This window comes from Portunus trituberculatus, chromosome 40, assembly GCF_017591435.1.
Source record: "Portunus trituberculatus isolate SZX2019 chromosome 40, ASM1759143v1, whole genome shotgun sequence".
Lineage (NCBI taxonomy): Eukaryota > Metazoa > Arthropoda > Malacostraca > Decapoda > Portunidae > Portunus > Portunus trituberculatus.
In genome coordinates, this window is record NC_059294.1 from 21740361 (window position 1) to 21812449 (window position 72089).

General features: G+C 39.8%; 3 protein-coding genes and 1 non-coding gene across 7 annotated transcripts in view; 1 reads left to right on the forward strand and 3 right to left on the reverse strand.

Moving 5' to 3' along the window:
• The window catches only part of LOC123515947, an 18489-nt gene extending 15597 nt beyond the window's left edge, over nucleotides 1–2892 (reverse strand). Inside the window, exon 1 of the mRNA XM_045274882.1 lies at nucleotides 2737–2892. Within this exon, the coding sequence (XP_045130817.1) occupies nucleotides 2737–2835 (99 nt within the window). The 5' untranslated portion in view covers nucleotides 2836–2892. The remainder of the gene's footprint in view (nucleotides 1–2736) is intronic.
• Nucleotides 2893–8911: 6019 nt separating this feature from the next.
• On the reverse strand, nucleotides 8912–22165 carry LOC123516052 (lysosomal thioesterase PPT2-A-like). Of its 2 annotated transcripts, XM_045275071.1 has the most exons (6): nucleotides 21941–22159; nucleotides 20718–20859; nucleotides 19964–20068; nucleotides 16974–17106; nucleotides 15924–16064; nucleotides 8912–10073 (listed from the first exon to the last, which is right to left on the reverse strand). In XM_045275071.1, exons 1-6 carry the CDS (start codon nucleotides 22073–22075, stop codon nucleotides 9875–9877), a joined length of 855 nt encoding a protein of 284 aa, XP_045131006.1. In that variant the 5' UTR covers nucleotides 22076–22159; the 3' UTR covers nucleotides 8912–9874. The 2 variants fall into 2 exon arrangements, with proteins under 2 accessions (XP_045131006.1, XP_045131007.1); XM_045275072.1 differs by lacking the exon at nucleotides 19964–20068 and having other exon boundaries at nucleotides 21941–22165.
• A 3017-nt stretch (nucleotides 22166–25182) lies between these two features.
• Nucleotides 25183–37270, reverse strand: LOC123516051 (ankyrin repeat domain-containing protein 50-like). 3 transcript variants are annotated; one of them, XM_045275067.1, is made up of 11 exons: nucleotides 37032–37270; nucleotides 33812–34052; nucleotides 33425–33515; nucleotides 33085–33272; nucleotides 32774–32974; nucleotides 31647–31724; nucleotides 29263–29339; nucleotides 28802–28968; nucleotides 28381–28619; nucleotides 27858–28031; nucleotides 25183–27511 (listed from the first exon to the last, which is right to left on the reverse strand). In XM_045275067.1, exons 2-11 carry the CDS (start codon nucleotides 34049–34051, stop codon nucleotides 27371–27373), a joined length of 1596 nt encoding a protein of 531 aa, XP_045131002.1. In that variant the 5' UTR covers nucleotide 34052; nucleotides 37032–37270; the 3' UTR covers nucleotides 25183–27370. The 3 variants fall into 3 exon arrangements, with proteins under 3 accessions (XP_045131002.1, XP_045131003.1, XP_045131004.1); XM_045275068.1 differs by having other exon boundaries at nucleotides 37178–37252; XM_045275069.1 differs by lacking the exon at nucleotides 31647–31724 and having other exon boundaries at nucleotides 37032–37269.
• Nucleotides 37271–58000: 20730 nt separating this feature from the next.
• Trnai-gau lies at nucleotides 58001–58074 on the forward strand. The gene has a single exon. It is a non-coding gene; the product is annotated as a tRNA-Ile (tRNA).
• The last annotated feature ends 14015 nt before the right edge of the window (nucleotides 58075–72089 follow it).

The following is a 72089-nucleotide window of genomic DNA, read 5'->3' on the forward strand; positions in this document are numbered from 1 at the left end:
CTTTCAGAACTTAATTTTTATCATCTTATGTTGATGTGTGTAAAAAATAAACTCAATCCATTCACATTTGTATCAGTTGTGGGTACTTTTATGGGTTGCATTCATTTTGGGTCACCCTGTATGTTAATACACAAAAATACGTACGCATAGTGGGAACAGTCGGCGTCTATAACAACTCTGTAGGTCGCTCCTTGTACTTGCTTCCCCAGCAGCGTTATCTCCAATCAGTGACGCACAACACCAATAGCGTTGTCTCCAGCATGGTAACGCACCACACGAATGTAAGAGTCGTGAGCGAGCGTCCTTTCACCAGCTATGTTCCCGGTGGAATGAGATAGCATTGCAGAGTGCCTTTACTGAGGCAAAAACTTAAGCTTCATTAAGCTGCCTATGGAGCTTAATGAAGGTATTGATAAGGGGGAAGGGAGGCATCAGCATGACCCCTCTCTCGCAGGTCAAGCTGGTGTAAACACTTACTCTCTCTCTCTTTCCCTCTCTCTACACTCTCACCCTCCCTCCCTCTCTCTCTCTTTCTCTAGCCGCCGTTAACAGTCATTAACGGCGGCTACAATTGGATACTAATATGATGCCTTATATCAGGAAATACTCATTAGTGGTTCTTATCTTCAAAAAGGGTTCCAAATATGTTCCACTGAATTACAGACCAGTATCTTTAACTTGTGTACTTTCTAAATGTATGGAATGTGTAATCTCTGAACATGTATTTTCTTAGGTGAATGTAAATAATTTACTAGATGCTAATCAGCATGGCTTCAGAGCTGGGAGGTCCATAGAGGATCAGTTGCTCCTTACATATAATGACATTAGTTACTAAATGGACAGACCAAGGATGTAATATAGACTTAATCTTATTTGACTTCTCTAAAGCAATTGATGTAGTTGTATATGAATTTTTGTTCAAGAAATTGCTTAAGTTAGAGATAAGAGGAAAAATACTGCATTGGATACATGAATTCTTAACCAACAGTGAGGTGGGAGTTATTGTCAATCATAAAGTAAGCAGATCCCAACCAGATGTAACTGGAGTCCCACAGGGATCTGTTCTTGGCTCTCTCTTGTTTTTGTTTTATATTAAATTCTTGAATAATGATGTTAATTGTTCAGCCAAAGTCTTTGCTGATGACTTAAAACTATATGTTCAGGTCCAAATGTCAAGCAGAGAAGCAATTAAGCATAGTGTGGAGACTTGTCAAAGGGATATTGACACTCTGTACCAAGTGGCTAGATCCTGGGGGTTATCTCTCTTACAAATGAATCCTACCAAAATGAGTTGTCCTCCACTTTTGTTGGAAGTATATTGATTTGTCTAGACTTGAAGATGTGGCTCATTATTATTTAGGAGGTGACATGTTACCAGAAAAGGCCATTTCTCAGGATTTAGGTATCTCACTGAAGTTCCACAGTTCCACAAACATATTCATACTATTACATGTAAAGCCTCTGCTGTAGCAAATAACCTGTTGAAACCCACTGTTAACAGCGATTGCACATTTGTGACTACCTTGTTTACCTCTCTGATAAGCCCTTTCTTAGAATACAGCTTGAATATATCAAAGATGTTAAGGCACTTCAGTCTGTCCACCATCAATGGACAAAATGTGTTGATTGTCTTGAGAATTTACCCTATTATGATCGTCTTAAGGCTCTGAATTTATTTTCTGTTAAAGGGGATTATTAAGTCGTGACATTATTAAGATGTGGCAAATTGTAACTGGAAAATCTTTGTTAAGTTTTAATGATTTTTCTTCCACCCAACTTTTAGCACTACCAGAGGCCATCAACACAAGTTAGAACATGTTTGCACTAGCCTAGACATCAGGAAATGCTCATTTGAGATATGCAATATTGGCCTTAGGAATTCCCCCCCTGAGTCTGTTGTTACTGTCCCAGTCTCAAGTCATTCAAACCTGCTTCAGCATCTCATCTTGGAAATTTACTTTTTGAATGAATTACTAATGAGGTTGTTAATTTACCTCATTACTTATTGTTGTTCATGATGCACTCTCCAGCTCTTTTGTATTGTTAATCTGAGTTATGGAGTACTGATGTGCCAGCTAACTGGCACATCAGCAGAGTGGGGCTTCTTTGCCCCTTACCCAAGTTAGAGGGTCAGGAAGCCCACTAGGTAAGAGAACCAGGTAAGGGATAATAGGCACCAAGGTAGGGCGGTGGCGAGTTGGGAGGCAGGGGTGGGTAAGGTAGCTTACTCGTGTGTTAGAATAGCGGGGAACTGTGCTGATATTTGCCAGACACTTCAAGGAACATAATTAGTGTACAGCTAGAGGAAGTGCAAAATGGGACGAACACAGTTGTACATGATTGATCACAGGTAGTAACTGATGTCTGGAAAGTAAGTAGAGTTATTGCAAGAAAGCCCAGCCAGTCATTAAAGGATGGAAAACAAAGCCAACGGTTACAAAGAGTACAAGACAGGCTCCAACACACCGCCACCTACACAGGAGTAAGAGTGCGTGTCATGACCGCTGTAAACATTCAAAAACCCACACACCACTAAACACACATCTCACTACATCCCAATAGACGTGACAATGGCGTTAGAATAAGGAAAACGGCGAATATCAATCTGCACACCTGTCAACAACCTTGGTTGGGATGACTCACACCTGCCGCCATCTCTACATGTCCCTCCTCCCACACCATGGCATTAATACACTGCAGATATTCAGTATTCATATGAATCAATGTTTACTGCACCTCAGGGTACTCCTCATCTTTGGGTAGAGGGCCAAATATCTTCTCCTCAAGCAGTTTCACCCGGTTCTCCAGATCTGTCAATCCCCGCCCCTCTGCCATCTTCGTCTGATGATGATGATTGTGGTGGTGATTCCAATCATTGACTTTCTTTACTTTATACGGGTAAACAAGTTTCTATGTTTACGTGGCGTGCAAGATCTTCATTTGAAATTATTTAATTTACATAGGAAATCACATAGCACGTATTTAATACTATAAGCCAAGTATTTATGTCGTGTTAATTTTCACATTCCTCCATACCTCCACAAAAAAAAAAAAAAAAAAAAAATCCCAGTGAAGGCGCCTCTCATGGCAAAGACTAACTTTCGAATGATATCTTGGTATTTATATGATGCTCCAAAACAGTGACGAGCATGACAAAGTTTTCAACCTCACATGTTAAATATCTACACAGACAATACTTTGTCCAACATGAAATCTCAATGGCAAAGTCTGAAGACATCGTTCTAACTAAAGCTCCATTTACGACCAAAGACAAAGGACAAAATATACACTTACCTTAATTCACAGTTTTATTTTCAAGTAACAAAATTTAATATAAGAGCATATTTGAAAAGCTATAATGACTTCCCTAAAACTATATTTTTAATTATAAAAGGAGTACACAATTAATCCTCAGTAAAACTTCATTATACTGGCCTTGAATATACAAAGACAGAATTCTGTGAGTAGCTCTCTGATTTTCAGTTATGAATATGGTAATATATTACAATAATATCCAACTATGTTCATTATACAATCACAAGAAGAATGCACCAATCTCTTAATCAAATTATACACACAATATCCAGAAATACAACCCGTCCTCAGACTAATAGTATGAGCTACTTACCCACACTTCTCACATTTTTATATGTATTCCCCTACTATTTTCTTTTGATTTCTCATTAGTTTGATGATAATGCTATCTAAGTATTTTCTTTAGCACTGGTGTTACACTGGACATGTTAATACTTCAGTTTTGACGTTCACCATAAATTTACAAAAGCATGCAGATTACCAAAACTATCAAATGGTACACGATAGTTGTTAATAAAATACATATGTATCACAATGATTTAAGTGTAACAATTCTGATGAACATCACAATATCTCAGTTAGAGTCTCCTGTGCAACACACAATTCTACAATTATAGAAATGGCAAACTTTATATCTGGCAACACTAATATCAACAAAGACATAGATATGCATTTCACTCATAAATACATAATTCACATTCCCTTTTCTGTTCCTTCGTTAAGCAATGTTTGTACTACATTATTCTGGAAGTTGAGATGTGAGAACTAACAAACAATTGCATCACAGATCACCTGAAGAGAAGGATGATCATATTGCAATCTTGGATGTCTTGAGATTGCTTTTGTCATGTCATCAGAACACCTGTGACTATTAAATTGCTTACAACTTTGTTGTCCTCAAGCCCTATAGCCTACCTTTGTTCTTTTTATCTAATTCTAATCTTTATGAAGATAATTTTGGTGAAGTTCTTACTAAAAACAACAGTAACAAACTTACTTGATTTCTGTGCAGATAATTTTAGTGAAGTTTCTTGGTAAAATGAGTAACGGGCTCAACTTCTGAGCCATCATATGACAATCCTTTACTTCAATAATGACATTTAACATTCCAATAATACATAGCTTGAGAATTGAATTGGGTACCAGTCTTTCCTCACATTCCTTCTCTTGTTATATGTCAACTAATACTTCTATCATAATACAAGACAAAATTTTAGTTATACATAAAACTGCTTAAAAGTTACTAATCTGCATTAAATATTATAAAAGAAAATATTACTACACATACATGACTTGTTTTTCATATCAATACTGATTTCATATCATAAAACAGAAAATACTACTCTATGACTAACATTTTCATGTGGTTATGTCTTTATTGCAACCAATCCCACAAAAAATAAATTCACTTTGGTTCAAGCATAAAATCTTACAAAATAGTAGTAAAAGTAACTCCATTTCTTTATGAGCTTTTGAAGGTACAAACTAAATATGCTCTTTGTTGATTTCAGAAGACAGAAGCTGCATGTACACATACTAGAAAAAGTAACATTACAGTATTGTTTGACAAATTTTACATTGAATAAAATGGTAGCCTTGGCAGTGTGTTGGACCAAGGCTCTGCTAATGTTTCATGAAGCATTACTGTGGCAGCTCAGATCCTATTACTTAAAGGGTACAGCTCACTTGATTCTTGTAAGTACAGCTGCACTAAACAAACAAGGATACCAACATGAGCAACCCATTGTCAATGGATTAGTTCTTGATGTCAGTTTGAATCATGCTGATTGTGTAACAATACTTTTGAAAGCATGTGTGCATATGAAAATCTAATAAGTAATCAAAAAAGGTGATAATGCATTAAATAACAAAAAAATATTTCCAATTGACTTAAGTTCAACTGATGAAAAATTAAGGAAATTCACTCATACAGAAATGGAGATGCACCTGTGGCATGAGAATATTGCTCAGTTCCAATCCTAGTGAGTAGACAGTGATAGATCAGAGATTAGATATCCTTAACCTAATACTGATATATCATTACTGCAGTTCACAGCAGTCAATCCTAACAAAAAATATCCTCCATCCATATCCAACAGTTTCACCCAAACAGACCCCAGAGGACAGTGTCATGATAAGCAGTTCAGGGCGTGATCATAGAAAGAAAACATGCATACATATACAGTGGAACCTTGCTATTCATACATAATCTATTTCAGGAGGTTGTACAAATTGGAGTTTGCATAAATGGTGAATTATTTTATTCACCATAAGGTAATTATGTAAACTGGATTAATCCATTCAAGACCCACAAATGATTGCTTATTCAAACCTTTATAATAATATCTTAAGGTCTAAATTACATAAAACTATTAAGTATCACTAACATTGCAACAAAATGGATATAGAATGGTAGTAATAAGAGATATCATCCAATTAAAAAAGGTCAATAGATGAAGCAGAATGTTCAGTCAGCAGCAGCAATGGGAAAGAGAGTATGGATGAGAAAGAGAAAGTGAGTGTGGATGGTGGTGGTGAGCATTTCCTCTAATGTCATTTCAATTGGAACCAAACAGATTCAAATTATATGAATCATAAAGGTTAGTAGATGAGGTGGAATGGTTGGTGGTGACAGCGGGGAGAGCGAGTGAGGGTGGAAGGGATGGAGCCAGTGTGGGTGGTGATCATACAACTACTTTGCTTTTACAAATTTTAGTTTCAGAAATGCTTTCACCAGCAAGTAGTTTTTCATTAATCCAAACTAACAAAAGTCTTCCCATTTCTTCAATTATAGGTGAACTATTCACAGTAAGAGCAGTCAATCCTTTTGCATCATTAATTCCTTTTATTGTGTCATTATCTTTTAGTCTGAATGATACGGTTGATTTTGCCATACTAGAGTTCCAAGTCGAAGACATGAATTTCACATTCAAACTCCACAATGAATTCTTTTTCAATTCAATTGTTCTCACTGCTTTCCTTTTAGGCTTGGTTGAATCACTGATTTTTTTTAACCTATGGTTGCACTATTTTCAATAAAAGTAACAGGATATCAATAAAATAACACAATATTTCAAGGAGCTTGCATGGATGACACTTAGTGTATATAGAAACTAGCACAAGACTAACCTGAACTGACTGCATGGTTTGGCTAGTAACAAGGTGATGTTATCTGAATCACAGAGCAACTGTACAGATGACAAGTTGAATTTTACATGAAAAAGTTGGATGAATGGCCAAGTTATACAATTAGCTAGGTGAATGAATGGTGGGGTTCCACTGTATATAAAAAAGCAAAATAAACAAATAAGTACATCATTGTCTCCACATAAGATTAAGGAATCTGACAACAGCAATGATAACAACAACCCAGCTTATATCAAAGTCAATTTATAACTAGTGCCTTAAAAATTCCTATAAAATCTGCAAGCTATTCAGCCACTTATCACAAACCAGGGCATCACATTATACTTCACCAATTCTACCATGAAATATCATCACTTGAGGACACACAAATATGAGAAGTGCCACTAAGTGCTACTCTTCTCTTCTAACTAGCTCAGGTATTCATATTTTTTGTTCAACACTTGTGGCAAACTGACCGTATTTTTCCTAAAACCAGCATGAATTAATATACAAGGTTCTGTATTATGAACATGGAAATAATTCATTAATTTACAAAAAAGAAAACAAAATGGCAGGAGTACAAATACAACCTGAATACTTGAGCTAATCAAAAGATAACAGCATCAGTGAGCAGAAATGTTTCATTGTATCTTTTCATATGGTGAAATTATGTTACCAAAGCCAAAGCAGTAAGAAAGTAAATATGACCCAACATAATCCTCATTCTAGTATCACTTATTGTATAAGATAAAGTCTACGGCAAAATTAGAATTAGGTAAGGAGTAGAGAATACTAACTGTCCCTTAGCAAAAGTAACTCATGATTCAAATGCAATTAAAGTAGCCTACATCTTTCAGAAAAATGGTAAACGTTGTAAGAAGCATTAAATATACAAAATAAGAATAAAAGCACCTTTCTCCTAATCCACTCACTCTGTTTAACATTTTATCAATTAAGAATTCATTATTATTTTTCATAATTTACATCCTGAGCATAACAAAGATTATCATTATAAGTAACAATACATAAGTGGGATTCATGATTTCATTTTTGGATAGTTGAGTAATTTCCTAATTCCATACTTCAATGTTCACCTGAGTAGCATCTCTTCCACATGCAGCCTTCCTGGCAGGTGTAGAACTCCCACCACTTACTTGATGAAGAGATCCATATATCATAATGCATAACCATTTTTTTCCTATTACTTATTATCAACACACTTTCTCATAGATTAGTACCTCTACTGTTGCTCATTACATATTTTCATCCCTTACTTCTGTTGCATCTTTATCTGTCTTCTACCGCTGTTTTCATGCTGTCTGCTCTTCTGAACTTGCTAACTGCATGCCTTCCCCCCTCCTGCGGCCTCGCTGCACAAGACTCTCTACTTCTTCTCATCCCTATTCTGTCCATCTTCCTAATGCAAGAGTTAACCAGTATCTTCACTCCTTCATTCCCTACACTGGTAAACTCTGGAACTCTCTACCTGTGTCTGTATTTCCACCTGCCTATGACTTAAACTCTTTCAAAGAGGAGTGTCAAGACACCTCTTACGTTAACTGGACCCTCCTTTAGATTTTTGTTTTTCTCTACTTTCCTCTTAACAGGGCCTGGCACCAGCGGATTTTTTTTTCACTTTGTTTTCCCTTGGCCAGTGCCCTTGTAATGTAAAACACACACAAACACACACACACACACACACACACACACACACACACACACACACCATTAAGCAGTGAGGCAAATGGGCAAGCCTCTTAATGTGTGGCCCCTGTTCACCTAGCAGTAAATAGGTACGGGATGTAACTCGAGGGCTTGTGGCCTCGCTCTGTGTGTTGTGTGTTGATGTGGTCTCAGTCCTACCCGAAGATCGGTCTATGAGCTCTGAGCTCGCTCCGTAATGGGGAAGACTGGCTGGGTGACCAGCAGGCTACCGAGGTGAACACACACACACACACACACACACACACACACACACACACACACACACACACACACACACACACACCGCGTAATGTAGTGGTTAGCACGCTCAACTCACAATCGAGGGCCGGGTTCGAATCGCGAGGCAAATGGGCAAGCCTCTTAATGTGTGGCCCCTGTTCAACTAGCAGTAAATAGGTACGGGATGTAACTCGAGGGGTTGTGGCCTCGCTTTCCTGGTGTGTGAAGTGTGTTGTGGTCTCAGTCCTACCCGAAGATCGGTTTATGAGCTCTGAGCTCTCTCCGTAATGGGGAAGACTGGCTGGGTGACCAGCAGGTTACCGAGGTGAATTACACACACACACACACACACACACACACACACACACACACACACACACACACACACACACACACACACATATATATATATATATATATATATATATATATATATATATATATATATATATATATATATATATATATATATATATATATACAGAGAGAGAGAGAGAGAGAGAGAGAGAGAGAGAGAGAGAGAGAGAGAGAGAGAGAGAGAGAGAGAGAGAGAGAGAGAGAGAGAGAGAGAGAGAGAGAGAGAGAGAGAAATATCAGGAACCAGAAGAAATTATGGTTAGTTGGGTGGTGATCCAGAAGTTGAAAAATTATGAACTCTTCTAAAACACAAGTCTATAACAGTACTTGTGGTGTTTTTCTTTAATAAATTTCATATCCACACTAAGAGCTTATGAAAAGTGATTATTCAAATAATAATAATAATAGTAATAATAATAATAATAATAATAATAATAATGATAATAATAACAATAATAATAATAATAATAATAATAATAGCCAGCTATTTACAATGATAAGTAATCTGTAGCAGTTTTAGACACTATCATAATCAAAACATAAAAATCAAAGAAGATAACCATGTGCTGGTCACTGATATCCAGATAAAAAATAATAACAATAAAATAGAAAAAAAAGGCAATAACAAGAGAGAAAAAAAAAAAGACTCAAAAAGTAGGATACCATCTCACTTTTTGTCATTCAGAAACAACTAATCAATACAGCATTCACACTGACCAAAGAGTATCAAAGAGCATTCGTAAAAGCCACCTAAGCAGATATATAAACCCGTATTGTTAAACTGTATTGTATATGGCAGCAGAAAAAGCTGCATCTTTGAATAACATACCTTTACATGATACCAGGTATGAAATTAGAATAATGAAAAAATTCTTCCCAAGCTCACCGTGAGCACAATGGTCTAATTGAAGTTGACAAATTCTGCTAGTATAAAACTACTAACACATCATTGTTGCACTTCAGAAGTTATATGAATTTTGGACTAGATTAACACAAGTTCTCTGAAGTTTAAAGACTGTACCCTGTTCTTTGAAGATGTTCTCTATCTATGGCAAACACACAATTTGTACATAATTAATTGTATAAAAACTTAACTAATGCACTTCATCAAAGTTCCACCAAGATGATGGCATCAGTCTAACCATGGAAGGATACAATTCTTGATGACAGACATGTTGTGATGCCAATTTGTGTGATACACTCCAGGTACTTCATAAATCTTGATCCTCCCACCTTTATCTAATGTGTGGAGGCCAAACAGATCTTGTTGATAAAAAATCTGGTCTCTCATTTCAGTAATATTTTCTTCACTGTCAAAATATCCAAAATGGCTGAAAGAGGAAACAGGTTTTATCATAAATACAAAGCTAATATCTATCAAGCTTTCTAAAATTTAAATACATTAAGTTGCCAATAAAAATGAAAAACAAGAAAGAAATGAAAAAATAATAATTTGGAGTAGTTTTACACATAAATTTTGTTGTTAGACCAATAATTCCTAATTTTTCTGTTTTGTTGTCCAGTTTACTACAATATATTATGTTACAATGCTTTGAAAACTATCTGAAGGTTTTGTTTTTTCCTTGATCTTTGTAATAACCCAAATTGCAACACTAACCTCAAAGTGATAATCTATCCACAACTGGAAGCTATCTAACCAATGAAGAGCAGGGTCCTCATTAGAAGAGTCAATCTTGTCTATATGTAGAGAAATCAGATCCCATACAGCCCCTGTAGTTGGCCCTTAATAATTTTTTGAAACATTATATTTTCTTGATGAAAGGTTTGTGAGTTGTGCAGGGAACAAGGCAAGGCACGGCGCACTTTCTCACTCCTACCTCAGCCCACTGCATGATTTATTGGCTGAGACATGAGGCCAACTTGCTTTGCCATGCACATTCAACCATTGCAGTCAAGAGAGACAAGATGAACATTTCTAGAGGGAATGATGGAGGATGTATTATAGAGGGGCATTATTGAGTAGTATTCATTGCCAAATAATTGGTGTCAGCAGCCCTGTTGAAATATATAGGCTTAGCTCCCATTGAGAGCTTGACAAAATGCAGTCCTATACATTTTTGTGTGCCACATGGTCTTAACATTCCCATCACAGCATCCTTGTTTGTTTTGGCATATTGTTGCTATCTTAAAAGAGGTCCTTTATCCCTCTCTAGTTTTGTTAATCATGGTGTGTACGAATTATTGTTCAATGTGACTGGTTGATAAGCTTGTTGATAAAAGTTTTGATGCCATAAGATTTAATAACTATATTTACCTAACTGTATTTACCTAGTTGTATTGTACAGGGTTTGAGTGGGGCTTATAGTGTCTTGTCTCTCCATTTATCCAATTTTCCTTTAAAGCTATGCAGATTATGTGCTGCAACAACTTCATCACTCAATGCATTCCACTTTTCCACTATTCTATGTGGAAAATTGTATTTTCCAATATCCTTCACACACTGCTTCATCCTGATCTTTGCATGCCCTCTTGTCCTTCCAGCTTCTTCTGTCACCAGCACTAGCTCTTCCTTGTCTATCTTTTCAGTGTGTGTGTGTGTGTGTGTGTGTGTGTGTGTGTGTGTGTGTGTGTGTGTGTGTGTGTGTGTGTGTGTGTGTGTGTGTGTGTGTGTGTGTGTGTGTGTGTGTGCGTGCGTGCGTGTGTGTGTGTGTGTATTTACCTAATTAACCTAATTGTAACATACGGGATAGGAGCTATGCTCGTACTGTCCCGTCTCCATATCTACTAATGTCCAGCTTTTTCTTAAAATCATGAATATTCCTTGCGTTGACCACTTCCACGTCTAAACTATTCCATGCTTCCACCCTTCTATGAGGAAGCTATATTTTTCACATCTCTCCTATAAGTGGCCATTTTAGTTTTTCCCATGCCCTCTCGACATTCTTTCATTCCACATACACAGATCTTCCCTATCCATTTTTCCATGCCAATCATCACTCTGTATATTGCTATCAGGTCTCCCCTTTCTCTTCTGTTTTCCAGGGTCGGAAGTTGCATTCTTTTCAGTCTGTCTTCATAAGTCAAATCTCTTAAGTCAGGCACCATTTTTGTTGCAGCCCTCTGTACTTTCTCTAGTTTCCTTATGTGTTTCTTTAAGTTCGAGCCCACTGTATTGTTGCATATTCAAGCCTCGGTCTTATCATTGCAGTAATTATTTTCTTCATCATTTCTTCATCTAAATATCTGAACGCCACTCTTATGTTCCTCAATAAGTTCAATACTTCTCCAATTATTTTGTTTATATGTCTCTCTGGCGATAGGTCATTGGTAATTGTCACCCCAAGGTCTTTTTCTTCATGACTGGTTTTATGTCTTCATTTCCTATCTTGTACATACTCCTGATTCTTCTTTCACTCTTGCCAAACTCTATTTTCTTGCATTTTGTCGTGTTGAACTCCATTTGCCATGTACAGCTCCATTTCCATATTCTGTCCAAGTCTTCCTGGAGTAGTTCGCAATCTTTGTCACATCTCACTTTTCTTAACAATTTTGCATCGTCTGCAAATAGGCTCACATAACTGGACACCCCATCCACCATGTCATTTATGTAGACCGCGAACATTACTGGTGCCAACACTGATCCCTGTGGAACTCCACTCTCCACCAAGCCCCATTCTGATGGTCTGTCCTTAATTATTGTTCTCATTTCTCTTCCTACCAAAAGTCTTCCATCCATTTTAGTAAACTGCCATGCACTCCTCCTACCATTTCAAGTTTCCAGATCAGTCTCCGGTGTGGTACCTTATCAAAGGCCTTTTTTAAATCCAGATATATTCCATCAGCCCAACCATCTCTTTCCTGTATTACATCTATCACCCTCGAATAGTAACATATCAGGTTTGTCGTGCATGAACGCCCTTTTCTAAAACCAAATTGACACTCACAAAGTATGTCATTTTCTCCAAGAAGTCTGTCCATCTATTCTTCACCACCCTCTCACACATCTTAGCTACCACACTTGTAAGTGACACTGGTCTATAGTTCAATGGGTCTCTCTTGTTACCTGATTTATAAATTGGGACAATGTTAGCTCTTTTCCAGTCTTGGGGCACTACACCTTCCCTTAATGAGGCATCAATTACTTCACAAACTTTTTCTGCCAGTTGCTCCTGCATTCTCTTAAAATCCATCCTGATACCCCATCAGGTCCCACAGCTTTTCTCACTTCTAAACTCCCCATCATATTCTTGATCTCCTCCACAGTTACTTGAAACTCCTTCATAATCCCTTTCTGTTCCATTACCAGTGGTTTGTCAAAAGCAGTCTCCTTTGTGAATACCTTCCGAAAGCATCCATTCATAGCCTCTGCCATTTCCTGGGATCCTCACTGCATACTCCATTTACTTCTAAACTTTCAATACTTTCTCTATTTTTGATGTTGTTGTTCACATGTCTGTAAAAAGCCTTGGTTGGTCTTTACATTTATCAATTATATCCTTTTCTTGTTTCTTTCTTTCTTCTCTTCTAATCAACACATATTCATTTCTTGCTCTTTTGTAACTTTCCCACTGCTTAATCCGTCTTTTCCTTCTCCACCTCTTCCATGCATCCTCTTTTCTTGTTCTAGCCTTTTCACATCTATCGTTAAACCAGTCCTGCTTTCCAACTTCTCTATGTTGTCTTATTGGTACAAATTTTTCTCACCTTCTTTGTATATTTTTATAAATTCCTTCCACTTTTCATTTGCTCCTTAGCACTCTTGAATTTCATCCAATTTGTCTCTTGAAAGAATTTCTTTAGGTTTCCAAAATCTGTCTTGGCATAATTCCATCTTCCCACTTTATATTCTTCATTTCTTCTAGATTTCTCTTCATCTATCACCTTGAACTCCAAAACTGCATGATCACTCTTTGCTAAAGGGCACTCCACCCTCATCTCCTCAATGACCATTGGCTCTGTACTAAAGACCAAGTCCAGTCTTGACGATGCTCCCTCTCCTCCAAACCTAGTATCTTCTTTGACCCACTGAGTTAACACATTTTCCATTGCCAGTGTCAATAGTGTATTTCCCCATGTTGTCTCTGATCCTTCCATTGACCAGTCCTCCCAACACACCTCTTTACAATTAAAATCTCCCATCATTATAGTTCGTTCACAGCCACCCAACATTTCTTCCAGACATGTTCCTGTATCACTTATCATTTCTTCATATTCCTGTACTGACCATGCATTTGTCTTAGGTGGTACGTACACCACTATGTAGTGCCTCTTTTTCCTTCATTAGTTTCTGCTCTGATCTTTAGCACTTCTGCCTTTCCCATACCTTCTTTCACTTGATCCACCTTTATATCTTTTTAACCAGCAACATCACTCCTCCTCCCATCTTACCTACTCTATTTCTTTTCCAAACATTATATTTCCTTCTCCAACCATCATCAGGTCTTCTCCTCTCTCAGTTTTGTTTCAGTAAGACCCACAATATCTGGGTTCTTGTCCCTCAAGTAATCGTTGAGTTCTAAAATCCCGATATCACTCCATTTATGTTGGAATACATTACATTCCGCTCATCGTAAGTTTCTTTAGTCCTTTCTTGCTGTACTTTTCTGGGTTATGAACCACTTCCTCAGTCTCATATCCAAGATTCTCCAGAAAAACTCTTTCTTCTCCTCTTCTGTCCTCTCTTCATTTTTTTCAAAGCCTCCTTTCTCAACTCATTTAACATTTCTCTTTCCTTTTCACCGAGATCTCTTCTCAACCAAATCTTCCTTGTTGTTTCCTGCTGGGCTAGCCTCCATGACTTCTCCACCAATTCATCTACATCCTTTTGTGACTTAAGTTTGATTCTTATTGGCCTCATACCTTCTCTTGTGAACTTTCCAATTCTATGGAAGTCCTCTATTTCTTGTACTAGGTCTTTTCCTCCTCCTGCACCACATTAATGATATTATTTATCACCTTTTTATGTTTTCTCTCTCTCCATTTTACTCGGTGTCTTATCCTCCTCCACACCAAATATCACCACACATCTCTTTTTGTCTACAGTTTCCCTCACCAATGTCTCATTTGACTTAATAACCTTCACCACTTTCTCAGCAATCTTCTCTTCTATGATCTGTTGATCTATAATTTCAGCAAGGCCCAAAGTTTTCTCCCCAGACTCTTTGATTTCCTTTTCCAGACTTGCAACTTTGTAATTTACCTCCTTTCTTTCCACTTCCTGACTTTTTTTCCATTCAGCCTGCTTCTCCATCACTTTTCCTAGAGATTCTCCACATTTTCGCAATTCACTTTAATTAACTTAACTTCCTCTTTCAGTACTTCATTTTCCTTCTTCATATCGGCACACTCTTTCATTACATTGTCATAACTCGTTTCCAGGCCCCATACTTTTCAAACAGTTTTTCAATTTTACCTTCCAACTCCAGAATTTTCTTCACATAAAGCTCTTCTCCATTATTCCTTGAAATCCTGTGAAGTCTGATTCATCTTTCGAGTTCACGGCCGCCATGTTGCGCAGATGTAAACAAACCAGCTGATGGCTCAAACGCAGGCTACAGTTTATATTCACCTTCCCTGGACATTATTTTGCTAATCAACAGTTAACATGACTATATGGAGACGGGACAAACATTACAAGCTCCTTTCCCACCTTGGTTACTCTTAGGCAATGGTAACTGTAGAATTAGAGATGATTGCTCTGGAGCTCAGCGACCACATCCGCCATCGACGGTGTCCCGTGTGTGTGTGTGTGTGTGACTGCCTGTAAGTCTCTAGGAGGATATAATGCTCTGTATTTAGGAGGAGGATATAATGTTATGTCTCTAGGAGGATATAATATTCTGTCTTACATGGGAGGTTGCTCATACATATGTGTGTCGTTTGTGTCTGTCCTCTTTTCTCTCTTTTTCAATAAAATGTATTTCACAGATTTTTTCTTTACAAGAACATTCTTCAATGAAATTGCAACACAACCATCAATTTAAAGGTATATATTTTGAAATAAGAGAATAAAGTAGGAGGCACAGTGGGAAAAGTCAGTTTCTTTATGGGCCAGAATGAACATGCATTTTTTTTGTGTTTTCAAAGCCAGAACTTGCATGGGTGGTGTACATGACCTTCAAATGCAAAAAATTAGTAAAAAATTCCATGTGAAATTATTATCATTCATGCATCAAAAAAATTATAACAATAAAATTATTAGATACAATGATAAACCATACCTTGACTGCCAAGGGGTGATGACTCCATCATCTGGGCCTCCAATTAGAACCAGCTTTTTCAGCTTTAAGAAGTTCTGTCGGTATTCCTTGCTATATGAATCATTGATTTCATTGTTTAAGTATGGGAGGTAGTCAGAATACCTGTGTGACAAGAAGGAATCAGAAATCAAATTTCCAAGCATAAACTGTGAAACTAATCATAAAAAAAAAAAAAAAAAAAAAAAATCCTGCAATTATTGTCCTTTTACTGTTACATACTACTAGGAAGAATGTATTATATATTACATTTTTGAGAGACTTCTGGAACAATTCACAATTGAAAAATCAAATGATGATTTCTGAGTACAGCAGGATATTGGTGCAACAATTCCACAAAAGGTAGATCTAACACCTTCCAAAAAGGAAAATAAAAATAATTTAAAAAATCTCAAAGGAGAGAGAATAAATCTATTTGCTTGAAGAATAATATATATGGTATTAAAGCATGCTTGCTTAAAACTAGCTCTTCTTTTTAATTTTAATATATATAAAACAATTCTATTCAGTGTGCTTTAGAAGCTGAAAATCTACGAATTTAGTGACCTCTTGCTAGCTGCTACAACTCAAAAAGAAAGAAACTTCACGAAAAAGGAACACTTTCTTCATATCAAAGCCCATCTAAATATAAGTCTGGTTTCACTGGAGGACTAAGAACAGAGAGTGAATTACATCTGGGTATAATGAGTAACTTTAAGGATATGTACTGTTAAAAAAAACCCCAGACATGATTGAAAGCTTGATATGAATGTGATAATTTATAATATGAATCCTTCTTTTCTCCTTTATAAAACATAAAATCTAAAAGAACACAATGTGGTTTCTAGCTAGAAATGCTACAACTTATATACTATAAAAAGGAGAAGTATAAATTAAGAAAAGGTAAAGGAATGCATTTTTGAAAGATTAAATAGCAAGTGACAAACTATTGCATAAAGTCAGTGATAGGTGGTTCTAAAATCTAGGCCTGTATACTACATGAAATCCATGCACTTGAGATATAACGGTACAAACTTGTAATACAAGGCCTGGTGATGCGGGTCATTCCAGTAATTAGCAACAGACACCCTCTGGCCAATTCTTGAGTAGAATACCTCATATACGGTTTCTTTAATATACTGTGGAAATATCAATCGAAGAAAATCATCTGCAACAAAAGCAAATTATGTAATTTGAGAACAAAATACATTAAATCTGAATTGATAAAGTAATTACTGGAATAAAGTCAACATAATAGTTTTCACAAAAATAAGCAGAAACTGAGAAGGGGAGATTAAAAAAAATCAAACAGCAGAAATATCTCAAATGCAACAATGAAAAAGAAAAGAATAAGGAATAAGCAAATCAAAGTTTTCCAAGTTAGTTACATTCTACTTCTATCTCTTAAAGAGAAGAATGGCATATGAATCATGTGTATCATGAGAGAAAGGGGTGTGAAAAGTACAGGTAAACCCCGCTTAACGAAGGGGTTACGTTCCTAAAAAAAAACTTCGTTAAGCGAATTTTCGTTAAGCGAACCAATTATAACAAGTTTAACCCCTGACTTTAGCTTCCATTAAGAGTAAACAAAGCGAGAGTGCATCATAGTACAGTAAAAGGTTTAATGAAAGTAAAAATTATGAAGTTAAACATTTAAGCAGTTTAATTTAAGACTAAGTCATTATAATGTACACTAATGTATGTGTGTAAGTAACTTTATAATGTTGATGATCTTAAATTTATGAAGGGAGGGAAAGTGGAGCAGGTAATACACTAGCTGGCAACCTGTGGAATGTAAAGAAAGGGCGCATCATTACACAGCATACAAAACTTATGTACCACATTTCCACAAGGCTTTCCATTTTATCCATTGCAGAGTCACGAGTTCAGGTGGTTCTTTTAGCTTGCAAGGAAGATATGATCTCATCAGCCTTGTTAATAGAGTCTGCTGACTTGAAAATAGTAGACAGTAGATGAAGTCAAGCCATGGTGGGAAGCAATGCTATTAGTTTTCTCGCCTCTCTCGTGTCTGTGAATAATATCCAGCTTCACTTCGAGAGTAAGAGACTTCCTGGTCCTCTTAGCAATGCTAGGCGACATTGCAGGGCGTTTTGGTGGCATGTAGAGCAAGGGAAGACGAGCTGCTGCTGATGCTGTTATTGTTTCGTACTAAGGGGAGTGAGTGGTGCACATTTTGTCCACGAGAGGCGCTGGTGTATTCAAAAGCCTGTCAGCTTGCGTGACACAGGAGGGCTTTCAAACTTGGAAAAAATTACCTGGATAAAATTTCATTAAAGCGAGTTTGGTGTTCGTTAAACGAGCAGGTGGTAGTAAAAGGAAACCTTCGTTGTAGTGAAATTTCATTGTGTGAACCTTAAGCAGGGGTTGCCTGTACAGTAATACTCCACTTAACAAACAGGATAGGGGGTGTCAAAGCTGTTCGTAGAGCAAAAATTCGTTAAGCGGACATAATTTTTCCATATGAAATAATGGAAATAGGGGGGGATGCGTTCTGGGCTGGTCCCCAACATACCATATGGGTTAGAAAAAAAATTATATACACGTTTGGCAGCATATTGGGCCACCGGTGTACCACTACTTTTATGATGTCATATGAGTCATTGGAAGTTAGAGGAGCTACGTACAAATTCTCTCATATTCTCACATTTATGTTCACAAAACAACATTTCTATTAGCTTTTTACAAATCTTGCCCCCAAGAAAGGATTGTTTTGTAATGCATAAAGTGAAATTTTACATGGAATACCAAAAAATAAAGCAGAAATGAGATGAGCCACGGACGAAGTGGGAGACTCAGCGACTCAGCCGCTTCTTCTTGTGACCCTTTTAGCCTGCGTATTGTCTTTCCCCATGATATTTGTTTCCACTCCTCTATTGCCTGCTATAATGGATATCATATCTTAGTATTCATATACGCTCATGCCATGAGGATAACCTTGACTCTGTGGCACTGAGTGATAGTGAATTATTAATGAAATACTGCGGTATGTCATTAATAATTAACTATCACTCAGTGCCACGGATTCAAGGTTATCCTCGTGGCATGAGCATAGGTATATGAATACTAAGATATATCCATTATAGCAGCATGGATAAAATGGAAAGCCTTGTGGAAATGTGGTACATAAGTTTTGTATGCTGTGCAATGATGTGCCCTTTCTTTACATTCCACAGGTTGCCAGCTAGTGTATTTCCTGCTCCACTCTCCCTCCCTTCATAAATTTAAGATCATCAACATTATAAAGTTACTTACATACATACATTAGTGTACATTATAATGACTTAGTCTTCAAATCAGCAAGTTTCTGTGCTGCACCGTGTATATATATATATATATATATATATATATATATATATATATATATATATATATATATATATATATATATATATATATATATATATATATATATATATATATATATATATATATATATATATATATATATATATATATATATATATATATATATATATATATATATATATATATATATACATAGTACAACATGTGTTAAAATGGGATGTGACTGTTTTTTCCTTCCTTAGGACTGCAACAGCTGGTAATGCAGTGATGTTTGGTGATCATCTTGGACTGATTGATAACAGTGCTTGAATCATGTTTCATTTTAGCCAACTGATCACTTTCAGATAAATTTCTCAGTATTTTCATGATGCTCTAAGGCAAGCCATTATAATATTAAGAAACTGGACATAATATCATATGATAATACACGTACACAAATTAGCTAGAGTTTGAGCAATTCATAACTCCAAGTATCGGAATTACACATAGACTTGTACAACAGGGGCAGTAATGTAGGGGATGAGATCGATGAATTGACACTTAAATAGCAGACAACACTGATTGGTAGCTCTTATGTGATGATCTTGTTTTATCATATTTATGCAGATTATTACCTTACAGAGAGAGAGAGAGAGAGAGAGAGAGAGAGAGAGAGAGAGAGAGAGAAAGAGAGAAAGAGAGAGAATGCAAATCCTCACCTCCATACTGCCCAGCTTGAGGGGACGAGAGAGAAATAAAGGTGGTGATGTTGTGTTCCGTGGTCTCTACGATGCCTCGGCTGATGACACCCCCTTGAGAGTACCCTGTCCATACAACCTTATCTTAATAGACTGCCTTCATGCACAACATTGTACTGTGAAGAAAAAATGTGTGTACACTAGATTACTGCTTTGTTTCTGAAATATTTACTATGCTACAAAGCTTTGCACAGGTGCCACAAAGCTTCACATTCACCTCAAGTTGAGAACAAGGAGGTGACAACTTGGTGAATGGCCAGTGCCAGGGCAGGTTCTTCAGCCCTGCTTATGGATACACCTGCTTCCCTCTCTCTCTCTCTTGTGTGTCTGTCACATCTGCTGGATCACCCTGCTCAGCCTGCTCTCACAAGGCCAGTGAGAGTCATGCCGTGTCCTCAAACGCTGTCCTCACTGGTAACAGAACTGTGTGATGTGTGCCCTGCTACCAATCTTTGTGCTGCCTCTGCCTGTGTGCTGCTAAGCACTGTTCCAGTGCATTCCTTGTTCCTTCTTCCTGAACCCTAAGAGTCTGCCTAGCTGTGTGAAGAGAGCCCCATGTCTCCTCTAGTAACTGGGATTGGAGACCTCAATAATGATGATGATAATAATAATAATAATAATAATAATAATAATAACAATTACAAAAATGCATTTAATTTCTCAGCGAAAAGTTGAATGATAATGTAAACAAATTGTGTGTGGTGGCATGTATTACCTATAAGTATGACTCCATCTGAAGCTTTCTGCATAACAGGTAGCATTTGTTCATGGAATTTCTTGACCTGGTACCACAAAGGAGCAAGGGAACGCCATCCATGCAGAATGTCTATGATGTGAACTTCTGTCCCAATGTGATACTGAAACATAAAGAATCATCATGAATTTACTGATCTGCTTATACTACAATCCTCACAACACATACTACAACACAGCAAAACCATCAAACATTATTTTTTTTATTTCTGCTTTTATATAAGGTGTATCTTGCAAAGGATCATAGCCTAAGATACATATGTTTGGCTAAAGTATGCATGACAGATGGAAGGAAGAAAATTAGTAACCATGTAAAAGAGCAAACTCACATGAAGACTAGCTACTGATATGTAAAGCAAAGAGCAATAGAGCATGAAAGGAAATCATGTAATGGTGAGAAAAATTACAGTTGAGAAATTGAAGGGCAATTGAGGCATTTTCAGTACAGTGTCACCGGCAAGTCAAACTCTTTGCTTGCAAGGCAAACTCAAGCAAATGTGCCCAGGGTAGCTTTTGCCTTTCCGAACCTAAAGGGCAAACATCCAATCAGCAAGTAGGAACCTGATAGTGACTGCACATAAGGTCTTGTTACCACATCAGCACAGATGTAGCTGCACCAATGTCAAAAGGCATTTCAAAACTACCTAGTGTCAGCCAGGTGTGTGAGTTTTTGCAAATTTTATTATATTACATATGACAATTAAAAGACCATGCACATTAATCAGATGGAGGGGCTGAAGTGGGAGATGAAGAGTTTTGTAATGAAAGTTTTGTTTTAAATCAATATGACGTGGCTTACTAAAAAAAAAAAATCATCTACTTAGTCATAAATTACTGGACATTCAAGTACAGTAGTCTGGCTGGGTACACATAGTTCGGTAATCTTCCATCACTGGCTCTATGAGAGTAAAATGTCCGTCAAAATATATGATGAATAAATAAATATAAACTATGCATAAAATTACCCTTTTCATCTTTCTTTATAACTACAATAAATAACGAACATGACACATCAAATTTGAGTAAATGTGTCACAAGAAAAAAAAAAAAAAAGCACGCGCTGATCAAGAACCAAGGATACACAAACTATTACATCACAAACAGGAACACTAACCTCTAACATCTGGTCTACTGCCTACCTCTACAAGATCTTTTCATGAGACAATTCAAAGTAGTTATATTTACTTGTCTTATCTGTTCCGCCAGAAAGTTGAGACTAAATCTCAAGTCCCAGACGCCATGGATAATTATCACCGGCTTGTATGCCATGCACGTTAACATGAGAATTCCGGAGAGCACTAGGAAGAATTGTAATCTCATTGTGGTGGTAAGAAGACTGACGAGCGCCCAGCTGATGCAGCCGGAGCGGCCTCGGGCTCGGAGTGCTAGATTGCGTCATTGTTTGTTTACCTTGAAAGTCTCCGAGGACCGAGGCAAGCGGAAAATTCAAATGTGTAAAGTTTTATGTACTTGATTTCATTAGCCGTAGAATCTAACTATTGTAATAATTAATTATGAAGTTAATTTAGCTCAAAAGTTTACCGTTAAATCTAATATTTGTGTATTTCTCTGCCAGATATAAAAAAAGGTTCATAACAATACAGACTAGTCTATATCTACTGGATTTATTAAGCCCATCACCACGTCAGGACGAAATACAGAAAAAGCGAGAATACAAATACTGTAACATGTGATCTGTTGACACTATACAAATTATCACCTATACAAGATGCCAACCACCACCGCTATGATTGATACAGAATAGTCTTAATCTCTTCAGTACTGGGACACATTTTTCTCTTGATTTTTGTGTATGATTAGACTTTTTTAGTGACATTATGAAGGGTATATGGATCTATTGATCTATTTAAGAAGACATTGACAGAAAATAAGTTAAAGGCCATATCACAGAAAATGCTGGAAAATAAAAGTTAAGATAGTATTAGGAACATGAATAACTAATCATATCTTTATCATCAATGTGTTTTTTTATAGTTGCGAACAAGTCCAGTATGAAGATGTAAGTAGAATTCAATATTCACCCACATATGTGCTCATAGTGTTAACATTATTCTCTTACTTTTAACCATAATGTTCAATGGTGAAATGTTAGTAATACATATGCCATTGCTTACTGTAGTAATAGTATAAGAGGTAAAGAAGTCACTGCTCATTTAAGGTGCCTCTTCTCATTATCCTAGTCATGAGCTGATCATATCTTTTCTTTGGCTACTGGATCTCATCACTTAGACTGCTCTAATCGTTCACTAACCACGTGTTGAAAAATTTGCTTCACTTAGATGTTCTGAGTCATATCTTCCAACAGTTTCATGTGCGTGCCTGCCTGCTGGTGCCAGTTGGAGAAAGTTTCCACCACAAACTTTTGCCTTAAAGATTTTGAATGTTTCTTTCATGCCCCCCTCCCTGCCCCTTTTTTTTTTTTTTATACCATGTGGGCTTTTCACAGGAATTTATGGGCTAAAGGGGATACTTTTTGGGGTACCTCCTATCTGAAAGCCCACCCGCTAGGAAACTGTTGCCCCGAGTGAGGAAGCCCAACCTACACTCGGACCGTGGACAGGATTCGAACCCGTGCACTTGGAGACCCCTCGGACCCCAAAGCACGCATGGTTCCACTGTACCACGGCGGCTCCTTATCCTGTTCTTCAAGGGTAGTGAATGGTGAGACAAAAGTGTAGTAATCTCTGCTGTATGACATGTCAGGCAATTTAGGGACTAATTTCATGGCATAACACTACACCTCTTCTAACTTACCAACATCCATCTTAGTATATGGTGACCAGGCTTGGACACAGTACTGTAAATGGGGTCTGACTATAAACTTATAGAGGTAAAAACATCTGTGTCAATGCATGTAAAGGTTTGCTTGAAGCCCAACCAGAGTTTGCTTTAGCTATTGCTTTAAACACTTGTAGAGTTGGTGTTAGGATGCTTGTGATGAAAACTTCAAGATCCTTCTCCTCCTGTGTGGCTGCTAGCTCCATTGTCCTTAGACGATAATGGTACTCAGGTTTATTCCTGCTGACATGCATGATTTACTACTTCTCTTTGTTAAATCTGAGTTGCCATTTTTGACTCCAATAGCTATAAATTTCACCAATTCTTGCTAGCTATAAATTTCACCAATTCTTGCACTGTTGTCCTGTCATTGTGGTTCTTAATTCTCTTGTATATTTTTACATCAGCACCAAAAAGTTTCCCATTCAACTATATGTTACATCTAGCAGATCATTTATAAACACCAGGAACAGCATGAGGCCGAAGACACTTCCTAATACTAACTCTCTGGAGTTGGTTTGTCAGAAAACTGTGAATCCACTTGAGAATTTCAGCCCTGAGGCACAAAGTTTTTCCAGCAAGCAACAATGTGGGGTACTGTGTCAAAAGCCTTGCAATAACCTAGGTACATAATGTTTCTCCTTAATATTTTCTCAATCACATTACATAGCACTGATGTCATGTAATGTGATTGAGTTCTGTGGCTGAATGAATTTATCGTCTCCTCTTTCTTGTAGATGGGATTGATGTTGGCTCTTGTCCAATCTTCTGGTAATGCTCCCATGCTGAGTGACTCCTTCAAGATCCTCCACAGCAAGTGCAAAATTGCTTTAGCACATTTCTTTAACATCACAGGATGAATTTAGAATTCCATCCAATCCAGGGTTTGACTCTGACTATAATCCTGCAAGAATAGCTTCCACTTTTTTCATACTATACTCACATTGGTGCAGTGTCTGTCCCTGGAACATATAGCCAGTTCCTGACATAAAGTGAGATAAACACAAATGAGTGACACTGTTATGTTGCTAGAAAGCTATCTTGACTACTCAGCTCCTGCTACATAGTTTAAAACTCATTACCTCCTTTAGTTCATGGATGACTTAACAAGCATTTGCTCATTGGCTTAAAGTCACAAGCCAGCATGTCTTACATCCTTCTGTTGCTTGACACAATAAGTGGAGGAAGCATAATTTTGATTCAGACTGGTCCTAAATTTACTGATTGCTACACACACCAACTATAAATGTTTTGCTCTTTTTAACCTCCTTGAGAAATAAGACTAATTCAATTTGTTTTCTTGAGTTTCCATCCTTATGAACATACTCCATAGACTGCATTTGTTTCTTGACTACTAAGCAAGAGAGGAAAAGTTGAAGAACCCAAAGATTCAATAAAATGGATGTGTTATCTGTACAGTCCAAAATTTGAGTCAAGTCTACTGAAATCTTTCTGTGCAGCATTCAACAACATTGACAATATCACGGCTATTATATGTGAAGTGAACATTGGTAAAAAAAGGAGAGCGAGAAAAAAAAAAAAATAAATAAATGCAAAAATGGCCTCATTTTTCTGCCATAGGTTTGCAATAATCTAGCAAATACACCTGAGGAAAATAGCAAAGCCAATCCTCAACATTATTTTATTGAGCTTAACCAGAAATGGGAGGCAAGTTTCAAACATTTGAAAAAAATAATATTTCACTGAAATATCATTTCATCAAAAAATAGATTTACTTAACATATCATCCAATTATAAAATAAGATTTCATGCATTCAGAATGTTCTGACTATAGAAACTTTAACTCAAGAGATTTAGATAATCAAGCTTTCCTTTTGGCACCCACATAACATATGTATACTGTCATGGTCACAAAACTATAAAGATCCTCCCTTTGAAGTTTCTAATTCACTTTAGGTAAATATAAAATCTTAGTCTGTAAATATAACCCTATTCTACTTATGTGAATATAAAACAGTAGAAAATGAATAGATTATGCATATTAAAAAAATAATGTACAATTGCCATTACAAAAATCAACAATTATATACATACAATCATTAATGATATGCAAAATATGATTTCATGACTGGTAAAAAAGCAGAGTGAGATTTGCTTTAGTAAATCCCCGCAAATGAAGACACACTGGAACCTAACCTTCAAGTACTGTGTATGATGTATATAGCTGAATTAATCATCAATTCAAAGTTTTATGCTCCAAACTAAAAAGTGCATTTCAGCAATTATTATCATTAACATTACAGAGAAAATGAAGGACATGGCCATTCTAGGAATATTGCATCATCACTCCTATACTTCCTTCCTTCCAAAAAATTAAAGAATCTCTCACCTGATTATCTTCAATTATCAATAAAATACATCTATTACATATCATGAGAAATAATAATAATAATAATAATAATAATAATAATAATAATAATAATAATAATAATAATAATAATAATAATAATAATAATAATAAAATAATAATAATAATAATAATAATAATAATAATAATAATAATAATAATAATAATAAACAGCATATATGGTTCTTATGAGTGACAAAGTCATTTTTGAATAATATAATATGTAGTTTTAAAAAAATGTTCTCTGCAAATACAGCAGAATGAATACTTATAAGAAGAATAAAGAAATAATTATGTATCTAAAAAAAAAAGCAAATACGTACTTCAGTATTAGATAAACAAATACAAGCCTCCCAAAAAACATTTCAGGTAATAAATATGCATAGAGTGCAATAAATGTAATGTTCAGTAAAAATAATGGCAATCATCACTAACACCATATCCATGTATGTATTCACTACCAAAACAAGAAGCTTAATCATGTGTTACTTAATTAGCATGAGCAGTATTCCCTAGAGCTGCAACACATTTGATTACAGTATCATTACTGTACTAATAGTAGAAATTGGCAGGGTTTATTTCTACTTCATATTAGTTCTAGAACACTTTGCTTGCCTTAATTTTCACAAAGAAAATTGTAGAATGAATTTCAAAATGTATATATTGAAGAAGCTTTGAACACAAATGAATTGTGTTCATTATGATAAAACTAAAAATGATTTGTGATGAAATACTGCCAAGTGATCAATGAAGAGTCTGCCTTAGCACCAACAAATTAAAACAAGCTTTTAATATAAGCAATCTTTTCTTTCTATTTATTAGATTCTTCAGCCATGACAAATCCTTCATAATTCACAGTACTTCTATTCTGTGAAACTGAAGAATCACTATAGGTTTCTTCTCATTTCATTATTTTCTATGTTGAAAATTTGTGTTTATTAAAAAAATATGAATATTTCTGAGATGTCTACTCTTATAAATATATAAACTATCATAGTATGTACTATCACTGAGGTTGTGAACCATAAAATATCACAATAATGAAATGCAAATCAACAGAAGAAGAAGAAGAAGAAGAAGAAGAAGAAGAAGAAGAAGAAGAAGAAGAAGAAGAAGAAGAAGTAACATACTAAAACAGACACAAGGAGTTCTATAAATACAAACCTCTCTGATTCTCACCACAAGTATACTGTACATGGAAAAAAGAAGTGTGTGTATGATACATATGCACAGCATTTCCAAACCTGTCTAAGGCACATGCTTTGCAATGAGATGCAATCACTGTAAGATATCCAGGTTGATCTCTCAACTCAAGAAGCCTTATGGCTATGTTGAGATAAAATATATACAAAAATTAATTATATACATATTACCAAAAAAAACTGGATCTGTACAATTATACAAATTACCTAAATAACTATACCTTAAAACTAACAGGGCCTGGCCAGTTAGCTGATTTCATATAACAAGTATTTCTTCATGATCACAGGAAGATTCAGCTCATCTATTCTGACAGGCAGCTTGTTGCCAAGCTCCTGACGCAGAAACACACGAGCAAGGTGTTTCAAGGGCAGCGGTGACTGGCCCACCTGTAACAAAGAGAAAAAAAAGATTAAGTAGATCTAGCTGTTTATCTTTATCATGCTAGATAATGAATGTTAGTCATAAATATCATGTATATAATAAACAAAAAACTTTACTCAAACAAAAATTGGTAAAGAAAATATTGATAAATTATGCACATGACTACATGCAATTATTTCTGTCCAAATCAATGTGGCTGCAAATGAAGATGATGACAGAGTAAGCTGATAAATACCTACTACATTACAGATATGCAACAGTTTACACTAATGTAAAAATAATGGTGCAAAAATCTGAATCAAATTCTTATCCTATTCAGTACTACTTAGCAATAAAGTGTTATAAAATTACCTTTAAATATATTTTCCTCTGATCATTGTCTATCAGAGATGAATGTTTGATGATGTTGAGATCAAAACGCTGGGCAGCCTCCAGAAGTGGAATGAGCACGTCAGGCCTCTTGGTGAGGTTGGGCAGGCAGTTGAGCATACCTCGGGGGTCTCTGCTCTGACTCTGCATCACCACCTACAGGGATACAGTGATGCATCTCAGTAAGGTAAAACTTGAGAGAGAGAGAGAGAGAGAGAGAGAGAGAGAGAGAGAGAGAGAGAGAGAGAGAGAGAGAGAGAGAGAGAGAGAGAGAGAGAGAGAGAGAGAGAGAGAGAGAGAGAGAGAGAGAGAGAGAGAGAGATTGTCAATAGTGGGTAAATACCTATGTATTTACCTACCAATTACAAAACAAAAATGCAGAAAGCAAAGGAATAGATATAACTCTCTTTACTTTCTCTCTTATTACTGTTATGTGTAGTATGCACCTCTATCTACACCATAGATTATACAGCTATTTCTCTTTCACTTCCTGCACACAGCTCACCTCAGCACCATGCTTCAGGAAGAGGTTCACTACCTCTACCTCAGGCTCTTCATTAGATGCCAGGTACTCTCCAAGTGCTGGCTTGATGGGAGAATTGTCCTCACCCACAATCACAATGTTTGGGTTTGCTCCTCTCTCTAGCAAAAGTTTGATAATCTCCAGTCTGTTGGGAATGCCCTCACTGCAGGCCATGTGCAATGGGGAGCCAATAATGGGTGAGCTGGCATCCAGGTTTGCCCCTGGTGGGGGGGAAAATTAGTGTGATTACTAAAGAAGAACATTTGAAGCATTTCACATTGGAAGGGCTGTTTGCACCAAAATAATTGGTTCCATCCATCTTGACCAAAATAATACTTAGAATAAAATGCAGAAAAGAAATTTTCAATAAATAAGAGGATGTATGTATGATGGCAGAACTCACCATTGTCCAGGATGAGGCGTACCATTTCCAAGTCACCCTTGAGAATGGCAAGGTCCAGCGGCGTAGGCTTATTGTAAGATGCCTCAAAGTTGACTCTTGCCCCTTGCTTCAGTAGGAGGTTGACAATAGGTACTGAGCCTGACAGCACAGCATAGTGCAGAACTGATCTGTTATAAAAGTGTAAAATAATGGTAAAGAGTAAGGAAAAAATGTGGAAAGAATATGTTTGGTTTTCCCTTGAAGAATAATGATGATAGAAGTAAAGAATACAAAATATGCTTCTATATCTTCTTTTGCAATGACTATATTGCTGGTAAAGGCTTCTTAATAATTCACACATAGATTTATCATGGCTATTGTTGCTTAGGTTACTCAGAAAACAGTAAAATGTTGCATGAAACTATGAAATAAAATCCTCATACTTACAAATTCTGCAGAAAAATGTGGATGTAAAGGCCTACCTGTAATCATGTCGAGCCTCTGTGCGTGCATTGACATCAGCTCCAAAGGAGATGAGAAGAAGTACAGCTTCAAGACCCTGTGGGACAAACCATTGGCTGTGATAACTCAGAGAAGCATGCCATCAATGATACAACATGAACATGATCTGCACCAACACTTACTTGCAGAAAGGAAAAGGATGACATGGTGAAGGTCCTAGTTAGTGCATTATTGATTAAATTAAAGACTGATTTATGATATTATATGAAATATAACTATAAAGAAAATAAAAAAATTAAGAATATCACTAAAGTACTAATGTCTAATTCACTTCTAGAATATGTGAAGCATAGCTCAGGAGCAAAAACAAAGTACATTTATTAATACAAAACTGTCATGCAAAACTGCTGTTGCTTCACTTTTCACCATGATATATGCTACACAACACTATTATACACCAGTGCTGCAAACAATGTGATTATATGATTGTGTATATTTACATAGTTGTAGGTCACTAGCTGTCTTTGCAAGTCAATGAAATAAAAAAATATGAAAACCTGAACCAGCAGGTAATATTGTAATGGGAACTTTGTACTGTGACAGATATGAGGGAAAATACATAAGTATTCTTAATTAGATTGTTATCATGATCTCTCTTATTTTCATATCATTTAGTGTGTTAGATAATTTTCTTGTGTTAGACACTAATACCTAATTCTGAAGAAAATGCTGTGTCCACTTGTAGTACTGAAAAAAAAAAATCTAAAAAATCAACAAAATATTAAGGAATTCCAGTTGCATGTCTTGAGCTTTTAATCATATATCATGATGGTTATTTCTGATTGAGAGCCCATTACTTTTGCTCTTTTATTAAAAGCAGCTTATTCAACTGGAACTATGAGTGAAGCTGCTTGCCGGCAATGAAAAGTTCATCTATGATTACATCTAAAGGGATCATGAAGCAATACACGGACAAGTTCCATGCGAGAGAACATCAATGTTTCTAATAAAGGATCAGCTTTAAGGAAAATAAAAGCCAATGCCGGCACTTGGGATTGAAGGATGAGAGCCTTGACCAGCACCCACACACCCAGCCTCCCTGCAAATGTTAGACTCAATAATGTCTGAAAAATTTCTTATGGTTAGGATTTCTTATATTTCTTTGATCAAGTGAGTTTGATTTTGGTACAGAACACTGCATGTTCTTTTTACTTATGATATTTCTTATTCTCCAATTAATGTGATTATAAATCATAATGTACTCCTTGCAACTAACTCTTCTGAAAAACACTAGAAAACTACCACACTGGAAGGCAGATAGCAAAACACCTCAGCTAAGGACTTGGGTGTGTTACGTGCCATGAAGGCTCGTACTTCAAGACCTGGTTCCTTGTCCTGGCACAAATGTGTAAGAAGAAAGATATATATGATATTGTTATTACAAACAAAGCTTTTTTTTGTGGATGTTAAGAGTTAAGCCATTTTCAAACTTTATATATATTTAGCAGTCCAGCTCTGAGTCATGCCATGTTAAAATGTTTCCAGTGCATTTATGGTAATGTGCAAGAAAATAATATGAATTTTTCATATAACTTGCTGAAGGAATAAGCTGTTATTCAAAACTTGAAATTATACAGAACATAGTAAGAAAATAACAGCAAGATTAATATCAATCTGAATGAAAAAGAATGTATGTTTAAAAGACAGTTAGTTGGATGTACAGTATGCATATGTCTTATAGGTATGCTGTAAATACAAAAACTAACAGAATGATAACAAGAAAATAGAGGCTAGACCACCTGCATTATTAGTACTCATGCCAGGACCATAGAAATATACACAATAAACAATAGATATACATCCACAATAATAGTACCATAAATTGTAATAATATATAAAAAGATGGTATGTTGTGTTTGACAAGAGGCCAATTACATATGACCTGAGAGAATTTGCACCTTTCAAATCTTTTTACATAATACCTTTTCAATTCAAAGTCCTCTGAGGTTGTTAATTCAACTGATACAATAGCTGTTAGGTGTAGATTATAAAATTAATATTCTTTTGTAAATTAAGTGCATATTAAAAGTATATAAAATTAAATACCATATGTATCATCTAACCCATTCTCTCCAGAATATATGAATATAAAACCTGTAAAAAGATGCTTACTAGTAGTGAAAGCAGGTCTTTTTTCAGATGCACTGTGTAAAGGTTAATAGAGTAGGTTGTTTATATTAATAGCATAAGCAATATATATGTGAGATTTACTTCTCACAGTAGTGATATATTCCATAAGAGAAGCATTAAATGTTGTGTGTATGTGGATGTGTAAAGAAAGAAAGAAAATGAGACAATTGGGTCAAGCCAAAGAACCAGGTCTCTTCCCAGCAGCATCACTCACCCTCAGAGTCTGTGTGAAGTGGCGCAGAATCTCTGCACCTAAGATGTTATCACGGTTCTCCATCTCTTCTGATGCCTCCTTAGGAAGAGAGTGGAAGGATGCTACATAAATGGGACCACAGCATTATTCAGAGACAAGCATTAAGAGGACATTGTCCTTACTTGTAACACAGAGCATGCACTTCATGTGTGAGGAAATATTAAGTAGTTATGAGTAGTGCATAAAATTTTTAGATTAACACATTAAGCAGTGAGTATTTGAAATGAGAACTACCCATTATCTCTCTTGAAACTGTTTTATTGAGATTTATTTCATAAACATCCACCAGACATGCTGGTATAGAGTGAATTAAAAAATCTACATCCCATTATTCTCATTTAATTATATTGCATAAAATCAGTGGCAAGCCAACTGTACTTTATTTTCTCATCATAATGTTTAGATACTGTGTAGTGACTGATTTTTCTTTAATTCATATCAGAAAGAGGCAATGAAACTTGAGTAATAAAAAAAAAAAACTTGTATGTACAGCACATTTGGAGCAATAGTAACAATTCACATACTTGGTTTACATATATATATATATATATATATATATATATATATATATATATATATATATATATATATATATATATATATACATTACATTTTTATTGGTAAGTTCAAACTAAGTCAAAAGTTAATAAGCTTAAATCTACGTAAAATAAGTAAAGCATTTTCATATTGATCTTTCATTATGAATAAAGACAAGCACAGTAAAAAAAAAAAGAATAAAAAATACGAGACAGCTATTATTTGCAAAAAATAAACATTGCACCCAATCACTGATATAATTTTTGAATTATTTATTTGTACTAGTGTACTAGAACGAGGAATACTGAAACAACGATATATATATATATATATATATATATATATATATATATATATATATATATATATATATATATATATATATATATATATATATATTAAAAGAAAACTTGAGAGAGAGAGAGAGAGAGAGAGAGAGAGAGAGAGAGTTTCGATTATCCTAAATAAGTTTTGTAAAGTTTATGGTCAGTCATTCGGGAGCACAGACCACACATGATTGAGTGACAAGGAGATGCGTCACGATTACCTACCTGCTGGAGGCGGCAACACTTCATGAGGGGCGTGAAGCCGTGGCGGTCCCTGGCGTTGGGATGGGCGCCGTAAGTCAGCAGGAGGTTGAGGAGTGTTGTGTTGAGTGGGTTGACGAGATTGATCTCTGAACCGAAGAAATAGCGAGTGTTGGGGTTTGCTCCGTTTTCCAGGAGCAATTTGGCAGCGTCATGATGGTCATGCTGTTGAAGACACGACCAAATATGATCACCGTTGGTCTTTTTACCGAAAAGCTAATGACATTTTAGCTGTAACTGAGTTGTGGCAGCGAAACACGGTCTGCATAGCTTACCTTGATTGCCAGACGCAGAGGTTCGTCAAGGGCATCGGTGGGGAATTCATCGTCGAATTCTGGAGGGATGTTGAAGTTAATCTGAGCGTTGTGTTTGATAAGTGTCTTCATCATCTCGGTGTAGCCGTGCTCCGCTGACAGGTGCAGGGCGGTGTAGCCGATCTCATCCCGGGCGTTTATGTCACATCCTGACAGGGTATATTGTTCTTCAGTACTAGCGTGACCATCAACGTTAAGTATGTGCAAAGAGAAGGACTACGGAGACTGGACGACCAGACAAGTAAACATACGAAGTGGTTTAATTGTTTGGTGGAAAAAAAAGAAAAGAAAAAAAACTAACCTTCATTGATTAGGAACTCAGCAGCCTCGGGATATCTCTGCCACACGGCGTAGTGCAGAGGTGACAGGCCTTGTGTCACGGGGTCCTTCACCTGCATACAAATATTTAGTCATTACATACTATAATGCCAAAATGTCTTACTTTTAATATATCCAAATGTGTGAATTCTTTGATTTAAAGCAGAACTAGATTATAAACAATGTAAATAAAATTATATGTAAAATAAAAAATTCACTCAGAACATCCTGCTCTTTCTCATGTCTAAATATCTGTCATAAATGGTGGAACACACTATAGTTGACGTGTAGCGTAGACGGACGCAACATGGTTACACACACTACTCAAATGCATCATTACATGTCAGCACACCCCCTGGCCCGTGCTCACATTGGCACCACACTGCAGCAGGAATTTGAGCTCCTCGATGGGCGCCAGACGGACGATGGCGTCAGCAAGCTCACGCTGGATGGAAGTCTGACGCTGAAGTCCCTTCCTCTCGGTCTTCCTCTCTCTGATGTTGGTCTCACCATCAGACTCTGTTCCGGAGCCGTCGGTCACTCTGTCTTCCTCCTCCTCCTCCACTTGCACATCCTCTCTCATCTCGGGGGATATTGTTTCTGAGGGCATCCTGCGAGGCAGATGGAGAGGTCAATAGCAATGGGCTGCTAATGTTATCTGGAGAAAACTTGATAGCAATTACTCTCTCTCTCTCTCTCTCTCTCTCTCTCTCTCTCTCTCTCTCACACACACACACACACACACACACACACACGTATAAATAAAAGCACGAGGTACGTTCCCCTCTTATCTTTACTCGTCGGAAACTGCCGCCACAAATACCCCGAGAGGGAGAGGGGGGTGAAGGGCGTGGGGGATGTAAGGGGTAAGTGGAAGTAGGTGCCAGTCCCCTCTCCTTCCTTCCCTCTCGAGCACCAGCCGGGGGCCAAACTTCCCCGCTGGGTTTCCCCTTATGTTCTGTCATGGCAATAGTTGTTGACTTTACTATCCAATGATACGTGGCTTTATTTTGGTTTGCCCTTCACCAGCATGAAGAATTGGTGCAGCCATTATTCTGATCTTAATATTTGTTAATGTACTTGGTAATTCTGATAAATCTGTTAGAAACCACCAAAAATAAAGATAAGTAGAGGAATAAAAAAAAATCCATCTTGTTACCAGTTAAGAATTATGCGGACATCAAGGAACACAGGACAATAATGATGTCTGAGCTAAGGACACTATTACAAAGCAAAGTTCTTCAGTTTCACCGTAAACTGCTGGCCTGCACAAACATCTCTCATTTATTCGAAACCTAAAAAAAAAAAAATAATAATAAATAAAAATAAATAAAAGTAAATAAATAAAATAAAATATATAAACAAATAAATAAATAAATTTAGTTGAAAACCATGACACGATATTCATCAGTCTTGTTCGTGGTGTCAGCGTGAGGGAAGGAGTGGGCAAGGTAGCGATCTCGAGGGTTGCGTCACGCCAGCACAAAAGACGCCCCACTGTCTCGTCTCTGCCCTGCTTCCTGTCTAATTTAAAAGTATTCTTGAAATGGAGGAGAAAGTGCCAAGAGACGACTTGTTTCTAAGATGTACACCATAAAATGTTCTCAAAATGCTAATTCTTTGTTGCAGGAGTAACGTGAGTGGTTGCTTGTCACTATTCTGAGAACAATAGTAAACTTGTGGTAGTATACTGTTAGGTACTAACTAGCGAATTTAAAAGTATATTTTGCTAGGTAGTAACTAGTAAATTTAAGAAAATAGAAAGGTATAACCCTAATTTTGCACAACACTGCTTTATGTGAAGTTTACCCACACTCTTCACATTGCATTACATTCTCTTGTTTTATTCCTTCAAGCTTCATCAGTTAATCAGTCCCTCCACTATCTCTAATTCAACTAAATTTCATCTTTGTCCAAGTCCAAATCCCCACAAAACATCACCTGCCGACACCAGAACGCATTTGAAGGATTACTGCGCCGTTGGTTGGGTGGTGAGGGGCGGGGTCTGACGGTGCCAGAGGTGCCACAACCACGTGAGTATTGGTGGGGGGGGGGCGTCTCTGTGCCCAAAATAACCCTGCCTTCCCAAGATGTGTGCCCAGTTTACCTGCCGCTCTCACCATACATCTCCCTTGTTACCTGTGTATTCAGCTCGGCATGAAATCTAAGTGCTACATTCATGGTACATTCTCTTCCGTACCTCTACAGCCGTCGGCATACTTTCCAGGTATGTCTGAGTTATGCTTAGCTATGAAACTTTCAAAATGTCTTTGTTATAGTGTGTACTAAAACTTTTAAAGATCAACAACTAAATATTAATTCATATGAGTTCATTTTATTGGCATGCATGTCAATTCGCTATTGGGTTTTGTTCAAAATAATGAATTTCATTCTCAAGCTTCGTCTGAAGCAGTTTTATGTTCATAATTATTTTGCTTGCACAAAATCAATAACTTTTTTCGTCGCCCACACCAACACACACACACACACACACACACAGGGATGGAAACAAGACAAAGTAACTTTCTGTTGCCAGCAACAAGCGGAGTCGGCTTGGGGAGCGGGGCAGTCACCCGTACACACTGCCTATTATGTAACAAGTATAAATGATTCATCCAGCTATAAACTAATGAACGTTCACAGAAACAGAAATAGTTCCTGAATTTCTTAATTTTCGGGCAAATATATATACAAATTATTTCATATCAGTATTTGAGAGCATCACTTTCATTGCAGCAGGGCCTGGCGCGCCCACGTTGGCCCAGCAGGGTATTCTTGGCTTGCTGTTGCACCTTGCCCCGCGCCCCTCACCACGTGGCTGTGTTTACGCCATCAGCTGACACCTCCATGATGACGCAATCTGAGTTTTACCCGTACTATATAGTCACTGGTTTTACACACACACACACACACACACACACACAGCTAATGATGGTAAATTATTAAAAAACCAGTCGATTTATTTGAAGTATGATATATATATATATATATATATATATATATATATATATATATATATATATATATATATATATATATATATATATATATATATATATATATATATATATATATATATATATATATATATATATATATATATATATATATATATATATATATATATATATATATATATATATATATATATATATATATATATATATATATATATATATATATATATCACTTTATCATTTTGAAAGATCATTTGAACAAATACATATTATCATTAGCTTACATCCTCTAATAGAATTTTGCAAGATTATGGGATGAACGCAAGATTGATGAGCTGCAAATGCTCTTGACTTTCGAGACAAGCGCTGGCTGTAAACGTCCTTCTCCTGAACTTTCAAATTGACGGGCGCAGCATACCCCTCACCACGGACACGAAAGACTCATTCTTTTTAGTCATCATCTAATGTTCGATTCTTCTCGAATACTTTTACCCACACGCTACTGCAACTCGTATACACACACACACACACACACACACACACACACACACACACACACACACACACACACACACACACACTATTCCGCTGCCCTCAACAGCATCTGAGCATGACAGTGCCGCCGGTACTCACCTGGAGGGCGTGAACGCGAGACTGATGAGTATCACTGGTGATCTATTCCTGAGTCTGCTGTGAGTGTCGGCACGACAGTGAACTGCTGAATAACGTTCTTTTACTCTTCCTTTCTATCAGACACTAAATTAATTAAGTATGATGACCTTTTAGTAAGTCATGGTGACAGAGTTGAGTCTAGAGTGCAGCAGCAGGTCACTCACGCGCTTGTAACTTGTTCTTGTCTGAGGCTGGCCACAGCGCCGCACTCACTTTTATAGACCGCCCCTGCGTCGCCCCGCTCCGAAGGGCAGGAGGTGAAGTGGGGGGTTGGAAAGCCCCACCAAGAAGGGAAGCCCCAGAGGTATGAGGGAAGGGGGAAGAGGAAGGGATATAGCAGGGTAGGGAAGATCTGGTGGGGGAGAGGGAGGAAGTGGAGACGTACGTAGTTGGGAGGGATAGAGATGCCAGGCCGGATGGCAGCGTACATAGAGCTACGCAACACTCACGGTGGCGTAGTTGATGCGAGGCAGACACCTCCCGCCAGGGACCACGTGAGAACAAGATGGACAAGACACTCACATAATCTTTCTCAATCATTGTTTTAAAGATATAATCACACATATGTATCCGCAATCCATGATCTACACGGCACGACTTTCTATACTGCTAACGTAACCCTCCACAACCTACGCCCCTCCCCGTCCCACCCCAGTCTGTCTTCCTACTTAATGTTTCTTTCTCGTTCTGAGAATGTTCCACAGCAAGCAGCAAGTTGTTCCCCTTAGTTGTCAAGGACGAGGGGAGCATCGCCTCGCCCAAGGCTTCCCACTCACCAAGGACACCACCCTCAAGGACACCACTCACCAAGACAACAACAACAACACCCAATTACTTTCTATAAACGGTGTAAGGCAAACACGTTTTGTGTGTGACCCTGAAGTTTACAATAAAAGGTTAACGTGCTGTGTAGTCACGTAAAAAAGAAGTAAATAAACAGATAAGCAAAGTAAATAAAAAATAAAAACAAAAATAAATAAACAAATAAGTAAAAAAATCCCAAGACCCCCCAAAACATTGACAGGTATCCGTTATTGGCGGCTTTCCACTCACAACACAGGCAAGACACACCCCACTTATCGCGTGTTCCCTCTCCCCTCTGCCTCCAAGCGGACGCAGCACTATCAACAACTTCATGAAGGCTCGCCAAGGCAAACCCTGTGACCCTCCCTCATCGACACACTCGCTGCGGGCGACGGCTGAAGCACCATAGCCTCCGTAACGCTTAGCAACCACAGACAGACGCGACTCAGGAGGAAAGCAGGAAAGGGGGCCAACTCATTCCTTGCCCTTTTCTCTCCCCTCCTTCACAGCAAGGGTAAAAATGGGCACGGGAACCAGGAAGGGGACGCGAAGAAGGTACACTACATGAAAAAGTAGGGAAAAAGGCTGGTGAATCAGATACGAATGACGGCGTTGAAAGGGAGGGGGAAAATGGAGCTAGGAGAGAAAATGCTGGAAATTGATCGGTTTGATGAAGATAATAAACAGGAAGCAGAATAAGTGATGAGATCAAGTACGTATGTTAAGCATAGAGAAGGGAAAAAGTTTAGATTTTCCTGTTTGTCCGTCAGTGTGTTTTTCTGTCTGTCGTTCCATGTTTGTCTGTCTGTCTGTCTGTCTGTGTGCCTATCTGTCTATCAATGCAGCTGTCTGTTTGCCTGTCTGTCTATTGATGTATCTGTCTGTCATCTTATACTTTTGTCAGTTCATCTTATTCTCTCTCTCTCTCTCTCTCTCTCTCTCTCTCTCTCTCTCTCTCTCTCATCCTTCCACCCAATTAGTCGATTAGTCAATTAGTCAGTCAATTAGTCGGTCAGTCAGTCAGTCAGTCAGTCAGTCAGTCAGTCAGTCAGTCTCTCTCTCTCTCTCTCTCTCTCTCTCTCTCTCTCTCTCTCTCTGTCTAATTATAGCATTTCCTCTCAGTTATTTCTATCACTCACGCAGGGCTGACCTTTAAGTTCGCGCTTCCTGCCAGAAAGAGCCCGGAGGTTGGGAGAAAGGCTTTTTGCTGCCCATCTTTACCTCGCGCTAGGTTGTATTAGGGCGGGGCACGAATTTAACGAGTAGTCACAAGATGTGTGTGTGTGTGTGTGTGTGTGTGTGTGTGTGTGTGTGTGTGTGTGTGTGTGTGTGTGTGGTGCTAACGTATGATAAACACACACACACACACACACACACACACACACACACACACACACACACACATAAAGGAAAAATATAATTGCTCTCACTCTCTCTCTCTCTCTCTCTCTCTCTCTCTCTCTCTCTCTCATAATATAATTCATACTAGTGTTACGGCCCGCCCGTAACATGCATTACTACCATCACCTCCTCCGCTTGTTACCTCGTTCGCCACCTCTCCGCCTCCCTTCCACGTCACCGTCTCGTGAACCTTCCACGCCACCGTCTCGTGAACCTTCCACGTCACCGTTTCATGAAGCCCGGCTACTGTCCCGAAGTTGGATTCACGCGGCCCCTTTCGACTCAACCGAAAGTGTTGAGCCAGCTCTTGGTTTTCTGGATTGGCAGTTGAGATCCAAGCCTCAACCAGTGAACACAACGCCTCTTGGTTCTGCCGTGGGATCAACCATCACCCAGCATTTCACCACTGCGACACCGCATAAGTATCACTTCCCCTCGTCCGTGTTTTCCACATTGCCTCTATATAGGATTAGGATTATTGTTAGGTATTAAGTTGGGTTCTTTATTGTTGTATTTATTACTGTGTTATATGTATATGTGTGTCATTTTCCTATGTTTCATGTTATATATCTGTGTTTCATGTTTCTTGTTATATATGTGTCAATTTCATTATGGGTTATTAAAGTAGCTTTTTAAAGTGATCCCCTTTTGCATTTCCTCACTAGTTGAACCTGCAGTGTTTTTTTTTATTGTTATTGTTCACCGGCTCTCCGATGCCAATCTTACCAGTTTAACCGGTGAACGTAACAATTAAAAAAAACACTGCAGGTTCAACTAGTGAGGAAATGCAGGATCACTAAAAACTAGCTACTAATAACCCATAATGAAATTGACACATATATAACATTACCACCTTTTCGGAGTTGCTCAATCTAATGGTCCTGGAAGAATGGAAGAACAAGTTACCATTTAATATTCTGAGGCATGTGGAAGAACGGGGAGAGAGTGAGCTTATGTCTGCCGCTAAAGTGGCTGATGCGTTTGCTTTGTTGATGGGATCCCTGGGTAGTAGAGGTCGTGGTTCACTGTCTAATGTTAGGTCCTCCTTTGGGGAAGGTTTTGGGGGCGCGGGTGGTAAGCCAACCGGATTCTCGCCAAATGCATATAATTCCCCCTGGTGTACATACTGTAAGAAGCCAGGACACACGATCCAGAAATGTAGACACCCAAATTGCAAGGGTTCTCAACGTCAATTTTCTTTTGTGGCCCCTAGACCTAACACATTTGAGAACAAGAAACCAGTGGCCCTAGCTAACCCTGTCAACTCTCCTCTAGAACTTTATGACTCGTACATGTATCAAGGTAAAGTGTCCTGACTGATGGTAAAGACAAGGCAATAAATATCAAGGTTCTGCGTGATACAGGTGCTGCCCAATCCATCTTAAGGGAAGATGTCATCCCTAACATCAAACAGGCTTTCACTGGGAGAAGGTGATCCTTACAGGTCTCGAATCACAGCTCTCCTATCCCTTGGCTAATATTAGCTTACAGTGCCCGTTCATTTCAGGAGAGGTTGAGGTAGCCATTAAACCTGGTGAACTGCCAGTACCGGGGTACATCTTGTACTGGGTAATGATCTTGCGGGTAACTTGGCTGTTCCAAACTTAATTGTTCTTGATTCTCCCTTAACAGAAAGTCCCACTAAGACCCTGGACGAAACATCCCTCACTTCTTCCCAGTGTGTGCAGTCACCAGGTCTCAGTCCAAGTCCCTGCCCTTTCATCACCTCCTCCACCAATGATTGCCTCTACTGACAACTTGTATAATGACATCATTTCAAAGGAGAATTTGATTAATGCTCAGGAACAGGATCTCACTTTGGCTAAGATCAGACATGTGGCCAGTGAGACAAAGGATATGTCTAAATTGCCTTGTTTTTATTATCAGGAAGGAGTCCTGATGCGTGCCTACAGACCTCCTGAACTGAAACAACTAGACACCTGGTCAGAAACACATCAAGTTGTCATCCCTTGTCTGTAAGACCAGCCATTATAGAACTAGCTCATGATGGATTGTCAGGTCATCTAGGCATCCAAAAACCTACAAGAAGGCTCTTCAACATTTTTTTGGCCAGGAATGAAAAAGGATGTGTCACACTATGTAAAAACATGTCACATATGTCAAGTTGTGGGTAAGCCTAACGAACGCCTTGTGCCAGCTCCTCTGACGCCTATTCCAGTTCAGACGGAGCCCTTCGAAAAGATCATACTAGACTGCGTAGGGCCCTTACCCAAAACCAAACGAGGGAATCAGTATTTGTTAACCCTCATGGATCCCACTACCAGGTACCCTGAAGCATTCCTCTTAAGAACATCACATCAAAGACCATTGTAAAACATCTAATACATTTTTTCACCTCGGTAGGAATTCCAAAACAAATTCAGTCTGACAAGGGTAGCAATTTCACTAGCCATTTTTCCAACAGATAGTGAATGAGCTAAACATCGACCATGTTACCTCCTCGGCTTACCACCCCAATCCCAAGGCTGTCTGGAGCGGTTTCACCAAACATTAAAATCCATGATGAAGAAGTATTGCTTGGAGCATCAAGGAGACTGGGATGAAAGTATTTCTTTCCTTCTCTTCGCTTTAAGAGAATCTCCTCAAGATTCTTTAGGTTACTCCCTTTTGAATTACTCTATGGTAGACAGATCAGGGGGCCTCTCAAAATATTAAAGGATCAATGGTTTACTCAAAATACTCCTTCAAGCCCCAGTGTGTCTGACTACATCAGTAACCTTAAGAATAAAATCAGTGAAGTCAGATCTTTTGCTAAATCAAACTTCCTCAAATCTCAAACTAAAATGCAACAGAATTCTCTTCCCAAATCTGTCATGAGAAGTTTCAAACCAGGAGACAAGGTTTTACTTTTCTCCCACTCCAGGCAATGCTCTTCACAGTAAGTTCATGGGACCTTATGTTGTGGCTCAAAAACTAAGTCCATTAAATTATGTGGTCCACACTCCTGACCGTCGTAAGGATTCCCAACTTGTTCATATTAATCTAATGAAACCTTACCACTCCAGAGAACCAGAGGACGACTTGTCTCGCGCTGTACCTGTATGTCTGATAGGAAAGGAGTCTGGTCCTGTGCCCCCCGAGGAAGAGTCCGACATCGAATTCCTCTTCTCGTCACCTAAAGGACGCCCCTCAAACAGCCAAATCATGTCCAACCTTGATGAGGTGTTTCCTTCCTTAACACCTTCACAACAGTCTGATCTTAAAAAGTTATTGCCAGACTCCTACCCATTGCCCTTGATAGAGGACCTTATAGATAGTATAGGAGTAGCCAAATTTGTAACCACTATAGACTTGCTTAAAGGTTACTACCAGATTCCCTCTCGGACGAGGCCCAAATAATATCCGCCTTCATCACTCCTTCGGACTATACCAATACCATGTGATGCCCTTTTGCGTGTCTAATGCTCCCGCCACCTTCCAGAGGGCTATAAATTACATAACTCAGGACTTGGAGGGCAACATCTACTTCACCGACCTGTTCCTGGGCGGCACCTTCCTCACCTACGGCACGGAGGTCATCAACTTCCCTGACATGGACCCCGAGAAGCGCATCGATCCCATGACACGCATCTTCCCCAGAGTCACCAAGTGCACCTTCAGGAAGTTCGGCCCTTCGGGAACCATCGAGACCCACGACACCATGTGTGTGCTGGCGGTTAACATCATCAACGAGAAGATCTACATTTTCATCTGGTTCTGGCTGGTCTCTCTCACCACCATCACCGCTGTCTGGCTCGTGTATCGCCTCCTCGTCATCGTCTCCTCCGATGTGCGCTTCAAGCTTCTGCAGGTTCTTCCTTTGCGAGGTGCTGTGTCTGGTGGTGGGGGTGGACAACATCATCGCCGACGCCTTATCAAGATCTCCGTCTCACCTCCTTCATGAGCCCATTACGGAGGTCTTAGGGGAGGAAATGTTACGGCCCGCCCGTAACATGCATTACTACCATCACCTCCTCCGCTTGTTACCTCGTTCGCCACCTCTCCGCCTCCCTTCCACGTCACCGTCTCGTGAACCTTCCACGCCACCGTCTCGTGAACCTTCCACGTCACCGTTTCATGAAGCCCGGCTACTGTCCCGAAGTTGGATTCACGCGGCCCTTTCGACTCAACCGAAAGTGTTGAGCCAGCTCTTGGTTTTCTGGATTGGCAGTTGAGATCCAAGCCTCAACCAGTGAACACAACGCCTCTTGGTTCTGCCGTGGGATCAACCATCACCCAGCATTTCACCACTGCGACACCGCATAAGTATCACTTCCCTCGTCCGTGTTTTCCACATTGCCTCTATATAGGATTAGGATTATTGTTAGGTATTAAGTTGGGTTCTTTATTGTTGTATTTATTACTGTGTTATATGTATATGTGTGTCATTTTCCTATGTTTCATGTTATATATCTGTGTTTCATGTTTCTTGTTATATATGTGTCAATTTCATTATGGGTTATTAAAGTAGCTTTTAAAGTGACCCCTTTGCATTTCCTCACCAGTTGAACCTGCAGTGTTTTTTTTTATTGTTATTGTTCACCGGCTCTCCGATGCCAATCTTACCAGTTTAACCGGTGAACGTAACACTAGCAAAAATATTATAATCATTATACACAAAATTAGCAGTTTCTTGATTGATGGCTGGACTTAATCGATAACTTCATAGCGTTGACAATTAATAACATTAAATTCGCTCCTTATTTACATCCCGTTTGTTAATTTGGCACATAAAATGACAAACAGATAACAACAGTAAGCATGTTTCCATCGCAGTGCCACTCATTGTAACAAATACGATCGAGGACGTGGAGTATGGACGTATAAGTCTGTGTTATAAATACGACACTTAAGAGAGTTCACAAACCTGGCGGGTACAGGATCAGATACTAGTATGTGAAGGCCATGAACTTTCACCGAGAACTTTTAAAGCTGGCGTCTATTTCTTCCTAAGACCACCACATCAATCTTTGCGTCATGGGAATAGACACAGGGCGGGGCACATCAAGGCTTTATGGTCAGTGATACCCTGCTTAGTATATGCGCCGATGACAGCGGCTCATGACACAGACTGGAAATTTACATCATATAATTAGGCAATCTGAAAAAAAAAGAGGTTTGGAGATTACACAAGAGAAAACGGAAAAGGGGAAATAAAAATTACACATCGAAGAGACTGTAGGAGGGAAAATGACAAAAGCGAACAAAGTTTTCAGATTGGAATAATCAATAAGGAAAAAGAAAAAAAAAATATCAGCAAGCTAAGCAGAGGAGAGATGAGAATACACAGTCAACTTCGGTAATTTCCATGCAACTATAACGCTAAACGTGTAAACCATATCCAAAGACTTCGCAGAAACCAATGACACCTGAGAACCACTAATCGTTGAGTACGGGCAATAGACTATGTTAAAACTTTTAGAATATCAAGTGTTGTGTCTCCATGGCGATGAGGTGTACAATGAACCTATATGTATATTGGTGCGCTGCTGTCACTGGAAACCAACTGTATTTCCTACCAGGATAGATGTTGGCCTGCGTGGGGATGAATGCTCGTATTAGTCTTTCACGGTCGGTACTTAACAGGAGGGACTATGGTTCAAAATACAAGTAATTTCTAGAGCTAATTAGTTACAAAATATCAATGGTTAGTACAGGTCATATGTTGTTGTTTTTGTGTTTGAGTTGCACTGTTGCGAGAGCTAAAATAATCTCAGGCAGCAGATACTTCGGAAGGACAATGGGTCACAATGCTGCTCATTTCTATGTATAGTTGAGTAGCCAGATAATCAGTTACATCACAGCAGGGTAAGTTACATCACCAGTATTTTGTTGTATTAGAATCCAAACCAGATGGTATAGAAGATTTAGGAGCGCGGGTACATAAGGGAAAAACTGCCAAGCGATCCATATATACTCGCCACAACAAGCTTTACTGGGAGACTGAAGAAAGAATAGTGATTAAGATAAATAATAGAAGCTCTGTTTATCAAGAGGAGAGAAGCGTGATGCTCAAAAACAAGACAGATGAGAAAAGAGGTGTCACCGTCAATGATGCAAGAAAACTTTGAAATTATGGCGAGAAACTCAGTGTGTAGTGGGTAACAAACAATACTTAAGCGTTGGCGTTTCCAGGGCACGTAATCAGGACCTTCCCAGCTTTCAGTTCATGTTTATCCACCCGTTATGAATAGAAGGTAATCATTTGCTTTTACCTGCTAGCGTTGAGAGGAAAAAGAAGAAGAAAAAGAAGAGGAAGAAGATGAAGAAAAAGAAGAAGAAGAAGAAGAAGAAGAAGAAGAAGAAGAAGAAGAAAGAAGAGAAAAAGAAAAGATCTCTGCCAAGTTCATTGACGCATATGTTAACTCTTTCCTGGTACCACACGCGCGCGCACACTTACACACACACACACACACACACACACACACACACACACACACACACACACACACACACATACATAGCAGGCGACCGAGGTGAATCACACAATAGCAAATTAGTCACACAATCATGGTAGAGAGAGAGAGAGAGAGAGAGAGAGAGAGAGAGAGAGAGAGAGAGAGAGAGAGAGAGAGAGAGAGAGAGAGAGAATCATTGCCATCTCATTTTATCAACTCTACAGTCTACACTACTCTCTCTCTCTCTCTCTCTCTCTCTCTCTCTCTCTCTCTCTCTCTCCCTCCTTCATCCTTCACGCCCCCCACTCTCTCCTCTAGACACGGCCTTACTTGACCTTGTTGGCTCTCATTCACACCTTTCCCTACGCTTTGCATCCCACACACCCACACCCACACCCACACCCACACACACACACACACACACACACACACACACACACACACACACACACACACACACACACACACACACACACGTTGAGGGGTGAAAATAAATAAATAGACGGGGAAGTGGTGGTGAATTAGACGTTACAGGAAACTGTCTTTTCTGTAAACTCTTTCTGACTTCAGGGGCAGAGAGAGAGAGAGAGAGAGAGAGAGAGAGAGAGAGAGAGAGAGAGAGAGAGAGAGAGAGAGAGAGAGAGAGAGAGAGAGAGAGAGAGAGAGAGAGAGAGAGAGAGAGAGAGAGAGAGACAGACAGACAGACAGACAGACAGACAGACAGACAGACAGACAGGCAAGCAAGCAAGCAAGTAGGCAGGCAGAGTAACTTTCCTCACTTTCTTTCCTAATCTTACAAAACAAAATAAAAAAAAAGACATGAAGAAAACAAAAGCAGATTTAAAAAAAAGAAAGACGACGCAGAGGTAAACAAAACAACGAAAACAAAGATAGAAAGAAAGAAAACCCGAGAATATCACGAGAGAGAGAGAGAGAGAGAGAGAGAGAGAGAGAGAGAGAGAGAGAGAGAGAGAGAGAGAGAGAGAGAGAGAGAGAGAGTAAACAAAGTGAGGGCGTGAGGGAAAGCGAGGAAAAGGGGGGGTGGGTGGGCGAGGGCAGAGGGAAATAAAGAATTGGATTTATTTACGTCTAGCATGTGACCTGAGGAGGAAATGCGCAGGTTTCAAAAAGTTGCTGTTTAGTCAGAAGTCAGTGACAAAGTGGTGACGGAGGAGGAGGAGGAGGAGGAGGAGGAGGAGGAGGAGGAGGAGGAGGAGGAGGAGGAGGAGGAGAGAGGAGGATAAAAACAGAGGAGGAGGAAGGAAATTAAGGAGTAAGGGGAAGGCAAACAGTAGGGAAGATGAGAGGAGATAAGAAGGAGAACAGGAATAAAAAGAAAGATAAATAGGGAGGGAGAAATGGACGAAGAAAGGTAAAAAGAGAAAAGATATAAAGAAGAAAAGAAGCGAAGCGTTCTGAGAAGTACTGTAGAAAAGAAAAATAGGAAGGGATTCAGGGACGGAGAGACAACGAGAGGAGACAAGGGAGGGAGAAAAGGAAGGGAAGCAAACCAAACAGTGAGTCGAGACAAAGGATAAACAATAAAACAGGAAGAATCTAAACTTAGAACGACACAAAAAGAACGAAGAAGAAGAAAGTGACTGACCTACGATCGAATGTAAAAAAAAGTAAATAAAACAAGAAGAAAAGAATAAAACGAAGATGAAAACAAGGAGGAGGAGGAGGAGGAGGAGGAGGAGGAGGAGGAGGAGGAGGAGGTTTAAACTACATAAGCCACCACGCAAAGGGAAGTGAAAGTGAACAGTAGTATATTTAGGCAAAGAAAACGGAACGGGTGAAGGTGAGAGTGCTGTCTTACTCAATGGCTTTACTACAGTCTCCACCTATCTTGTCTGTTTTTATCCTCCTCCTCCTCCTCCTCCTCCTCCTCCTCCTCCTCCTCCTCCTCCTCCTTATTGCCAAAACAACTTAGATGCGACACAGCAAGTTAAAGTAAAAGAAAGCTCCCAGAAATCATATATCGAGGAAGTTAGTGAATTCGTATAGATTTAGTGAGATTGACAGGAAGTGGTACACAAATAGAGTGGAGAAGGCGTGGAATAAGCTTAGCAGTCATGTGGTCAGCGGCAACACGGTAGGTAGTTTCAAGAAATAAGATGGTGTAATGGATAGGAAGATAGCAGCAGCAGCAAAAGAAGAAGAAAGGTTCGCGAGCAAGCAAAGAAGGGAAGGAAGGAAGGAAGGAAGGAAGGAAGGAAGGAAGTGAGTGAGGGAGGGAGGGAAGGAAGGAGGGAAGGAAGGAAGGAAAGAAAGAACGTTAATGATTAATATAGTTTGAAGATAATTTAAGGTGATGATATGAATATGGAAGACAGGTAGGAGTAGTAGCAGTAATATAAATGCTGTCTAGAGGAAGGAACGAAGGAAGGGAAGAAGGAAAAACGTTCATGACTAATATAAGAGGTGCCCAGTGTAAACCAACCAGCATTTAGTAGTCAGGTTTTTAGCATGGATAGATGTTTTGAAGTTTACGAAGAAGAAATCAGAAAAAAAGTTACTAATTTGTCTTTGAAGAATGGAGAATGTTACGTGAAGACTTTTGATGCTGGAGTCATAGATGGAGCTAACATTACTTCTACTGCTGCTGCTGCTACTGCTAATGACAAGGAGTAGAACAGAAACAATTGCAGGTGGGGAAAGTTAGGCAGTAGTCTCTCTCTCTCTCTCTCTCTCTCTCTCTCTCTCTCTCTCTCTCTCTCTCTCTCACAGCTGCGTCGCTAAAATTATTTCTGCTACTACTGCTGTTGCTGGCGATGATACGGAGCAGGACAGACAGAGGAGCCACACGTGGGTAAGGTTATGGGAGGAGAAAGGAGGCAGTGTTTGTGTCTCCCCGTCTCTTTATAACACACCTGCCTCGCTAAAATTAACTTCCAACTTGTAAGCCTCGAAAGCCACCAGGTGAGTGAACCCCCTCCCTCTCTCTCTCCCTCCTTTTTTTTTTCCTTCTTTCTCTTCCTTTTTTCTTCTTTATATTTCTTATTTTCCTTTCCTTTCTTCCTCATTCCCCTCCTTTCCATTCAGCTTTATTCTATTTCTTTCCGTCCCTCCATCCGGTTTCCTTTCTTTCCTCTCCTATAGTTTCCTTCTTTTTCTTCCCTTATTCCTCTTCAGATTTCTTCCCCTTCCCTTCCTTTCCCTATTTCCCCTCCATCGCTTCCAGCTTTCTTCTTTCCCTTTCCGTCCCCTCCCTTTGGCCTTCTTCCTTCCCTCTCCTCCAGTTCCCTTATTTCCCTTTCTTTCATCCTTCTAACTTCCTTCTTTTCCTTCCGTCATTCCCTTCTCGTTCCATCTCTCCTGTTTTCTTTTCTTCCTCTAGTTTCCTTCTTCCTCTTTCCTTCCTTTTCCCCCAACCTCTCTTTTCCCTTCCTCTTCCTTTCATTTAACCTCCTCCTTTTCCATCCTCCCTTCAACTTCCTTATTTCCCTTTCTTTTCTTCCAGCCTCATTATTTTCCTTCCTTTTCTCCCTCCAACCTCATTCTTTCCATTTCTCTTCTCCGTTCTCTAGCCTCTTTCTTTCCTTATCCTTCATCCTTCCGCTTCCTTTTCCCTTTTTGTCTTTTCTATTTAGTTCTTTATCTTTCCTTCCCTTCCTCCCAGCTTTTGTTCTCCACATTACCACTGTCACCACCACCACCATCACTGCTTATTTCATGTACCCCACCCTCCCCGCCGCCTTTCGTCCAACGTGGCTCTTACGATTACATTCAGAAACGCCTTCCTCTCTCACTAGACAATTTGCCAAGGCCACAGATGCAAGTAGCCGGATTTTAAGACAGTTTCTCCCTTTAATAAAACTATGAGTCTTGCTAATTTATCCCCAGGACCATAAAAATACTCTTAAAAACACAAGTACCTTCAACTGGAGCCTTTGGAAAGCAGTGATGGTGGAAGAGCAAAGAGTTTCAGAATAGGATCCTTAATGTCTCTCCAAGAACATCTGTATCGCTGTTTGTCTTGTTGTTCATTTGTTACTACGTCTGTTTTATATTTAGTCTCCCTGTCGTTCTATCTGTCTTGTCTCTCTGTCAGTGTGTGTATGTGTGTGTGTGTGTGTGTTGGTTTGTCAGTGTTTTTCCTTTCTAACTCTGCGTCTTACTTCTTCATCTGTTTGTATGTCCTTTCTAACTCTGCGTCTTACTTCTTCTCTCTCTCTCTCTCTCTCTCTCTCTCTCTCTCTCTCTCTTTGTGTACCACTATCACAGGGGTAAAAAAGACTGCCACACCAACAGACACACGCGGGCAAGGGCGGCACTGAGAAAGGAAACCAAGCTCTGATTTATTTTCTACTTGTCGTCGTTCTCGGTTAAAAACAAAGGCAGAAAAGAAGCCAAAGCGTAAAACAAAGGAAGTGAAGCAGGCGGAGGCGGAAGAAGATATGAGTGTACACAGAAAGCAAAAGAAAACATAAAGGTAATTAAAACGAAAAGGACGGAGAAAATCGGGGAGAGAGAGAGAGAGAGAGAGAGAGAGAGAGAGAGAGAGAGAGAGAGAGAGAGAGAGAGAGAGAGAGAGAGAGAGAGAGAGAGAGAGAGAGAGAGAGAGAGAGAGAGAGAGAGAGAGAGAGAGAGAGAGAGAGAGAGAGAGTAAAACGTGAGAAGGTTGTGAAGTGTATGCATATATAGGAGGAAAAATAAAAGAGAAAAAGAGGAAGAGGTAAGGAAAAATAAGAGATAGAGTTTTGGCAGACTAAAGTTAGGAGGGAGAGAGCGAGAAAATATATTAAGAAGATGTATCAAGAGTGCACACTATATTTAGAAGAACGAAAGAAATGTTTATGGAGTATTTATAACATAGTCTCTCTCTCTCTCTCTCTCTCTCTCTCTCTCTCTCTCTCTCTCTCTCTCTCTCTCAACTCCTCATCCACTTCCTAGCAATCACAGAGTACAATCAACCAAACAAGTACTTTCGCCTTTCCTTCTCACTGTCAGCGCCATCTGCACACACAAAGACACTTCGCCAGGTGTCTGTTAATGAACCTAGACTCAGATGTCCCATTAAGCGAGGTGGAGCCTGCGTAGTGATCCCTAGAACCCAGCAAATTAACGAGAAATAATGAACTAATCTGATATAGCCTCTCTCTTTAGCTTGTGCCCTTCTGTTGCAAGCTCGCAGCACTTGGCAGGGTGTGTGACATGATGGCTGGCAGTGTCTGGTGCTCCTCGAGGCGTGGCGGCAGGAGGAAGTTGAGAGGGTGTTACTGAGGTGCTGGCAGGGTCTAATGAGTAGAGGTAGGTGAGGGAAACAGGGTAGAAAGGTAGATAAAGAGGAAGAGTTGAAAAAAAGAGGACATAAGAGGAAGTAATAATCATGAGGTATTGTGAAGGCAGCAGGTGGCGGGAGGTTGTTTTTGATAGATGGTGGTGATCGTGCGGCAGGATGGCAGGGTGACAAGATGTTATTTCAGACGACAGGGGTCCTTGGGGTGCATCGTGTGACAGAGGTAAATACTAATACGATGCAGGTACAGGGCAGCTCCGTGCGTTATTGGCAGCTGAGGGAGGGCAGTGGCATGGACGGGGTGCAAAAGGAAGGTGGGATGGGAACATGAGCGGGAGTGGGGAAGTGGGGAGAGGATGAGAGAAGAGAGGAAGAGTGATGAATATTGGAAGTGACAGGAGGAGGAAGAGGAAGAGGCGAGGTGAAGGAAGGGTGGATGGGAAGAAGTGTACATGATAGAAGAGGTTGATATGGTAGGATGATGAAGAAACGGAAGTAAAGGAGGGAGTGCTCGAGGGGAAGGTAGGTGGAAGTGAATAAAGGCAGAGAGGAAGGTATTATTATTTTTTTTATTTGGGGAGGATAGACAGTGGGGATGAAGGAAGTGGTAGAAAAGTGGAAAATGAAAGGTTTGATGAAGACATGAAAGAAAGTAGAGGAGAAATGATAATGATAATGATAGTTGTTTGTTTTAATTATCTATACGTATATTGGCTCTGGTGATTCTTTGATTGATTTGTTAATAGGTTTCTTAAAGCAGCCGTGTTCCCTGTCATGTTGGTGTTCATGTATTGTGTTGGTGCATGTAGTGTCTTTGAGTGTGTATAGTAGTTTGTTTTTCAGTTGATTTCCTCTTGCATTAACAAGAAATAGAAATGATGAAGGTTGAGGACAAAGGAAGGAAGTGAGGGAATAGTGTGTGATGGGGGAGAGGAGACCAGGAGGGGAAGTTTTTATTTTTTATGCAAGAAGGAAACTAGCTAAGGGCAACAGAAAATTTAAAAAAGGCCCACTTTAAATGCAAGTTTCCTAACAGACTGGTAAAGAATTAGCCGAAAATTGGAGTGATGGGGTAAGGATGGACGAGGAAAGGGACTAAGGGCATGAACGGGAATGGTCGAATGAAAGATGATGGTGGGGTGACAGAAGAACAGGATGCAAGAAAGAAAGGACGAAGTAAAATATAGAAAATAGAAAAGACAAACGATAAAAGAGAAGCTGTTGAAAGTAGTGAAGATGGAAATGGATGAAGGAAAGGGAGAGAGAGAGAGAGAGAGAGAGAGAGAGAGAGAGAGAGAGAGAGAGAGAGAGAGAGAGAGAGAGAGAGAGAGAGAGAGAGAGAGAGAGAGAGAGAGAGAGAGAGAGAGAGAGAGAGAGAGAGAGAGAGAGAGAGAGAGAGAGAGAGAGAGAGAGAGAGAGACTGGTAAAGACTGGTAAAGAATTAGCCGAAAATTGGAGTGATGGGGTAAGGATGGACGAGGAAAGGGACTAAGGGCATGAACGGAATGGTCGAATGAAAGATGATGGTGGGGTGACAGAAGAACAGGATGCAAGAAAGAAAGGACGAAGTAAAATATAGAAAATAGAAAAGACAAACGATAAAAGAGAAGCTGTTGAAAGTAGTGAAGATGGAAATGGATGAAGGAAAGGGAGAGAGAGAGAGAGAGAGAGAGAGAGAGAGAGAGAGAGAGAGAGAGAGAGAGAGAGAGAGAGAGAGAGAGAGAGAGAGAGAGAGAGAGAGAGAGAGAGAGAGAGAGAGAGAGAGAGAGAGAGAGAGAGAGAGAGAGAGAGAGAGAGAGAGAGAGACTGGTAAAGACTGGTAAAGAATTAGCCGAAAATTGGAGTGATGGGGTAAGGATGGACGAGGAAAGGGACTAAGGGCATGAACGGGAATGGTCGAATGAAAGATGATGGTGGGGTGACAGAAGAACAGGATGCAAGAAAGAAAGGACGAAGTAAAATATAGAAAATAGAAAAGACAAACGATAAAAGAGAAGCTGTTGAAAGTAGTGAAGATGGAAATGGATGAAGGAAAGGGAGAGAGAGAGAGAGAGAGAGAGAGAGAGAGAGAGAGAGAGAGAGAGAGAGAGAGAGAGAGAGAGAGAGAGAGAGAGAGAGAGAGAGAGAGAGAGAGAGAGAGAGAGAGAGAGAGAGAGAGAGAGAGAGAGAGAGAGAGAGAGAGAGGAGTGCACGGAGGGAGCTGATAAGAGAGAAGGGCAAGAGGAGGTTCTCTCACCTGGTTAGTGACTCACCTGTTCCTTGCAATGGGGAAGCCAACTCACGTGGGCGAGGAGACTTGGCAAGGTGGAGCACAACTGTGGATCAGAGGAAAGGTGTGGATAAGAGGGGAGTAAATGGATCAAAGGGGACTGCTCGATCAGAAAGAGGGGTGGATCAAATTAAAAGGGAGGAATTAGAGAGGAGTGAATTGGAGGGAAGAGCGCATGAGAGAGAAGGCGGTGGATCGAAGAGGGCAGGGGAGGATCATGAGGACGGATGGATCAGAGAAAAGGGAGTTGATGGATGTACAGGAGGACGAAGGGTGGGAGGGAGGAAAACGTACCGGTGGGGAAGATGAAGAGGTCACAGAGGAACATCACACGAAAAATAAACATCACACGAAAATAAATACAACCTCGAGAGAGAGAGAGAGAGAGAGAGAGAGAGAGAGAGAGAGAGAGAGAGAGAGAGAGAGAGAGAGAGAGAGAAAACACTTAATATAACAAAACGTAAAATAGATTCATTGATGCTGCATTGACGGAATCACGTAGGGATGGATAGAATTACGAGTGTGCTATGAAAAGAAAGAAAAAAATAGAAAAAGAAAGGAAGGAATAAGAAAAAAAGAAAAGAAAGGAAAACTAGCATAGACCGGATTCGAACTCACGACCTTCAGACAGCGAACCAAGCACTACAGTCACCACAGAAGCGCCCAGACCTCACGATAAGAACAACGCAGGTAAAGCACATATACATACAAAGGAGCAACGCAAGGCAAAGACGTGTAAATGTATCTGCTCTGACATACAAAAGAACAATACAGGACAAACTTGTATAGAAAGAGCACGGTGAAGAAAGGAAGGAAGGAAGGAGGGAAGGTGATATGTGTCTAGCTTGGGTCATCTTCCTTCGTGAGTGGTTATTATTCAAAAACGCTTCACCGCAGCTCGATTACTTACAAAAGATACTATAGTTGACGATACGAGGATTTTCAATGGTGTTCTTACGTTTTTATTGAGATGTTAACCCTTTCAATACTGGGTCACATTTTTACCTTGAAATTGTGTACGACTAGACCATCTTATTGACATTAGGAAGGATCTATGGAGGTCAGAAGATTAATGGCCATAGTCTTCACTATTGTAATCCCCCCACAAGAGTTTCTAAAGCTGTATAAAATCATCAAATAGGAAACAGAATGAATATGGAGACGCGCGATGGTACTGACAGAGTTAACAAGATTTCTACATTATCTATGGGAGAAACACTTATGAAAACCCAGCTGGTAATCTATATGGGTTTTGAAAGTAGTGGTTAGGGAGCAAAGCCTTTCAGAACACGGGCCAGCCAGGTGATGCTCTGGTAAAGGTGAGGCAGGAAGGTGAATGACTCGTCCTCCCACCATGATTTATTCTATCTATGTATACTCCTTCCTCTTTATTCCTCATTATGTTTTTTGTTCGCTCTCTTTCTCTCCTCATCCGAGTTCTTCAAGGCGCCATTATGATTGTTTTTTTTTTTTTTTTTGCAGTTCCATTAAATTAATCAAACCTCCTCCTTTTAGCTTTCCTCATTTTCTCATGTTCTTCTTACACTTTCCTTCTCCTCTTTTTTCCCTTTTCTTTCTGTGTACTTTCGTGATCATTTTCAATTTTTTTTTTTATATCTCCATCCTTTATTTCTTATTCAAATCATGCTATTCTCTTCCACTGGCAATGTTTCTCTTCCCCTCTCCTCTCTCCTCCGTCACCGTTACATACCATCCACCGTCTCCTGTTTTAGATGAAATAGTTCAGGATTTCACTAACAGCCATTTATTGACTAAGAGGTTTGTCGCTGTTTCTTCTTATTTTCCCTTGTGTTCCTCTTCCTCTTCCTCTTCCTCTTTCTCCTTTCTCTATTTTTTTCACTTTGCCACTTTCTTTTATATTATTTATTAGCTTGGTTTTTTCTTTCTTCACAATATTCTTCCTCTTTCTGATCATTACAATTCCCTATTTCAACTTTTTACGCTCTTTCTGCCTCCTTTCTTCTCCTCCTTATTTATCTTGTTCTCTTTGTTCCTCTCAGTCATAAATATGTTGTGTATTCTATATTGTTTTTCCAATATTCATTTTCTGGTTTCTTTCTTTTCGCCATTTTTATGAATATATTTTTCTTTCTTTCCTTTCTCGTGCTCTTCTCTCTTTCTTTTTCTTTCCTCCTTCTTTTCTTTCTTTCTCATTTGTCCTGTTTTCTTTGTCTTTCTCAGTCACGTTTTCTTTTGTTTTCTTCCCCCTCTTATCTTTATTTGATTTTTTTTTCTATCAATTGTTTTTTTTTCTTTCCTTGTTCCTCCCCTCACCTCTTGCTGGCTCCGTTGTCTTTCATTGTCTCTTTCCTCTTTTTCGTCTTTCTTTTTTATCAGAATTCTCTTTTTCCTTTATTTGTCCATTTTGTTCGTCATTTCCTGGTTCATTCTATTTTTTGCTTACATGGTTGCTTCACTAATTTGGTTCTTTTATTTCCTTTGTTTCTCTTCGTTCACCTGCATCTGTACCTCTTTTTTTTTTTTTTTTACTAAAGTTTCGTAATTTCATAATCATACGTACCTTCCTCAGCGCTCCCCCCCTTTTTTTTTTTCCTTTTCTAAATTTGCAGTTGATTTTGTTCGATACGCTATTATAAATTCCTAGTTAAACAGCATCCCTTCTACGTTATGTTTCCTTCATTTAAAACTTCATCTCTCTTGTTTCCTTCTAACTGTTTATATTTCCTTATATTTCTATTCACTATTCACTCACTCTAAATGTTCTTCCTATTTATCATGTTGTGTCTTTCTCGTTTTTTACATTCAAATTTCCACAGCCTCACTTTGATAATTTTCCTTTTTTTGATAAGCGACTTTCCAACCTTGTCAGCATTCCCTTCATTCCCAAGCTGTTCACACTCCTAATGCTTGTTTAATCCTTTACCTGATTCCTTGTCATGTTCTTTGTTTCTTGTTTTTCTTTCTGTGTTAAGCTCTACTTCATTTGTTGTTTTTTTTCCTATTTGTTTGCATCTCCCATTAACGCTAAATGCACTTTCTTATACCTTACCATGTTCTTTTTTTCTCTATTTCTTTCTTTCCTACCTTTTTTTTCTTTTCAACTATTTGTTCTTGACATTTCCTTCCTCTTTCTCTTTAAGCTCCTGTCCTCCTCATGTTTACATTTCTCCTATTATCATGTTCTTTGTTCCCTGTCGTTCTTTTTATCCCAACCTCTTCTTCTTTTCTTGACAGCACTTCCTTCCTCCATCGTACCATCACATCCGCCCCCTCCCTGCCGTCAGCCACGTGCCGTCAGCAAGCCATGTGACGCGCCACTCACTGGTCGGCCTGAGAGCATTGGCAGCGTGGCCTTGTGGTTCTGATAGTGCTCCTCAGACACACCGTGACCCCTTCTTGTCCCCGACTGTGCGGACTCCTTGGAGCCTTAACAACACGGTAGAAGAGGAAGACGATGGAGGAGGAAGAGATATTGGTAGGTGTTAAAAGTTAAAGAGTGTAATGTATCATGGCAGAGGAGGAGAGAGAGAGAGACGAAAGAGAACGAACAGGATAATGGTAAATGATAGAAGTTTACGTCGCGTATAATATACAAGATAATGATGGTGAAGGAAAGAAGGTCATACGATATGAATATTGAATCACTGTCCTAGTGTTGAGAGGACGAGGATACTGGCTATAGTGACAGCAATTCAAGGCGTGGAAGAATGTGAGAGAATGCCATGAAGGAATGAAAGTAAAATTAAATTAGTTTGAAAGTTAGTTTAAATGTGTTTATCGTATGTAGGTTTGTGATCCTCTTACAACAGCGGGACAAGAGAAAGTACAGTGGGATACAAAGTGATGAGACAGTAAAGGGACAAGTCCCTGCTGGAGAACAAAGGAGATGAACACACAGTGAAGGGCAGCGGAAGAGCAAGAGCAAGAGAGAGAGAGAGAGAGAGAGAGAGAGAGAGAGAGAGAGAGAGAGAGAGAGAGAGAGAGAGAGAGAGAGAGAGAGAGAGAGAGAGAGAGAGAGAGAGAGAGAGTAACATGGAGGGCACAAGGTTGGCTTGTCGAATTGGTAACACTAACTTATGAAGACTAATAGATTCCTTTCCTCAAGTAACAGAAAAATGAATGAAGCAACATTTATTATAGTATTAAGTTACTATGATATTATGAGACTTCAATAGGATTTAAAATATCCAATTAATTAATTAGCTAATAAACTAAATACATAATTAATTACTACTAGGAAGAATTACAGCATAAATAAAAACCCTCTCTGGGGAATAACGGTGGCTGCGCTGCTCACAGGCAATGTATTGACTCACCACACGAGCCATTCTGCACCTTGTGGCGATCAGTTATCAAAAGTTCTCCTTAGTGATGACGGAGATTTCATCACGTACTCAGCATTCACTTCGTTACGCAATTCTATTTTCTCTTTCAGACTGTTTTAAAAAGAGGTGTATCATGACAGCGTTAAAGGAACATTGATGAGAGACCCAACGTAATATTTCTTAGAGCAACACTATCTAATTGTACTTGTGGGTCAGATTGATTTAAAGAGACAAGGGACAACACAGTGACCTCAATAATGAAGTGTATAAAGGACGAGGTGCATTGCAAATACCGAACTCCGTTGTGTGATTCTGGGCTGGCACGAGAACCAGTCCACCGGGATAAAGAGACTGAGGGTCAAGGCTGCCGAGTGCCCACACACGACAGTACATAATATAAGTCCATAGCGAGCACACACACACACACACACACACACACACACACACACACACACACACACACACACACACACACACACGCTGATAGGGTGCAAATTGCACTTGCAACAGGCCCGTTAGCTCAGTTGGATAGAGCGCCGTGCTGATAACGCGGAGGTCGTGGGTTCGACCCCCATGCGGGCCAGGAAAATCATTATCGTTATTGTTATTCATATGATTATTACTTTTTCAACACAAGAACAAACTTCTAGGGGTTAATGAGCGTGCACATATACGGACGTACAAGAACGCGAGCGCGACCGCAGGTAGATGCACAAGCACGCGCACACAGGAGTATGCAAGCACACACACACACACACACACACACACACACACACACACACACACACACACACACACACACACACACACACACACACACAGAACAGTTATGTTTATGTGTATTTAATCATATGATCTTACAAAGCAATGTGAAAATTATACTTATAGCTGACATTACCAACAAGTGGAAATTTCAGTGAATAAGTTGATGTCTATTGAAATTAAATCACATGAAATGAAATGATGATAATGATGATGAAGAAAGTAATGATGGTATAGAAAAAAAGATGAGGACGAGGGAAAGGAGGAGGCGAAGAAAATGAAGGAGGAAAGGAAGGAAGACAACAAATTACCTGACGAGCGAGCACTGCAAGGGCTTCCATTCAAGTAAGAACAATTAAATACTCAAGTTCCAGTGAGGTTTCTGAACAAAGCACCACATACGTACAAACAATAACTTTACATTACGTTTTTCAGATTTCCATTCCCGAACATAACCACAACATACAAGTACAGATACTTTCAATACATACACCATGAGCCATAGACTACTATATCCATGAACCTTACCGTCCAACAAACCAATCTCACCGCTGCAATGAAGTGTTTTATGTAATGACTGATAATGTCGTTACTACATTAATTTATCTGAAAATGTAAATTGTTATGTTAAAAAAAGACTACGCGAAGATACAGTTGTGTAAGCTGATGGTCCGCACATCCCCCGCCAGGACGTGCTGAATGCAGCGCTTCACTAGTCACAGGTGAAGGAGCCACGAGTGCAGCAGTCACGATGCCAGTGTCAGGGGAACGTCACTACGGTCACATTAATGTCAGACGGTGTTGTGGTGACCGGATTCCGTCACACTCATATTTGTAACTTCACCAAGTTTTGGTTTCTTTCTGCTTAATAATTACTCTCGCTAACGATGGAAATAAACATCAGTTGATAATGTAATAGATAAATAAGTGAAATATATAAATGAATAGATAAAAAAAATCCACCATATCTCTATATGAAATATGATCTTATCTACAAGGTGAATAATCTCAATATTACAAAGTTGTCCGTAATCATTGACAGAGTAAGCACAATGAACACGTTGTTACACCCAAGCACAAACTTTGTAGTTGTCGATGTTGGTGAGGTTTTGGCTCCATTAATCAGGCTGGCTGTCTAGAGGCGCTGCAATGCCACTGCCTCACATCCGGCAAGTGGTTCCTTTAGCCGCGCGTGTGGTGGCAAACAGTCTGCTTCACCTTAATCTCACCTGTGGTATCTTTTGGCTGCAATCCCACTATAGGTTTCTAATGGTCCTGCTGGGCGCACCCTTAACACCAGCCCTTAATGGTTGCGTTATCTTTAATCTTTCCAGTGGTTTCTTTTAGCCATACTCCAATCAATGGTTTCTAATAACGCATTTGACATTATCTGTTGGTCTCTACTGGTCCTACTCAGCATAATTATACAAATGATCTAAATAGTTTTTAAAATGTTAGCCAATTGTCTCGGACCCATCGATTGAAGGCTAAGGAAACATACAGATGACCTACGTGAGAGCACTGTATGAGTTAGTAATAATCAAGAACACCTGTCATCTATGAACACGACATGAACAAAATATACAGTTCTCGTTTTGGACCTACGGATGTGTTGTACATACGTCTCCCTGCGAGTGAAAGACAAACAGAGTGTGGGTATTGCAGAATGTCACATGTAATGTCATTTATACTCAATACTATTAATACCTTCTCTGACATGCAACGTGGCGGCGGTGGTGGTGGTGGTACTGACACTCATACCACGGCTCCATCCCTCCCTATGCTCCATCTTCTCTCCCTCCCTCACCGCAGGCCAATGTCCCCCGTGTGTGCTTAGTTAATTACAGGACCTGTTTCCCTGACTCGTGTTGGCCCATGCGCCGTGGGGGAACGGGGCAGCAGGGAGACTGAAGGGACGACGTAAACAAACAGCTCCCATCCATTACCTCACAACGCAGCTGGTGACTGGACGGGTACAAAGTGCTGTAGCACGTGTTGTGGTTTGCAAGAGAACCATCATTCGCGTCTCCCTCACGGCATCTGTGTCACATCTCCAATCAAGTGTGGTATTCTAATTTTGAAGTGTGACAAAAAACAGACGATAGTGCCCTCCAATGATTACGCAAGGAGGCATGTTGTTCTTATAATTTTCGACCGCGACGTAATATTCTCACGGGACACAGGTAGGCAGGCCGGCCCACCAGTCACTAGGGGGAGCCTCGCACCGCTGCCAACTTGTCTTGGCCACTGGCCCTGCCTCTTCCTGGCACTGAGGAGATGCAGCGTCAAGCTCATCAACAGCTGCCGCTTCTTTTCTTCAATTCCCTCAGCGTGCAAGGGTGAGCGTGACAGTGCGCGAATTATACTGAACTTTTAACCGAGACAAAATAAAATCATAGGTTTAAATGCAAGTTAACATCAACAACATGTGTGGATGATGCAAGCCGGGTAACGCCAGCCAGGTGAGGCCGCCAGTACCCAAGCCAGCACGGTGCACGAGGCACTACACTTGCTCACCTCCAACACAGACGCCAGCAAATAGTCCTCGTGGCCACACATGCTGACAATCTTCCACCGCGACATGAGGAAACTTCGCGGTATATGTGGTGCATCGGTGGACAGCAGACGCCTATGGTGAAGTTTCGAAATGTAATTTATGATAATTGATTGACTATTTCAAGCGCCATGACAAAGGATTTATGAGGTTACAGAGTCACATGCTTGAACACACACACACACACACACACACACACACACACACACAAGTTCAAACCTGCATCTTAGAATCATCAAAGACTGTGCCAAAGACGTGGAAACAATACGTCGTGCAGCGCACATTAACCGACTCTCCTCCCGTACCTCGACCGCCTTACACACACACACACACACACACACACACACACACACACACACACACACGGGCTTCCCCTTGTTTGTTTGTCAGGCAATAATAATTCCGTCACATTCTCACCGAATTGTTAATAGATATTCACAACAACATTTTGCGTAGAAAGGCAGATGCAATTGTTCTCTTCATATTGGCAGCATCAAAACATTTTCGAGACCCCTTAGAAGAAAAAAATATATTGACCTACTCCCTTACATTTGCATTTCCGAGCGTTGCAAATGAATAACAATTTCTACCGACTAGTTTGATTTAAGAGGAGCGATTAAGGAAAATATTTTAGATTGAAAATATTGTTTGTGAATCGGGAGTCTAACTTAACTGCATGGTTGGTCAGAATGTGTGAATATTTTTTGAGGGGATTTAGAGAGGAAAGTGAGAGTTTTTTTTTCGTATTCTCTCTCTCTCTCTCTCTGTGTGTGTGTGTGTGTGTGTGTGTGTGTGTAATAACAGGGTTGGTAGTGGCGTCATGTGTAAAGCAGAGTCTGTGTGGGGTACAGTGGAGGGCAGAGAGTGGGAGAGGGCGGCGGTGCGTTTGAGCAGAGGTAGGTAGGAGAGAACAAACAGAGGGTGTGGTGTGGCTGTGGTGTGGGTGAGATTTGTGTACTCACTTTACGTCCATCGCCATTCATAAAGATCAGCATCTCTCTCTCTCTCTCTCTCTCTCTCTCTCTCTCTCTCTCTCTCTCTGCACTGGTCGCCGCCACGCAGACGCTTCCGTGGCCTATTTTCAAGTTGTTGTCCCGGCGTACGTAGTACCTAAGCTGAAGGGAGCTCAGGGCGGGGCGAGGGGAACTGGTAGCTGATTACTGGCAAAGTACTCCTGTACTCCTAGCTTGACTCTGTAGCACAAAGCGTATATTTGTGGGTCTTAATAAGAAAATAAAGCGAGGATATGAAGTTTACACGTATATCACAAAGAACTACTGGCAAATGTTTTCAAGGAAATGAGGTCAGCTTTGACAATAATAGCAAAGAGGTGCGGTCGAGAACCTATCTTGAAAACAAACAAATTTGAATAATTACAACTCTGTTACATATCTATTGGAAGAAAAGAAAACTCAACAATAAATTTATTACTCGACACGTCTCCACCAGGGCGACAAAGCCTCACGACTCAGAAAAACAGTCGGTAACATCATCTGAATACCGGCCAGCCTTGAGGTAATACGAGGTGCGTAGCTCACCCTCAGTTTAATTATGAAAGACGTTGTACACCACAACCATAAACACCACCACCACCACCACCACCACCACCATTATTACTATCATTATTATATTATTATTATTATCATTATCATTATTATTATCATTATTACTATTATTATTATCATTATCATTGTTATTATTATTACTATTATTGTTGTTGTTGCTGCTGCTGCCACTGCAGTTATTACACCATTGCTGTCTTCCATGAATTGATTTTTTACAATAATATTAGAATTTCGTAAAAGCTAAGTACTGAAAATCTAAAGAACTGCGATCTGATGTAAGAGTCTCAAGATAACCGAAGCGTGTGGGTGATGAGTCTGTACATGGAACCAATCTAATGAGATCTAATGAGATTTTCATTGAGACATGTCGATTAAAAAAACCTAATATAAGAGAATATTCCTTTAGGTAGTGCAATGATGTCTGGCACACTTTTATATATATATATATATATATATATATATATATATATATATATATATATATATATATATATATATATATATATATATATAAGAAAGCAAGTTGGATAAGGGGTCGCGAGTAGTAACAACGCACGGTAAAGTAGCTGATGGTCATTATTACACACGGTGCCATCGTCCAGGTGTTCTGTTTTTTAACTTTATCAGTTAATCCTTTCTCATCAGGTGTTTGACATGCTTTTGTGTTCATTATTGTCTGTTTTATTAGAGAAATTCACTCTGAAGATATCTTTTTGATATAATAGGAATGCCAAATGTGTGTGTGTGTGTGTGTGTGTGTGTGTGTGTGTGTGTGTGTGTGTGTGTGTGTGTGTGTGTGTGTGTGTGTGTGTGTGTGTGTGTGTGTGTGTGTGTGTGTGTGTGTGTGTGTGTGTGTGTGTGTGTGTGTGTGTGTGTGTGTGTGTGTGTGTGTGGGGAGGGTTTAGATTCTGTGACACTGGTATGAGAGACGACCCTCGTCACCTCAGCACCTGTCTGCGCGCTGCTGACGGTACTTTCTTCAAGGCCTGAGAGGCAGTAAACGCTAAATGAAGATTAGAAAAAGAATCCTGTTTATTTTTGGTGATCACAGATGTTATAATGCGACTTATTTGTAGCGTTCAGAGTGCGTCACTGTATGGACGGAAGGCGCGGGCTTGTCCACTGCTAGATGCATTACACGATCTGAAGGAAGGTGCAGCAATCTTTCCACTGGCGGGAGTGAAAGACAACAGGAAATTAAAGAACTGTAAAGTATTGTGTTCTTGTTCCTTCTGCACATCATGTTTACCACATAATTATCAGTTAATACATTGAAAAGAAATAACTGAAAATAAATAGTCTCACTTCTAATCTGTGTATCATATAACTAAACCAAAATTATGTATTTATTTGTAGGGACGACAAATTAAGTATATCAGTGTTTCCGATGTCCCTGCGCCCGCACAAAACCTAAATCCGTTCACACACACACACACACACACACACACACACACACACACACACACACATTTGCGGGCAAAATACATGACAGGTAATGATGCTTATCAAACCTTTTAACTCAAAAAAATCTCATCTGAAAATGACAATGATGATGATCATGACAATAATGATGATACTCACAATGATGAAGTGGACGATGATGACGACGAGGAATAACAATACCTGAGTAAATTCAGTACTGAGAAATATATTTGAGAAAGTAATAAGAAAACGTAATCTATGATGTGTATATGTCTCGCTCGTGTTGCATTTTGTCGCCGCGCTAATCGCTCGTGTTGTATTTTGTCGCCTCGCTAATCGCTCGTGTTGCATTTTGTCGCCGCGCTAATCGCTCGTGTTGTATTTTGTCGCCTCGCTAATCGCTCGTGTTGCATTTTGTCGCCGCGCTAATCGCTCGTGTTGTATTTTGTCGCCTCGCTAATCGCTCGTGTTGCATTTTGTCGCCTCGCTTGTCTTTTCCACTCTCTGCATCTTTCGTTTCCTGCATCCTCCTCTTCCTCCTCTTTTGGTAAATGTCTCAATCTTTGCATCCTTCTTTTGTTCTTCATTTTCTGCATCCTTCTCTTCCTCCTCTTCCAAGGAGATATCTCAATCTCTGCATCCTTCTCTTCATTACCTTCAATCTCTGCATCACCTGTACTTTTGTAACAGGATGTGTACTTGAGGGATAGAAAAGACAAGAGGGAGAGAAAAAGATGGGAAGAAGAGAAATAGGGCGGAGGACAGAGCAGAGGAAAGTAGTGCCATAACATACACAATTTCTTAAAGTAGTCCAAATTCTAGAGGTTCTTTTTTCTATCATCACTTGTATTCAAGAAAAAAAGTAAAAAAACTAAATCTCAAAACTTCCATCAGACATTATAGCTGCGTTCCTTATATATATATATATATATATATATATATATATATATATATATATATATATATATATATATATATATATATATATATATATATATATATATATATATATATCAGACCAAGTTCCAAATGTTAGAAGTGATAACATGGATACACCAGATCTCCTTCCTTATCTACTGTGGCAACGTCCCTTCTTTTCAGAAGATATCTCCAGGAAAATAATAGATAAATAAATAAAACTTTGAATCCATCGTAAAACCATATTAAAAGTAAAAGAAAAATCAAATAAAAAATATTCAAAATGAAATAGAAGGCGAGCAGTGATATAGACAAGTAAAAAATAAAATAAAACTGATATAAGTGACCCATTATACTAACATTATGGAACGAAGGCACTAAAAATGAAAATAAAGGAGCAACAAGTAAGGGTGTTGTGTCAGAACGACTAATCTGTGTGACCCAGCTGGTGTGGAGGTGAGGACCGACTGACGTGTGGTGCGGGAAAGGCTGGGTACGGACTTAAGAGCCCAAAGCTCCGAAATAGTAGTTAATGGAAGGTGTAATTGCGCTGATGACAAATGATTATCTAGTTTAGGTTTCATATGTCTGATATATGTGGCTTTCATTGTTTTGATATCTGTATGTGCCTTACGTAACATGCTGAGATCTTGCTTCGCAAACAGATTGTCGTGTGTTAGGTGGGGCGGGCAGGGAATGGGAGGTGGGGGTTATTCAATTACGGTAGTCTGCTGGTCACACAGCTGGCCATTCTCCTACAGGAAGAGCTCAGAGCTCATGCTGACCGATCTTTAGGCTGGGCTAAAGCCATTCACACACCACACACTGGGACACATAAGGCCACAATTCCCTCGGGGTGCATCCGGCACCTGTTAGGTGAACAGGGGCTCCACAGGCTGGCCCATTTACTTCGCCGCGACTGAATGATAATAGATACCGTCCAGAAATTTCATTTTCTTTTACATTATCTTATAGAAAACGTAGACATTGTTTTGGATAACTATACAATTCTCAGAAAATCTTGCGATATACGATCGGCTGTCTTTGCAAGAACAGTGAAACAACGACCGCAAGATGAATTTTGGACGCATGAAAAACTTATAGAAAATGTTGGAAATTGATTATTAAGCGAGGCGCAGTTTACTCTGTTCTTAGAACGCATGAAGGAGTGCAAATAACAGTTGTCATCATAACTTCCTGAAATACATAAACAAAGGAATAGATAAACCAATAAATCAATAAAATATAAGTGAGTAAATGAATAAATGAATAACGAGATGAAAAAAATACATATTCATAGATCGATAAAACAAAATAAGTAAATAGACAAACCTCATGAAAGCTGTACTGTCTCTCAAAAGCTACAAGATTACAGCGTGCCTGTAGCGGGTCAGTTAATACAACTTGACGGAGATCCTACATGAACATTTCCTCCCACTGTGGACATCTCCCTCATATACCTCAAGTAACCCTTACAGTGAGGTTAGCGTCTTGAATCTATCAATATAGTCTTGTCTACTTCAAACTGAACGGAATATGAGTACTTATGATCTAAACTTATACTAGATACAAGAGATAACTGACTGATTTTAATGCAGCACACACCTAAGTCTAAATAATAATAAACAAAAAAGAAAGTTAATTAGAGCACAGAAGCTTTCAAGAGGACGCTGTGTATACTTCCGGAAATTATCGCCATGAACATTCCTTGTCTTACGTGTACGTCCATCAGAGGAAGCAGAAAGTAACTCAATCCCTGATAAACTGAACCCCATGAGTACATCACTTTTTTTCTCTTATGTAAGATGGAAAACCTGGCCATGGGCAACAAAAACAATTAAACAAAAAGGTTCACTCAGATGCTAGTCCCCGAGCAGGTCTGATAGTTAGTCAAAAGGGATGGGATAAAAGCCTTGATACAATGTAAGGGGGGCGGGTTAGACTACTGAGATGACCAAGACCAATTGAAAGCGCAGTACAAGAGAAGGTAAAAGTCCATTATATGCATGTAATGTGTAAAGGGTCATTCAAAGGAACGAGGGAGGGAGGACTGGAGACCCTTCCTCGTGAACATTGTAATCGTATTCCCACATTCTTTTTTTCTTCTGATGGAAAGGTATAACAATGATGAATGGGAGAGATATCAGTGGTAAGAATTATGTTGCGGCGGTGAGGAAAAGATACAGGGAAGGATAAAAGCGTAAAGTAAGGAGAGTAAAGCGAGGAAAGGAACATGACAGCGGGGCATAGGGAAGGCGGTGGCGGTGGTGTGCGGTATGGTGGCGTGTGGCGTGTGGTGTGGTGGCGGCAGACGGACAATTGTGTGGTTGTGTTGTTTGGCGTGTTGGCCTGAGGCAGGGGCGTGGAAGAGCGATGGGACGCGGGCTGGGCGGCTAAGATAGAAGGGTAGGGTGAGGGGGAGGGGGAGGAGAAAGGAAAGAGGACAGAGGCAGTCGGTATAGTGGAAGCAATATCTGAGTGGAGGAGTACTGTGATAGGCGGGGAGAGAGATATAAGGAAGGGAAGGAGAGAGAGGTGTTGTAATGGCAATACTAACTGGGAGGAGACGCTGTGATAAGGTACGCGAACATGGAAGGGGAATGGGGAGATAGGAAAGGTGAGGCAGGGGAGGAAGAGGCGTGGGGGTGTGAGCCAAAGCGACACGCAGTAACTCGGTCCCCTGCCTCTCCCGTGGGGCCTCACAGCATCCCACCCCTCGGACTAAATCAGTGCCGCCAACACCATCACAACGCCTGCAACAACACAGCGTCAACGTTCACGCCTGCATCATCCCCACGTCAGACCAGCCCAGGTACTCCCGCCGCAGCCCAGGCCGCTACAAGCACCGCGGGACTCCTGACGCAGCAGAAGAGGCAAAGCTGGGCTCCGCGTCGCCCTCCCCTCGTTGGCGGCGGTGAACCTAAGCTCTTCCTCGGAAAGTCGGCAGTGACAGTTGGTCTGTTACTCGGCGTCCGTTTCCATTGGCCAGTAAGCCAAGGAGCGCCACCAATAAGGGCGCCTGGAGCGTCACGGATCGATGTGAGTGGTGGGTTCGTATCGCCCGGGCCGGGAGGAGAGGACCTGGTTGGTCGCAGGCCGCAGGGGGGTCACGACGCGCCTCTCCTGAGGATTTGTTTCTATTTGTGGATTAGATGTTGCGGGCAAGTCGAGGGTCCAGAGCTGAGCTGAAATGTAGAGTCAAGTAGGGATTTACTAAGCAGCTTTGTGGCGGCTGGCGAGGGGAACCAGCCGACTTGTGCCTCCGCTCAGCTCGCAGCTTTTGATTTATATATCATTATTAAAGGGACGGTTTACGCTGCAGCTTTTAGACACGGTATTACGTAAACTCGTAAGGAAATACGCGGCGCTGAAGAAAGGAGTCAAGGAGGAAGTGGAGCTCGAGAGAGTAGGGTTCCCATTCAAGATTCTTAAATTTCAATGCAATCACGGAGCTGGTGGCGAGTGCTTAATGTATGGCTGGTACTACTGACTGCCTTCCTCTGTAACTGCTGGAAACGGGTGTGGCATGCGTCAGTCAGTCTCTCTCTCTCTCTCTCTCTCTCTCTCTCTCTCTCTCTCTCTGTGTGTGTGTGTGTGTGTGTGTGTGTGTGTGTGTGTGTGTGTGTGTGTGTGTGTGTGTGTGTGTGTGTGTGTGTCCTGCCGTACACGAGCACTACAGTTGCATCCTTTTTAATAGTGAGCGACAGTCGTCACCAGAGAGGAAACAATGAGGAATTTCATGGCAATAATTACTTTCTTCGCCGATAAAAGAAAGCAATACTCTAAGATATCGCTCTCAAGAGACTTTTAGGGCTAAAGGTACTTACACCACGGAAGGCAATTAATCTTAGAGCAATTCCGATACCCAAAACCATGTCAGCCATTACATTTCTTCTTTCCTTTTACTATATTTCATACGCTTGGTCACTTTCCTTCACATTGAAAAGAAAAGAATGAAAAGGAGAGAAAAAAAAAGGTCTGAATATATTGAAAAAAAAAAAAAAATGTCGAGATGAGCATTAGGTGAAAATGGAAACGTCTCCTTCGACAAAGAGAGCAATGCAAGCTTACCGATCGAGACGAAATAGCCACTGGGCCACGGGGTCAAATGCTCTGAATGCACTAATATTCCAATCACATTCATATCATTAACTTTCGCGACACATTATCTAAAGCGCAACAGGAGAGTGTATAAAAGGAGATATTTTGTACAAGTGGTTTGTATCTTGAAGCGTGTATGATGGAGCATGTCTGGTATCTTACGTGGAAAAGACAAAGAAGTAAAATATATAAATAAATAAATAAATAGAATAAAACTTCAATCTACAAATCAGTCAGCTGTCGGAATCCCCAGTCAGTCAGTCAATCAGTCAGGTCACTAGTCAAGGCCTTCCCAAGTTAACCACAGTCAATCAGTCAAGAGAACCACGAGACAGTCAGCAGTTAGTCACCGAGGAGTCAGTAAGTTAGCGAAGAAGTCAGCGAGCGAGCGAGCGAGTGAGTGAGTGAGTGAGGGAGTGAATGAGTGAGTGTGCGCAGGTCACTGGAAGCCGCCACGAGCCAACAATTTGTCCGCCACTTGACAGACACTCAGACAAGGGGACAGAGTGAGTTCAAGGGCTACGCTGATTGGTTCGTGCCCCTCCTCCTCCCTTCCTTTCCCCTCTCCTCTCCCCACCACCTCTTCTTATTGTCGTCCCTTGTCTCTCCCACCACCTACCTCTCCCTCTCTCTCTCCCTGTTCCTCTTTCTTCTATTTCCATTGGCGTCATGGTGCGAAGCGTTTGTTTAAAATTACTGAGGATTGCGCCAAGTGGAGTGCGGATGGTGGTAGAGGAAGAGGAGGTAAGGGCGTGAGAGGGGCGAGAGAGGGGAGAGTGAGGGGTTAATTGAAGTGTAGGAAAGAGGGCTGGGAGAGGGGAACGTGACCCCTAAACTCTCACTTCCACACTCACTTGTTGTAATGATGGAGGGAGAGTTCATGTGTGTGTGTGTGTGTGTGTGTGTGTGTGTGTGTGTGTGTGTGTGTGTGTGTGTGTGTGTGTGTGTGTGTGTTGAGAAAAGAAAGGGGGGAAGATGATAGTGATGAGATAGAGGAAGATGATGATGATGGTGGATAAGGAAGTGTTGAAAGGGCACGATATAGTGACAATTCTTATTTTTGTTGTTTTTATTGATGATGTTGTGGTTCTTTTCCTAACTGCCCTAGTTCTAATTCAACTTTTTTTTTTCCTTCTCCTTCTTGGTGTTCAATGGTACACAATCTAGTCATCTTCTTCAGTACTGAGACGCATTTTTTATTGAAAGTTTTGGGTGTGAATAGACGATTTTATTTACATTAGAAAGAGTCTATGGAGGCCAGAACATTAATGACCACAGTCTTCACTATTTTAGCCCCCCATATGAGTTTCTGAAGCTGTAGAAAATCACCAAAAAGTAACCAGAATAGATATGGAATCGCGTCTTGGCACTGAAGAGGTTAAGACCACAAGCCTGCAAAGTCCACGCTTAACAGAGATGCAGTTGTGACTTCCGAACACTTTAGCGAATAAGAAAAACTATTAAATGACGGTGACGCCTTACTAGATGTTAGGCGGATAGGAGATGGGCGAGGGCCTTGGAGACAGCAAAACATGATGGGGGAAGAGGAGAATGGATCAAAGGAGAATGAGGACGAAGACAAGGAGAGGAAAAAAAAGGAAAATAAAGGCGATGGCAAGTGGGATGGTGCTGGTAATGACTTCTAGCATTATTCCGGGAGAGTGAAGGCCAGGAAAGGAGGACAAGCGCCTCGGAAAAAGGACTCGTGGTGGTGGAGGTGGTGGTGGTTACGACAGCCGCGTTGAGACAAACACTAGAGAGGCCGTGATGTGATGGCTGTGGTGTGGTGGCAGGGATATGGTGACAGGGGGTGTGGTGGCAGGGGTTTGGTGGCAGGGATGTGATGATGGCAGGCGTGGGTGTAGTGTTAATAGCAATAAGCTGCTCGAGAAGGTTCAGAGTGGTGTTGCCTGTCAAGTTTATTTTAGTACAAGAAGAAGAAGAAGAAGAAGAAGAAGAAGAAGAAGAAGAAGAAGAAGAAGAAGAAGAAGAAGAAGAAGAAGAAGAAGAAGAAGAAGAAGAAGAAGAAGAAAACAACAACAACAGCAATAACAACAACAGCAGCAGCAACAACAACAACAACCACTACTACTACTATTACTACTACTATTATTACTACTACTACTACAACTGTTACTACTACTACTACTACTACTACTACTACTACTACTACTACTACTACTACTACTACAAGGGGCGCCCCTACCAAGACTACTTTTCTTCTACCATTAACACTATTCCTCGCTTCGATCCAGCAAAGGAACGAAATCAAAGGAAAATGACCAAAGATAAAGGAGAAACAAATAAAAAATATACAAATCAAAGAACATTAATTTCCTACCTAAAATTTTGATACATCTATTTTTTTTATTATTTTATGTTTCTAAGTATTTATTTTCTTTATTTAAACTCAGCTGTACTAAAACGTCTTTCCTGGTTTCTGCAAATCAGTGGCTCGTCCTCTGTGTCTCCCATCACTCTGGAATTCCATTATTCTGATCCCACTATATCTCGTACGTGCCTCACTCCTTCCTATATTAATTGGTCACAACGATCCTATGCTTCCCTTAATAGTCTCTCTACATTCATCTCTTCGTTAACCTTTTGCTACGTTCTCTCTGTCTTTCCCACTGTTCTCATTTAACAACCCTTCAAAACATTCAATCCACGTTCCCCTCATTGCTCCCTGGTCTTCTAACATCTATACATTTGTGCCTAAAATATACTTGTTCTCTAACTCCTTCGTATATTACTCGCCTCCATAATAACTTGTTACTTCCCCCCCCCTTAAGTTTTTCAAATACTTTCTCTAGCACCGCCTCTCATCAGCTCTCCTCTTTACTTGACGAACTTGCCCCTTCACCTTCCTGTTTTTTTTTTTTTTTTTTTTTCCACTTGCCATACTCTTCGCACAGTCTCCCCTCCTGTCCCTTCTCTGCAGCTTGTGGCTATGTGTGTACCTCTTCATTCTCCCTGATCGACTGTTTCACTTTTCGTTGCATCTTTCACTGCCCATCTTTGTCGTTTCACCCTTTATATCTTCAGCTTTATAACACATACTATTTTCTCACCAACACTACCGACAGCCTTCCACGGATACTGGCGGCTTTTCTAAATCCTCCATGGTCAGCTGTTTTACTTTTTTTCTGTCACTCTTTGCTGCTCCTTATCTTGCACCATTAGTCTCCATACTGCAAACTTCTTTCATTCTAATACGAGTGTTCTTGCAAAAACGTTCTTATATTTCTTCATTCATGAGCAGGTTGGCTATGTGGT

What these genes read in the sequence shown, in the direction of transcription:
- LOC123516052 (XM_045275071.1), bottom strand. Translation starts at nt 22,075, where the DNA reads ATGAGATTACAATTCTTCCTAGTGCTCTCCGGAATTCTCATGTTAACG. An exon ending in AGATGGAGTCATACTTATAG is followed by an intron (nt 20,069 to 20,717) that starts GTAATACATGCC and finishes TTGTATGGACAG; the next exon opens with GGTACTCTCAAGGGGGTGTC. An exon ending in TCAAGCTGGGCAGTATGGAG is followed by an intron (nt 17,107 to 19,963) that starts GTGAGGATTTGC and finishes CTTTTGTTGCAG; the next exon opens with ATGATTTTCTTCGATTGATA.
- LOC123516051 (XM_045275067.1), bottom strand. Translation starts at nt 34,051, where the DNA reads ATGCCCTCAGAAACAATATCCCCCGAGATGAGAGAGGATGTGCAAGTG. An exon ending in CTCTGCGTCTGGCAATCAAG is followed by an intron (nt 32,975 to 33,084) that starts GTAAGCTATGCA and finishes TGTCTTCAACAG; the next exon opens with CATGACCATCATGACGCTGC. An exon ending in AGAGGAAAATATATTTAAAG is followed by an intron (nt 27,512 to 27,857) that starts GTAATTTTATAA and finishes TCTTTGTTACAG; the next exon opens with GTGGGCCAGTCACCGCTGCC.